Source organism: Athene cunicularia (assembly GCF_003259725.1).
Source record: "Athene cunicularia isolate RWA chromosome 6 unlocalized genomic scaffold, athCun1 chr6_part1, whole genome shotgun sequence".
Lineage (NCBI taxonomy): Eukaryota > Metazoa > Chordata > Aves > Strigiformes > Strigidae > Athene > Athene cunicularia.
The window spans coordinates 18,724,762-18,796,850 of NW_020799105.1; the positions used below are offsets into that span (position 1 = coordinate 18,724,762).

Consider the following 72,089-nt stretch of genomic DNA (forward strand, 5'->3'; position numbering starts at 1 on the left):
GACTTAATTTCAACGGCATTAAAAATTACACCCAGTAAATATCCATGTATCATACAGACTTACATACACAGAGTTCGATAAACATGTTAAAAGGCACGCATGTGCCTACAAAATAATAATTTAGATTACTAAATTTTAGGAGTTTGTAAAGTGTTACTGCAGGATATGAGAAGAGTTTCAGTGATTAAATCCTGCTGGGATAAAGGGTGCAGCAGAGAAAATTTATAAAGGCAAACCTGCGAACTCCTGAAGTGCCATTTCCATTCTAAGATATCAAGCCAGCGAATGCACTTCCAGTTATTATAACAAGTGTTATGCTAAAAGGCCTTTAACTTCCTTATTGCCTTCGTTTTGTGCTACAAATTTCAAAATGAAAAAAAGAAAAAGTTTTAGCTTACCCCACCTAGTAAATTTTATATTTTATAGCAGAGTTATTGTAAGAATTGGTAGCAGCTAGATGAAAGCCATGAAACACAATCCCTTTGAAGTATGTTTTCGAGGCTAGCAGGAAGTCTTTCAGAGAAACAACAGAGCTGGTTATCTCAGAACCCATGAAACTGCCAGCAATGAGGATGGCTTTTGATTTCTTGGCCAAAATCTCCATCTTCTTGGGTCAGGCTCTGATGTCAGTGAGATCACTGGGCTGAGGCCTCTAGCAGCTGGAGGTGACAGAGCAGTCTGTCTGGAGACCCCTTAGTTTTTATCATGTCTGATGCAGGCTGGCTGCTGTTCATATCACAAGTAGCCCCAGGGACTTTGAAAACTGCTGGCCGCTGGCTCCCAAACTTGACTTGCCTGGCTGACGGCGCGTTCTCATCCCGAACGAGTGCTTGAGGCTCCCCTTTGCCTGGACACAGAGTCAGTCCAGCATGCCTACATTGTCTGTGAGTAAGAATAATAGAATGTGCTGAGACTACATGCCTGGCACACTAACCCCAGCAGTGGAACACTGCAGCTGAGCAAGACAAAGCAGTTTGTCCCAGTGGTAGCAGTGGTCCTGATGAGCCTGGCAAAGGCTGCAGAAAAATCCTAAATTCCCAGGGCTGATCCTGCGTGAGGCCCAGGAGTCATTTGGCTCTCACCTCTTATAACTGTTGATAATTCTAGCTTTGATCATTAGATGTTTTACATTTATCTCAACCAAATTAAACTGTAGTCTGACTGGTAGTAACAGAGAGCAGATAATGGTTGCTTAAAACATTTACATACGCTGTGTATCACTAATGTTGCAAACGACAATAATCAGTGTCACCTCCTTTGCATATATCAGCATTGCTCAAATCAGTCCATGGTGAGCGTGTCCATAGCAGAGTCTCAGCATCCTCCCTCCTGGAGACAAGGACGTACACGTGCACAATGCAGAGCCCATCTAATGTGCTCCAACGCAGCTGGGAGGCAAGTACCTGCTCTGAACACACAAACTGACTGTACGCTCATCTGTAACGTGTCCAGTCATGAGACTGAGGAGGACTAATAGCCTAGAAGTCCTTATTTACCACTGGAAAATTTTATCCTTCCGTCATATAGTCGTTAAAATGCAGTTCAGAAGGATGCCTAAATAGCCATTTCTTTTCAAAAGATGTAACTGCTAAATAATCCCCAAACAGGCAGAACTCTGTGAAAATTCAAGCCTGCATTCTTCAATCATCTGTAAGTGTTCACAAACTACCCAACTGGTTTTCAGAAGCATGAAGCCCACACAGAAACCAGTCCTAAAGTTTTTCATTCTCCAGCTCTTCACACTTAGCATTTAGTGCCCATCCAGTAACAGGGCTGAAATATTACTGAAATCTTGACATCTTTTTCAGTCATTTATGTGCATGTCAAATATAAACCACAACTATCCTGAAATCAATACTGCAATGCTGGCTTCTACCCTTGCTTGTTGAAAACAATGGCAATAAAAAGAGGCTAGGTTTGACTCACATTATGAAATACACCGGTTAAACTTATTAGGTCTAATCGGTGTGGTAATGCCTTTATATGTTTCATGCTGTGCTGATTACAACATCCCACTCCCACATTCCTTGGGCTTAAAATGACTTTGTGCTTTGAAACCATGCCTCATAATTCTCATCTGGGGTAGCTGTTTAAAGGGTTTTCTCTGTTACTCATGACTGTTTTCCGCACAATTTAAAAAAAAAAAAAAAATATCTGTGGCTTTGTACCTTTGCAGCCAAAAGACTTAAAATTAAAATGACAATGTTCAATTTTCCTGAAGTCATATTGAAGGTGATACTGATTTAGCAGGCCTGCAAAATATATGGATGCCATCCTGTAGCTTTTTCATTGCTTCATTTACAGAAAGATGCTATAAATTAGTTACTTTTCTTCACAGTCTACCCCGTATTGGCTAGTTCCTCTCAAATGAGTGTTGAGAGACCTTCCAGAAACAGCAGAGGGCAGAGGTGGAGCTTCACTAAAACCTGATTTAATACCACTAGTAGCCTACAAATTATTAAAATTCTGACAACACTCTCAAAGTATACTAAAAAAACAAACTGACTGAAGAAACAGCAGTATTCAAAAGCAAAATAAAGACATTTTCCTTTTTACAGGCAGTCTTGTATCACAAGCAAATATGACAAAATTTTATTCCCTAAGTCATCCCGTTGTACAGGGTGTGGCAAAGGCGATGAGAGGCACCAAGTAGACCTCAGGAACCATCCATGTACTGCTGCTCTTTCTGTCAGCCCCTTCCAGGGGTCCTTCTGAGGAAGAAATCTATAGACCATCATATGCCTTAGGTGCACAGCTCCAGATTCAAACGTCCTCTCCAGACAAGACACAAATCAGGGATGAACACATACCCGTGGTCAAGCTGCAAGTGTAGAGGATCTCACAAAAACAATAGGCAGGTTTTAAACCATTACACATGCTTCCAGACCACAGGGAGTTTAAGAAGATAAAGATCATGACATAAACATAACAGCACCTTAACCTAAACCTCCTGTACTCAACTGAAGTTAAAGGAAATGTGATGGAACAGAACCAGTGCTTTCAATATAAGAACAAAACCCACATAAGCCAGGCCACATATCACATCAAAAGCCCAATATGAAAACAATTCTTTTATTAGGTGTTTTTATTTAAGAGCGGCTAACAGCTTGTAAAAATTAATATCATTCTATTGACTTTATTATCCATTTTTTAACACGGACTGTTCTGCTCCAACAATTACAATCATTTAACGGTTTGAGAAAAATTAGATATAAGGATATTAAAAATCTGATTAAGATTGAAATACAGAGGAAATCTGATGAGGCACTAGAATATATAGAATGTCTATGTCTCTATCTTAGTCTTATCTTTTAGAAATAAATAAATACATAACATTATTTTATTAACACACAAAATAATTCAGCCGTCCCACAAACTGATGTTACTTGCTTAGTATAAAATGTCTTCTTTAATTTCAGACAGAAGCAGCAACTTTAAAAAAAATGGTGCTTTTAAAGGCATAACATTTCAGTAATTATGCTACCAGACAGGGATTGGAAGCCAAAGGATGGTTTCCTATTTTACTAATCACAGCCAGCTTTAATTCAGAAGTATGAAATCAATGCCTTCAGCTAGAGCTTCTATCCCACCATTTCATGTAATCTTTCAACTGTATAGCAAAATTCATCATGATGAATTACAATACATTTATCACAGCCTTCTACAGGGCTATAGAAACCTGCTATGATAAGAATCTTTATTCCATGCTTTCCCATTAATCTGTGAAATCCATTTTATATGGTATTTAACTGTCTTTGCTTAAAATAATTTCCAACTTTTCAAAAGTACAAATCCAACAATTTCATGCTATATGACTGATGAGAGAAAGAAAGAAATGGCAATTGGCTATGAAAAAGTCCAAAGGTTTACTGATTTCTTTCATTTTTCTGCACTGTAGTTAACTAATTTATATCTTAAAATTTAGATCAACACACATAGTGTCCAGATGCCTTAAAATACCTTGCTGGAGGAGATTTAAGTTTTACTGTTTATATCACATTCTTCAGTTCCCTATGTTGTACTTTTAAATTCAATACTGTCCTCAGAATATGTGTTAAGCACAACAGTGTTTTATCACAGAAATTATGAAAAGCTAACTCACTTGGAATCCTATTTGACACAAACTAAGACATAACTGCAGGAATAAATTTATTTTATTTATTAAGACACAAATTTCAGATCTTACCTGATGTAAATCAGTATAACTGTTGAATTCCATCAGTGACTCTGACCTACTGTATCTGTTTCAAATACATAGCTTAGACTCACAATCTGCAAGTAGCTGCTGTAGAGACAAGCATAACCTAATACTAACCAGATGGTTATTAGCAATTGCACCATGATTATGTGAAAATAATAAAATATGTGTCTTCAGACTTGAAAGGTTGAACTCACTAACACTGCTTGAATTCTTTTCTTCTCTAAACTGCTCCAGGGAGAGGGATATTTTGTCAAACTCATGCACTATGCGAATACGATTTTTTCCCCATTTTTTCCAATCTAAAGTTGAATTTTGCTAAATGAATGTTAAACAATACTAGGGCTGAAAGAGAGTGCTTATTTCTGCTCTCCTACATCAGCAGGATATGGATGTCCAGCTTCCCAGGAGCTCTAAACTGACAATGAAGTTAAATAACTTTGCAGCATGGTAGTGGGATGTTTCAGATCTACCCAGATATTCCAGGACAGAACAGGCTAGACAGCACTTCCCGATTTAGACACTAGAAGGCCAGATAAAGCTCAGGGGAATGTTTCCTGCAGTATTCCCTGTGAGGTTTTATCATTCCTCACCCATCTTCTCGGCAGTGCCAGTAAGTGTCATAGTTAACCACAGAGTGGTAAGCAGCGAATAAAGGACAGTTAATTAATTACACACTCACATTCTTGAAAATACATAATGCTATGAGCAGAGCAGACAGGAGACAACGCTGTTAAATCTAGTCTAATTCCTGGGACAAAACGTAGTCAGGAGCATTACAGATCAAATCTCACCATATCTCCAGGCTCACCTCAAGAACAAGAAAAAAAAGTGGGCTTCCACAGGAAGTACAAATAAGTACAGCTGTTAGTTTAAACGGTATTAAAATACAAAGCAAGTGGAACTTAACATTTTGTGCTCTCTTTAACTAAGTATTTTATTCTATGAGTGAACCCATTGGGACTGGCATCAATAAAAGTATTAGAAGCTGGATCATAATGAAGGAACAACAGATAAAAAGAATAATAATCCCTTCATATCTATTTCAGCAGCCAAGCAGAGTGAAAAGAATAGAAAAATACTTGCTGGTATTTAAAATTTTTTGTATTCAGAAGTGTTACTTCCTTACAGAGGGCCTTGAACTGATGTGGTGGAAAAGGTGACCTTTATATTACTGTTACCATTTACAATAAAAATTATTCATACCCAAAACTGAATCACAATGTGCAGTGGTATGTAGAAAAGTAGGTCCCTGGCCAGAAAGTTTACTCTCCAGGTTAAGACATGACAAGTAGGTGCAATTACAAGTAAAGGAAAAAAAAAAAAAAAAAAGACCCAGCATAAACAGCCCTACACAATATTTTAAATTAATTATCCCCGTTAGTTCTATTTTTTTATCATAACATAGTATATGCACTGTACCTCATCACATAAGTTCCTCTCTTACAGACGTTGCTATAGAAGGACCTTTTAGGACAGACTGCACAAAGCTGTGTTCGATCCGCAGAAAGAACCTTCTTCCACTTTTGGCCACTTCATCCATCAAGAAAACACACATTCGTTGACAAAACTTCAGGACAGAAGGAATTTTCTTTACTGGTTTTGTTAATGGAGGGCAAAAGATGAATGCTTATCTACTTCAGCCGAATGCAAGAAGTAGTAATTTCTGACCTCCTCTGGCATATAGGGGAAAAACAGAAATCAGCCCAGAAAAGAGATGTGGGTGCGAATGTGGTCTATAAAACGAAGAGGATCATGGAGAATTCAAATACAAAATTACTTGTTCATTTTCTTCCACACTAGTAATAGGGCGCGTGAAATGAAGTTGGTAGTTGCACACCTAAAAACAAATTGAAAGGAGATGATTCTTCTCACAGTTGCATCATTACAGCGTGTTTGAAACAGAATGCTGGATGTGCTAGAAGCATGCATGGGTTCAGGGAAAGCTTGGACAAGTTCGTGGAAGAGAAATTCTGAAGAAATTCTAAAGGATGGAGACTCAGCACTTTGTGGCTTGCTACTTCCTACACAGGTCCCAAATAATAGTGAAGTACTTAACCCCATTAGAGTGAGAAGTTCTCTAGAAACTGACACAGAAGTGATGACATTTAACAATGTTGCTGAGATACTAGCTTTCCTGGTATTAGTAAACTGGCATAGAAAACCCATTTCATGCTTGTCTGCTGGTGTAAAAACTCTGATTAGTTTGTTACAAATATGAAGACAGCGTGTTCTCCCAGCAACCTTGTCTTGAACACTGGAGGAGAGCTGTGGGGTCTCACTGACTGCTGAAAGGCAGCATGAATATCACTAAATAAACACTTCATGTGTTCTGAGAAAAGCCTCAAGAAATTAAGCTCCAGTTGATTCTCAGTACTAGGTGGAATGATGATTTATAAGAATTGCATAGTTCACATTTGCATCTAGGACATGAGACAAGGATATTCTCACCACAGGTAAAATCAAAATCCCTTAAATTTGATGACATTCTAACTTTAACTTGGCAGCATCACAGAGTCTTGTAAGGGATCTGAAACCTTCACCACTAGACTGTTATTGAAGTTATGTTGCAGTAGAGGTTTGGTTTGAGACTATAATGAGGTATAGTTTGGAACCGATTTGAAGTACTGTTTGGGACTATAATACCAGGTTCCAAAAAGGCTTCTTCATGTAATGGGTAATTCTGATTTCTTGAGCTCCCCCGAGGGCACATGCACCAAAGTAGTCTAAATAAGTAAAACCTATGAATTCAAATTAACAATAATTTATTGAATCAACCAGATTAATTTAAAAGTTTGAGTGACCTGTTTCTGCAGTAAACTGTCCTTCTGAAATGGGAAGAAACTCTGAGAATAGAATAAAGTGAGGTTTTGGTCCAGTGTTACATATATAATAGAACTAAATCGAAAGCATGTTATGTAGATTAGATACTAATTTTCTGTGGGGCTTAAATTCTAATGAATCAGCCTGAGTTTGTCTATAAATTCTTAGAGATAACTGACCAATTTATACTTCAACAACAGTCTTTTATTATGCAAGCAGAAGAAAATTAATTAATTTTAATGTGAATAATTCAACACTTTACTGGACTTAGTCCTGAGGAAAATTTTTTTTTTAAATTTCCCTGAGCTACATACTCACCTTCCTTTTAAAATTTCTGCTAGGGTAATGGAGCACAGAGATGGAGGATCTATTTACTTCTATGATTAAAGAAATTAATCTTTCAAGGCTATCTAATTAAAAATAAAATAAATAAATAAAAGCCTGGAAATGTTTTTGTACTTAAGAATCACTTTACCCAGTTCATATTTGTATGTGCTAGATGTCAGATAAGTATCAGTCAGTGGAAAGGATTATACCAAAAGGGAGTCTCCCATTTCTGTACACCCTTGGCTTAGGAGGTGCCAAGAGTCACCCAACATACTTAAAGGCTTTAACATTAAAATGTTGAGATGCGAGTTTCTCATTTCTGTCTACACAGAATCATAGAATCATTTAGGTTGGAAAAGACCCACATACAGGAACAAAGATTTCTAGGGAAGCCTGATCAGAAATGTTAACATAATAGTATGGCAATAATATAGTGCTATGTGAAAAGATGTCGTTATCAAAACACTAAAAACTAAAATTACTGCAATTAATACAATTTCATTATGAAGATTCATGGTGATTGGATGTGGTGACAGTCTGCCCAAGGAACTATTCTCCCCTGTTTAAAAGCATTTCTGTCATCTTTTCAAAGTCAGGTAATTCATCCACTAGCAAAATTATAGACAAGAAATCTACAAGACGAACAAATAACAGATGACAGACTGAGCAATTTAAGTTTTTTATCATTTTTTCATCCTCTCTCTGCCTTTTCCCAGGTAACAACTTAATCCTTCTGAACATACATGCTAGCTCATCCCTTTTTTGGGTCTTGATGTAATGGTAGACTTAACAATCAAATACAAACTTGAAAATTTTGCTTAAGACTGTTAATTATTTAAGGCAGGGATCAGCTCCAGGAAGGAGCTATTAAAACTCTGGAGGAGGACACAAAAGACTGGGGCTCTAATACGGCCTTCTGGTGTGATGCTAAATCACGTGAATCTCAACTCAGCGTCACACAGAGACAAGCAGCCCAGCCAATGGCAAAAGCGTCGTTCCTGATTCTGAAAGGCTATGTGTTTGTTCAGTGTTTACATCACACTTCCCAGCACTTTTTAGCTTTAAAAATAATTACCTGTGAATGACAATAACACCCTATTTGAAACTTTGCATAAAACAGGTGGAGTCATGCAGCAACAAGTCTGACCTGGTTCACGTTATCTCAGATGAAGCGTGCCTGACACAAGGAGATCTCTTTCAGCACTAGCCAACAAAGTCACAGATGCAGCTGGGAACACAAGCGTTGTGGAGCAGAGGTGAGGTGAGTCCCTCTGTCGCATGCCCTGGGAGGGCAGGCACAGTGCTGTCCTGCTTCATTCCAGGCTCCTCAGAGGGCTTCTGCAAGGCTTGCCGTAATCAACTCAGAGGTGGGCGCAAGAACTTGCTCTGATCTTTGCCAAGGTAAAATGGGGTACATTGGAGCCAGAAATATCTGAGGAACTGAAATAAAGTGCTTTGTGATAAGGTGTGGGGTATTTGGTGAGTGGCTGGAGGGGAGGAGATGGAAGCAGGACATGCTTGAACCTGCAGTGGGTTTTTCAGGGATGAACTCTCTCCTCCTAACAGTGTATTATGGACATCAGGGGACTGGGGGTTCAAGGTCAGGAAGGGGATGCAGGGCTCTGCCTGTGAAGGACTCATTGGAGGACCAGGGCCTGATGTTAGAATTTTCTAAGAATGATCTTCTTTCCTTTGAAAATAAGTTACTAGTAGTAGTAGTGAGACTACACTTAAAACGCTTTCCCTACTTCACCTCAAAGTAAACGACTGGTTCCATTTACTCCAAGGCTTACCTATCAGCTGGTGATTAAATGATCAAGCAGGTCAGGGCTGATAAGCATACACGGCTAACAACAATGATCAAAATGAGTTTTCAAAACTATCTATATGATTTAGAAACACAAATTAAGTTTGTTCCTGTGTTCTTTTAAATACAGTCACTGAATAGCAGTTATATGTGTAAAACTTTACTATTAAATGCTAGAAGAAATGTCACTCTATAAAACATATGTTGTTGAAAATCCTTTAAGAATTTTATTTGCTTGCCCATAAATTGGAGCTCTAAAGAAAAAGAAAGCTTCTGTTTGTCAAGGTCAGGAAAACAAACTTTAAGAGATGCCTAGAGGATATCCTGCATATGCAACATCTCTATGGCAAAAAGAAAGAATCCCAAAGGTATTTTCCCAAAACCTTGCTATCTTTAATGAAGTGTTGATTCATTTGGATCCAGCCCATTAAATGCCTGAAGTACTCCTATGACCATTATGACTTTTTTTTTTTTAATGTGTTAAAGAAACCCTTAGGTGAATTCCAGACTCTATTTTGATTTATATTTGAATTATGTTCTTATTTGCTTTAGATGTTTGCAGTATGGATCACTACACTTTTTCTTCTTGGTGCAGCCAGAGGTAAGACACATAGCTGTTAAATTCTATGGACAGCAGAAATGGTTGTGTGCAGCTTATACCAGAATATCTGTATTTTAGAAAAGTGATGTGCTTTGGAACAGATCTAACATACTTCTTCATTAGAAGCACTGAGTTATGTCATGTCTGCCACACAACCTATTACTTTTTAATTCTGTAAAGCTTTTTGAAACTAGCAGACAGAATGGGAATTAGAAAGGTATTTTTACAGATGAATTAGTACTAAAATTCTTCTGGAATGGTTTTCTTTACCCACCCACAACCACACCATCATTTATGGTAGCTACAATACTTGCAAAGCCAGCCAAGGCACTTACTATTCACCATGCTATGCAGAGAACAAGAAAATAAGTCCTCATCCAAAACACCTCTTTACTGATAGGAAAGAATAGTTCAACAGGCACAGACACACAGAAAGAGCAGAGAGAAACAAAACAACACAATCCAAAAATGCACTGGCATCAGAGGAAAGACCCCTGTGAAAACAACTGGGTCACTTGTGGAGTCTCTAGCTGCAGCTCCACAATTCAATCTTCTCTTCCTCTAAATGTATTTCCAGTACATATCACTCTACCCCTGCATTTCATAAAGAGTAATTTATAGAATGAATCTGTCACCTATCCTAGGTAACAATAATTTCTCATTGTTTTCAGTATCTTTTTAAGAGCAATAAAAATTATGTGGGATTTCACAACTGTTGTACTATGATAGTGGGTAAGGATAAAATTTAATGGTAACACCCATGTGTCATATTTGCATCATTACTGTATTAAAGCCACAATAGAAATTGGGAAACTCTAGTTCTTCAGGTACAGACTACACATCCAGAGGCTGTGCTTTGCTCTAGGCTTGCACTTAAATGCCATTTTATTGCTTCCACTAAAATGGTGATAAAAAAATAAGAGAGATGTTTAAGATACATTGTGGAGCAACCACAGGTTGTCTATTTTAATGTTCTGGTTTCTTTTTACTCCTTCATGAATTGTTGCACAAGAAATAAAAATTTAGATAATCCCTGGAGCATTAGGATTAATTTGAAGGACTGCTCTGCGCTGTCAGCAAAAACTCGTTTGTTCTCAAATCCGGATGAAGATTTTATTGTCTTTTTCTGACAGCTGTGTTAACAATACATTTGAACAAACACATCCTGATTCTCCTGAGTTCATCAATCTGGGCCTCTACACTATGTTTGCAGCAGGAATCGGGCTTGAAGTTCAAAGTCCCTACTACACGCACAAGGCACAAGAGCACAACTGAGCAGCTTAACGAAAAATGAACAGAAGTGCCATCCTAACCCGAATCAGCCATTTTCTCTTTCCCTGGTATAAACACCATCCTGTCAGCTCCTTGTAGGTGCAGCCTAACCGGCTATGTTCCCAGAACACTAACATTTTTCTCTGTGTACCCCAGGAAGAGAAGTTTGCTACAAAAGGCTTGGATGCTTTACAGATAACCCCCCTTGGTCTGGGATCCCAGGGAGACAACTGGCAGGCTTGCCCAGCTCTCCAGAAGACGTGAACACCAATTTCCTTCTTTACACTAGAGACAACATCATAAAATATCAAGTAAGAAACTGCTATGTTTTTAGACTGATACTAGGAAGCATTACTTTACAGAACAGGTTGTTAGGTGTTGGAATGGGCTGCCCAGGGCAGTGGTGGAGTCTCCATCCCTGGAAGGGTTTAAGACTCAGGCTGACACAGCACTGAGGGATCTGGTGTAGTTGGGAACTGTCAGTGTTAGGCCAATGGTTGGACTGGATGATCTTCAAGGTCTTTTCCAACCTAGATGATTCTGCGATTCTGAACACTAATAGTATACAACACATTCAACAAATTATATGGACAGTTTCTTTTCTCCCATATTTTTCTCCCAGGAGAATCCCCAATTCTATATTACACACAAACAGTCAATCATAATTTTCTTCCATGTTTTTTTCTTTTTCCTTATTTTAGCTCTCCAATGAACCAGGTATATTTATGTTAATCGCAGCTTTCTAACACAAGTCATCTGAGATATTTTGGATATATTTTATATACTTCTCTACAGTAAGCTAATGGCCCAAATTCAGTTTCAGGTTTAGCGTTATAAAACCAAAGGTAGGGAAGGCAGTACAAAAAGAAAGCTCAATTTTGACTCCTATGTGTCTCCAGATTGAAAACAAATTTCAGGCCCGTACACATGACTTGAGGATGTAGTTCACACACATGATTACTAGGACCTCTGAACTACATATAACTGATCTCAGAGGCTCTGCTTATGTGGTGGCCAACACTGAGCAATAAGAGCAGGTAGATAGTTAAGAGTGAAGATCAGAAGATAAAGTATCCATGTTCACCAGAGAGAGGAAGGAAAACATGATGGAAAATTGAAAGAAAGCTTAGCAATGGGAATAGAAGACTAAAGAAAAAATGGGGAGAATGAAACCATATGTAGAAAAAGAAGGAAACGGTCAAGAAAATAATTAAATGGGGATGGATAAAGAAAATAAACAAGTATTAAACATTCTGTGGAAGACTGGGACTGAGGGAAAAAGGAGACTAAAGGCAAAGAAAAAGGCTTGGTAGAGCTTGGAGGTTTCTGTTGCAGAGAGCTGAACAAGGTTATCCCTCCTGAAGACACATCAGGTAGAGAAGCATAGAGACAGCATACACCGGAGCTGTATGGAACAAAAAAAAAGTTAAAAGGTGAGGTTATCTACATCTGCAAACTAGCATCAGTGAGAGGAAGCTCTGGACTGTGACAGAGTGACAAGAGGAAGTAGATAAAAGGAGCCTGCAGGACTGTTTAGGATGGATCAAATGGGAACATACTGAAAGATGCTAGTGGTGTGTCAGCCCTTTCCTCTGAAGATCAGCAATTACTGGGAAAAGCTCACAACAGGATGGTCAAGGTGTTGGAGGTGCCTGGCCTGGTCTTGTCCCTACCATGAAACAGTTTTGTGGAGCTATGGACTAGTCTGGTGAAAGAAGAGAAATGACCATCAGGGAGTGTGAATTTTACTTGGACAAAGAGCAAGAAAAATGAAACAAATTGGGGGAGGTGGGGGGTGTGGTGTGGTGGTGGAATATAATATTTGTTGCTGTTGTTGGCTTACATTACATGAAAAAGGCTTCATAGTTGTTTTTTTTAAATATAAATGATAGTCACAAACAGTAGAGGTGTTTAATGATTTCTCCTGTTTGAGTCACCTCAGAATAAGTCCAACCTCTCTACCTGAGGGGGGCCTGAGGGGGCCTATTAGGTTTTAACTTTTGGTAAATCAGTCTTTCACTGGAGGTGAGATGTGTGCTCATTAGCACACAACGTCCCCTTTTAAGCTTAGGAAACCATAACAAAAAAATGAGAGCCAAGTTCTAAACCAACCCAGTATTCTTTAAAAGAAAAGAATGCCTTCCTTATCAAGAAACCCAAAAATACCTACAGCCTCCAACATTGTAAGCCTGGTGGGCTTTCTCATAAAATACAAAGCAGCTTACTGAAAGCAAACAGAAAGAAAAATAGACATCGATTCTAAGTCAACCACATAATACCTTGCAGAAGATGCTATCTTTGTACTTCTATGGCCAAGTCTGATAAAATCTTGTATTCACATGACATGTTGTACCAGTTTATCTCAAAGCACTGTGCAAAGGATGCCAGTATCATTAGTTCATTTAACTAGAGGAAGTGAAACATTTGTTGAAGCAATTAATTGATATCCCCCAGCAAGGCAGTTTACAAGTGAGGAACAAGACCCATCTCTTGAGAGTCCAGAACTATGCCTTAACCGTTGGGGTACTCTGCCCCGTATCAAAATGTACACTGTATAGGATGGAGCAGTCACATCCTTGTTGTGTTGTTTGTTGGTTGTTTTTTTCTGACACAGAAAATTTCTGCCATAAATCCTTCAACTATCAAAGCTTCAAATTTCCGAACACACAGGAAAACTCGCTTCATTATACACGGCCATCTTGCTGGAGCAGACCTCCTCTGGATAACAAATATATGTAGGGTAAGGTATTAATTTTTTTTTTTTTCTGACAGTCATTTTACTTGTATTTGAATGTACAAATATCTACATCACCCTATTAACTGACTTAAAATTCACACATAAAATTTACACCTCCATTTTCTTGTTAATTCAGGGGATATATGAGGGGAAAAAAACCTTAGAATGAAGCTCAGTACCACATGACCACACTCTCGTTCCTAGCCATGAGTATAGTGCACTTCAGCCCCCTGCTAAATTCCCTTTTGCTGCATTCACCTCCACAGGGAAACCTAGAATTAATTGATTTTTCAATTCCTTGCCAATAATAAAGGGGGAAAAAAGTCACTTTTATCACCTCAGCAAAAGGTCAAAATAATAATTTTGGTTTGAGGGAGGCATTTGATCTAATAAAAACAAAATACTTTGTTCAATGGATCTTTTTCATGTTATTTAGGTACATTTCAGAAATTAAATTGTTTCAGAATTAAACATAAGAATGTTTCATTGCAGAAGTGTATGAATATTTTGGTTTATATAGATGAGCTTTGGGGCTGAAAAATTCCAGCACATGAACACAGATTTGGGAATCCTTTTAGATGATCCAAGCATATACATTTTGAAGACTAAAGCTTGGACAATAAAAAAGAAGTCATTTTATTCTCTTTTTCTAACTGAGGTACTGTCATTAAGAGAAGTTGATACCTTAAAGCCAACCGAGGCATCTGGAATGGAAAACAGAACTGAAGCAAGCTTCCCTGTGTCTTTATACAGTGTTCAAATCACTGCCTCCACTCTGCCTCCTTGTGTTGATGCCTCAGTATTGTAGGAATTAATAATACTGAAGATGTGTCTTTACCAGTCACATAAACAGAGTCCCTGCTTATAGCAAAACTAAATATTGTTTGCATATACCCTGCTACAATCGTAGTTCGTGCCTGTTAGCTTCTGATCTTCTGTTTTCATGCTTTCCACCAGTTTATGTTTCACACTGAAGACGTGAACTGCATTTTGACCGACTGGAGAGGTGGCTCTAGTGGTCTCTACACCGACGCAGTTAACAACGTCCGCATTGTGGGGGCTGAGCTGGTATATCTGCTGAACCTTCTCGAGGTAAAAGTATCCATGGAACATGAAATCTGGTGCATAGTCTGTGTGGTAAATGCCACGTTCACGGTGGCAACTTTAGCTTTGTTGCAATAGAGTCAGGAAGTACAGAGGTACTCAATAATGCAGCTGGAAATGTCATTAAAATTCTCCAATCCTGCACAAAGGGAAATTCCCTCTTTAGTGTCAGACCATAGAAAAGCATGTGCCTAAAGGCTTACAAGCCATAGTTTCTGAAAGTTTTGCTCAAGATGGGGTTTTTACTGTATAAGACATTAGACTGGAGGCTGTCTAGCAAAACTGGCAGGGTGAAGAGGGGTGATAGAGGACAAATATGGTTAAATCATCTCTCTGTGGGTCACACACTCTGCCTCCTGCAAGAACTGAATCACAGCACAGAGAAGGAACTCTGCTGCAGCCACCAGTGTCAGGCTTCCCATGCAGAAGCTCAGCTGAGCCTGAGACACCAGCAGCGTTCCTGGCATGGCCCTCCCCGTCCTGCAGGACCCACACGGTGGAGCATCTCCGTAGCAGGATAGCGCTTGATTCACACAGAGGATATGCCACAGCCAAAGGCACTGAAAACTCTCCCACTACAGAATCACAGAATCCTCTAGGTTGGAAAAGACCTTGAAGATCATCTAGTCCAGACTAGACTACAGACCACTATCCTCACTGGACAGACTGGTTCAGGGGTGAGGCAGTGGGGTCATTTGCCTTTTGGACAAGCAACCAGTGCAAATGTAGGGGAGCTATGTGCAGGAATTCCCTTTTCATTCTTTTCTATCACAAGGACCAATTCCTGACAGAGTTTACTCCCTTCCAGAGGCGTGATATAAGAGAGGATGAGATGATCTGGGAACTGATCTTTAGGTACAGATCCCCGCACCCACAACAGTAACTTCCCACCCAAGACACTCCCCTGCATCGCCTGCTGGCCTGGCCGTGTCCCAGCACAGTGGAGGGGCCATGATGAAGTGCCACATGCCTGTATCCCCTGCTTAACATGCTTGTTTTTTCCTTTCCATATATCTTCACAGAAAGACTATGGCTACTCTCCTGCCAATGTTCATTTCATCGGCCATAGTCTTGGAGCACATGCCGCAGGGGAGGCAGGGAGAAGGAAACCTGGCATTGGAAGAATAACAGGTACTAAAGCTATTTCAACTGATGAAGCTTTATATTTTCATTCATCTTAAGAGAACTGAAGAACCACTGCTGCCATATAAACACACAATATAGACTGCAATGTGCTGGTTTCTCATAATTAACAGTATACAGCTAGCATGAGAGCGTATGAACAAAGCCATGTCCTATCCCATGCCATGCATTCCACATGGCCACGTTCACAGCTCTGAGAAAGGCCCAACTGCAACAGATCAGAAGGGCTTAACTGTCCCAACTGTGGCTAAATAGAGATTGCTTTTCACAGGTCATGAGTCCCAGGGAGCACTTGGTTATGGTTTTTAATTATATAAAAGATCAGGATCAAAATACTGTATTACGTGTGGAATAATAGACTTGTAAAACACTAGCAACTCATTATCATATCTGGTTTTAAAAGCCCACTCTAACATGACTTTTCAGCAGTTCAAAAGATTAAAAATCTGAAATGAAAAATTAAAACCCCTAGATCTAGCATGTCATGATGAGACAGTAAATAGCCATGGACACCCAGAAAAGGAAGAAAGCTGTTAGTCGCATAGCTATGAAGAGATGGAGCGTCATGCCACACTCACACATTGCTTTTTTTAAAGGCTCTCTGTTTTCTGCTTTCCTTTTTCCTCCAGCCAGTTCTCTTCTCCGCATAGACATTGCTTTGTCTAAGCTGTGTACGCAGTGAGCTGTCACATTAACAAGTCAGGGAAACTGGGATCAGCTTTAACCTCAAAGAGAGCTCACTGACACTGAAGTGAAGGGGTAACATTTTCAACCAAGATCTTTTGGAAATAAAACCAGATTTCTGATCAAATAAAAATTCTCAAACAAATCTACATTTTTAGGGTAACACATCAAGATTTCATATTTTTTACTAAAATGAAAAAAAAACCAAACAACAAACCTCTTCCTATAACATTGTTCCCCAAAAGTAAGCCAAGCACCCATCAGCATTTTACTGTACTGCAATGCCTCCAGTCACCTTTCTACTAAAACCTGCTTGTTTTGCTGGCTGTGGACCACAAATGGATTTTTACATATGGAGTGAAGGCAGAACTGTAATGACATGCAGTGTACACACATTGTATGTGCTGACATACATTAGTATTAATTACTCAATCAGACATATCTCCATTTATTTAGGTTTGGATCCAGCTGGGCCCCTTTTCCAATATACTCCCACAACGGTTAGGCTGGATCCTTCAGATGCAAAATTTGTTGATATAATACATACCCACGCTGGTCATCTTTTCTTTGACTTTGGTAAGTTTTCACACAAAGGATGACACCAACACAAAGGTTGGCCACAGTGTACCTGAGAGTGATCAGCCTTGATTCGTTGTGCATTTCAGCTCCAGGGATTCTTCAGACTTGTGGCCACCTGGATTTTTACCCAAATGGTGGGAAGAAGATGCCAGGATGCAAGCAGCTTCGTCTACCTCCTGCAACTCGGAATATCAATGACCTTATGAGAGGTACGTGTATTTTCAAAAAGTAGTATCTCATTATAAGCTACAGTTAAAAATAAAGACTAGGCTAAGGTAAAGCCTTTTGCATGCATATATTATTTATATAGCTCAGATTTGGAAAAGGGAGAAAATGCTCAAAACCAGAAGATTTAAAGCTGCCTGTGAAATACCTTCCAATTTTCTTTTATACTAATGAAATTCCAGGTGGAAACTTCAGTTAAAGCACACAGACTTGTTCATCACAACCTTTATAAGATCCTGCCACTGTGCTGACAGACTGACAACAGTGGGAATTCCACACATGAAGGACTGGTAAAATTTCATTGAAGGATAATCCAAAAATGAATATTTAAGAATCTGAGCTTCCCTTCTCCCTAGAAAGACATCAGTCCCAATATTACTGGGGTTAGACATACTCAGCCACGCCATTAACAGCTTTAGTCCCTTCAAGGGGAACAGCACAAGGTTAAAAATATAGAAGATGATAAAATGACTGCTCCATTGATAATTCATGTTCTTCAAAGAAAGCTGGGCAGTTAATCAGAATCACCCTGGGATCCAGTACAATAGGTCCCCAAAATCCTGTCTTCTGATCCTAACCTACAGAAATTAGAACATGTGTTATTCACAGCTAAATGTTTTGAAATCCCTACCACTAGTTAAGTAATTGGCTTTCAAAAATGCTCTGTCTTAGAACTGGTTTGGAGAACTTAGTAACAGAAAGGACTGAAAGATGGCTGTGCACAAAGTCACTTGGAACCAAAACACTTTCTAATCGAACTGCATAAGAATGTCTGCATTTTCAGGGGGAAAAAAAAAATAAAAAAATCCACAGATATTTCACAAGGCTGTTTGCAATGTTTTGTGGTGAAGGATAAGCTCAGCTCTATTGAACATGAGCAGATGTTTTCTAAAAATAGAGACAGCCTTAACTCCTGCCTTGTGGTTAAACCTTACTTTGTGCATATCTCTTCTGTTTGATAATATTTACATTTATGTAGTGCTTTTATGTATGAAGTGCTTTACAAATGTTATTTAGTAACTCTTTCTACAGCTTTTGATGCAGTAGGGAGAGGAGTATTATTTTCCCATTGTATAGATGTTAAGTGAATTTGGCACTAGCACAAAGTAAGCCAAACGTAAGAGCTGAGGGTTTTAAAGTTAAAAGCACAGACCCTTCTGAATTAAATTTAAGAAAAGAACTATAAAGAAAACATACTCAGGAAGAGTTGATGATGCAGATTGTTTTCAGGAAAAACAGACAAAAATACTTTTCAGAGATGTTTTGGTCTTTTTTTTCTTTCCTTATGTAAAGAACAATGTGTGTCAACTGGCCAATACCAACAGGTCTGTATTTAAGATGCATAAATATTGACAGTGGGTGAAATTCTGATTTCTCTGTAAACTGTGCCAGCTTGCAATTATTTCAGTGTCTCCAAGACTTCACCCTGTGATTGGGTGACACCCCCCCCACACACACACTGCATCAGTGTAGAGCCTATTTTTATACAACCTAATGTTAGTATATTGTGCTTTGATAAAGGGAAGAGCCAATGAAGAGAATAGCTATTACAAGGGACCTGTAAATATAACTCAAATAGCACTTTCTTCTTTCCTGCACTGACTTCTAAATTTCTCTCTGGTGGGAAAATGTATTACACAGAATCACAGAATCATCTAGGTTGGAAAGGACCTTGAAGATCATCCAGTCCAACCATTGACCTAACACTGACAGTTCCCAACTACACCAGATCCCTCAGCGCTAAGTCAACCCGACTCTTAAACCCCTGCAGGGATGGGGACTCCACCACTTCCCTAGGCAGCCCATTCCAACATCTAACAACCTGTTCTGTAAAGAAATACTTCCTCATATCTAGACTAAACTTTCCCTGGCACAACTTGAGGCCATTCCCTCTTGTTCTGTCGCTTGTTACTTCGTTAAAGAGACTACTTGTTTCAAATAGTTCTGGCAAAATCAAGGACACACTGCTGAATATCTTCCTTTTAAGAGCATTTCATAGAATCACCATTGTCAAGTTACCACAGATTTTCTAGGGCTTAAAAACATGGAAAGCCACTGAAGTTAAAATAATTATTACAATTACCTTTAAAATCTAGAAATGAGTGGAAACTGTGGTTTTACTAAATACCATGTTATGATAATGGTAAGCAAATGAAAATTAATTCATAATAACTACTATATACTCTATAAACACTGTAGCTATGAATTATTCCAGTCTTTGAAATATCAAGGGGAAATTTTCCTGTCTTCCTGGATTCTCAGGCTAAAGTAAAATCAGTTAAATGCACATAGCAGGATGGGAGGCTGCACGAGGTCTGCCTTGGTGCATCTCCACCTCTGTTAACTCCAGCACAAGCACAGGGACACGCAGATTGGAACCTAGTTCTTCCCCATTTAAAAAAAAAAAAAAAAAAAAAAAAAAAAAACTTTTTACTATAAAACCAAATAATTCACACTTTAAATGTCTTTCAATTGTTACTATTCTTTTAATCTGAGACATCACTATATGTACAAATGCTTTGAGGAAAAAAGACCCACAAGTGTTGCTTTGGCATAGACTTTATGTTAACGTATAGCTTTTATCTTTTTTTACCTGGGCATTTTCCCAGAATACAGATCTATTGGATGTGGACATAAAAGAAGTCTCCGGTATTACGCTGAGAGTATTATCACTCCAAACGGATTTGTTGGGTATCAGTGTGAAACATACCGAGCTTTCATATTGGTAAGCATCAGGTACATATTTATGTGAGCAGTTATAGCCCTGCCCTTCCCCTTTTCTGGGACAACTTCTACACTCTGGATCATGGGATACAGGGGAGGCTGCACAGACCCACTGACAACCCTCATTCAGACCACACCCAAAACCCAAGCAAAATGTAAAAGCAGCAAACTCAAAAAAAAAAAAAAATCTAGAAGAAAATAAGGCATAAATATCAACAACAAAAACAGAGAGGAAGAGATGAAGAGCTGAGTAAGAGGGCAGTGAGAGGCTGTGGCTAGGTTCACCTTTCGCGTAGGTCAGCTGTAAGGGACACTCTGGCTGAAGGAAGTCCATCTAAACCTGGTGAAACCCGTCATCAAGAGGACAGTCTCTGAATTTCAGAAATGTTTAACCATCTGTCTTAAACAATAAACATCCACAGTATATAGGGCAGGGGAGATATTTACACAGCACAGGATTGCTCACACAACACTCAGGTGGCACAAGAAAGCAAGCAGCATAATGTCCTGGTGTCTCATGCCTAATATAACTGGGCTTTTAGTGGAGAATTTCTGGCAGCATAACTGAGGACTGGTCAAGGAGTAAGACAAGTCTGAATTTGTTTCCATCTACTCCCAAAAGGAATGATTACAATAGTGTGGAAAAAGTTGTTAAAGTTTTTAGCAACATTGCCACGTAACTTGAAAGTCTGATGTAATTCAAGACTTGAAAACCTCAAGCCTGTGCAATTTAGTGATGTGAGGGAAATATTTATTTCAATCTTGTAATAAGCAAGTGATGCTGATCATTTAGCCTTTTATTCATCTAATGCCCAAATAGTCAAAGATCCACAAATAACAGTTCCTAGAGAAACCCCCAAATACCAAAATTCAACTATCTGAATAACAATGCTATATTTTCCAGCTGCAATTAAATCACTTTCACTGAAAATATACACACTTATGTTGTGGGGTTTGTTTTAGATGGATGTCAAGGTCTTGATCTGAAAGTTTGATTTATGTAGGTAGATTAATTTCATTAAGGTTCTGCATGGGAAGAAAGGCTGAAGAGCTGACTGAATACATTCCAAAGTGAGACCCTCAAGTTTCAGTACTCCTAAACTTAAACATCTTTACCATATGAGTGAGATATCCAGCCAGACCTCCCTGCAAATATGGTTACCCATCCTATAGTAATGATCAGACAACCTTTCAAATGGACCCCATAAAAGATGAATACATTTCCTGTATTTTACAGATTAGGCAGTAAGGCACAACATGCATTTAAGGTATTTACTTATGGTCTCTGCAAGAATGTAAGGAATTAGGCCAGATTTTCAACCTGTTTCTCTCTGATTTTCAACCAGATGAAATAAACTGACTGACCATCTCAGCTCCTCTTTTCACCACATCAATAAATACTGAAGATGTGATTTGAACTCAGAAGCAAGAGCATTTTCAAAAAGTTTGGAAAAAGCTGAAAATCTTTAATTTCTTTAACTTTTAAGAAGTGGGATTAAAACAGATAATGTCTTGTAATATACATTGTTATTTTCCCCTAGGGAGACTGCTTCCCATGTCCAAAGGAAGGATGCCCACTGATGGGTCATTATGCTGATATGTTTTTACATAAAACTGAAAACGAACAACAAAAAGTTTATTTAAACACAGGCCCCTCCCCTCCATATGCTCGTAAGTACTCATTTTGGGTAGTGAATTCCAAAGTGACAATGAATTATGTGTGAATGCCTTACACTTCTACAGAGAGCTGCTGGAGTTAACAAGTGGCAGTCAGTACAAAATGTAGAGTTTCAGGTGTGTTAGGAACACGCCGTACCAGCATTATCTGGGAAAGGCCGAAGTAATTATAGAAACAGATCAACTGATGCTGACCTCTGAGTTATAAAACCTGCTAAAATTTTGTTAATTAAATGATGGCTTCAAAAATTCTCTAAAGCTGAAGGTGGGTGGGATGTTATGCTGTAAGTGCAAAATTTCAAATCAAAAAAAATTTACATTGTTTTTATTGACAAAAATTTTTAAAACTGGATCATTTCAGAATACTTTTGCAAAGCTTGTCAAGTTAAAATGTCAGGGAGTAATAAGAAGTATAGTTTTAATTGTAATTATTGTAGAAGCTGCCACAGAACCGGGAACTAAAGCTGGTACAAAAACTTCCCAAACTTGGTTGCTTGAAATCAGTATGTGCTATTGCCTCTGAGACCCTGCTTCTACCTTAGAAATAGATGCGGGATGACAGGCTCTCCTGCCAGCTGTTGGGTTGTGAACAGGTATAAGAAAACCCCTAAACACTCCGTGTATCAGGATGATCCTGGGAAAGCAGCCAGTTTTGTTTAATATATCTTTAACAACACTGCAGTCCAGTGGACCTCAATTCATAGTTGAGAGCTAACATGCCATCCATGAGAACCCCCAAATTGCTCATAGGTGTAAGGAATTACAAAATTAAAAGTGAGGCCAAGTGGAAGAGCAAGGTACAGTATTGGCCATGGCAGATTAAGTACTCAGCATAGCCAGTAGGTCAGCATGGATCTGCGATTTAGACTCCTGTCAAGGAAATTAATACTACCAGAATCATGCAGAACTAACATTTACCTTAATAAAGAGTGACAATTTGTCCACTTACAAGCACATTTGTGCAATCCTTTCCTCTCCCTGAAAGACATTGAAACATATGAGAAGTTTTACCATTAGGAAAGAAATCTTACAACCATAATCTATTTAATTTTGCTTTCAAAGGCTGGCGAAAAGAGATAAATATCAGAGTATCTGCAACAGAAACCATAATGGGAAATATAGATGTAGCCTTGACTGGAACTAATGGGATCAGGAAAAAATATACAATTGACAAGTAAGTTTAACATGACTATTGAAAAAATGTCTTTACCATTGTTAGGATATTGAATTTATACATAGCTATTTTTACACGTCTCATCTTGTTCTATGCGTTTCGTGATTTACATTGATAATAAAAGTAGCTGATAAGTGGTTGAAGTTCCCCATGTTACAGGTTGTGGTCAAAATCTGCTTGCTGGTCGGCCTCTCTTGCTTTGCATTTTTTTTTTTTTGCTTCACTGATTTGACCAGCTGGTATCTGCAGCACAGACTTCAGCCAGAGGAAAAAAAAAAGTGACATTTAGTCTTCAGAACTTCCTCCAGATTTATTCAGGATCAATCACATTGGGAGAGATGAGGTAGCCTCAGCACAACCACAATAGCTTCAGCTAAGGCAAAAAATTGCAATACTCATTTGGAGGAAAAAATCAACCCAACTGTCAATGAGATATTCCTTCCTAATCCCCTTACAAAAAAGGTTAAATGAAAAGTGCATTATATGCATTTGTGTGTGTGTGGTTTCTTTTTAATCTTCCCTAAATTTAACTCTGTTACAGTGTTTGTCCAAAGAAGTATTTGACATATTTTATGTACAAAACCTCTAAGGTCCAAGGACTTCACAAAAGACTTTGCTACATAGCTCGAATGACTAGTCAGCAGAGAGGACAGAATCTGGTGTTTCTGCACCTGAGACACGATCCCCTGCTGCCTGAGCTGAAAGCCTCAGATCTGCATGATCTGCGCCAAGACCCCCAAGGAACATATTCTCCAAGAACATGTTCTAAGCTAAAATTTTGCCTAACATCCCTAATTGGTAATTATTGAAAATAATAATGTAATAATAACACCATAATAAATGTAATAATGTAATAAATGTAATAAGATTATAATGATAGTATTGAAAGCTTCAACTCATCCCACAACTCATCTCCCTTTCTGATTAAACTGTAGCTTTTCTCTTTTTTTCTCATTTGTAAAGAACACAGAGCATCACTTATGTGCTTTTCTTTTGGCAGAGGATCTTTCAAACCAGGCCACACATACTTGAACTATATTGATACAGAAATTTCTGGGAACATTTCAAAAGTTGAGTTTCTCTGGAAAAAGCATCCTGGTCATGTACACAGAGGTTGCATGGGAGCTGAAGAAGTTACAATAACATCTGGGGAAAACGGCAATGTGTGAGTATACAGTCTAGTCATGTTCCATTCTGTGGGTCTGGGGTGCGGGGAAACAACAAACAGAAAAAGGGAAAAATATCCAAAACACCTTTAGCGTAGTGTCATGCCACATAAAGCAAGAGGACTTAAGTACTGAAAATAAGACCCTAATCCAAATTTCACTGCAGTACCTGGGTGTCTGACTGACTACAGTTACTCCCACCAGCTGAGCACTGCAGCCAGACTACACAAAAAAATAGAGATATCAGATCTGAAATTCTGCATCTTTTTCTCCTACATTACAGATTCATGTGCCTACATCTCCCTTACACATAGCACGGCACATCAGAAACAGGCCTGCAGAGTGCAGCAGCATACTTGCCTTGGCAGGGCACCTCAGCTGACTCCAAACCGATCCCACAGGTCGGGCACCCACTGACATGTGCAGTGCACTAGGTACAATTCTGGAGCACACCTCTCGGGTTAGTTTTAACCTAAATGAATCCAGCTGATGTGCGCCAACACCACACTCTCATGTAAACCAAAGTGTAGTTAAGTGTGGAACATGGAGTGAGAGATTCCCTTCAAAAGCGCCCACCTGGTCCAAATTAAAATGCCAGTAGAGTCAGAACATAACAGCAAACACATCTTAAAATTTAATAATTAGTCACTAACTAGTAATTCTTTAAAAAATAATTTGATGACACACATTTTATGTTCTCAGTCTACTAGAACTCATACTTTGACCTAATGTAATAAAAATATGATTTATATCGACTATCTTGGGCTGTTGCTAAAAAACAGTCTTGTGATGAAATATATTTCCTTAAGCTCTTCCTCTCTCCCCAGGTCTGTGTTCTGCGGCTGTGGAACCGTGCGGCCAAGTACGTGGCAAGCCCTGGCACTTTGCTGAGGCTCAGAAAGGAATGCTGTAGTTGTCCACTGTGGCAAACCTCACCTTCTGGAAAAAGACACTTCAGCCAACAGCAAAGCATTAACAAGGCTCCTCCAACAGATTTTCCCAGCCCACTACAAAAGCCCTATTTCCAAATTATTTTTTTTTAGCTTTTATCCATATAGGGGAGTTACACTTTGTGAATTCCAGTTACAGTGACAATTAAAATAACACCCACATGCAATGTGATTATATTTCACAGTCAATGGGGAAAATAATAAAATAGGGAAAAAAAGTCCCAGCCAATTGCCATTTGAAATATTCCCCGGCCAATACCCTTTGAAAATTATCTTAGAAGGAGAATCCAAGAAGAAGCAACAGGGAAGGAAAAAAAAAAAAAAAAAAAAGGAAAAAATAAAAAAGAAAAAAAGATGGGGGGAGCATAGACAGCCAAATTCTTTGATAGTGCCTACTTATTTGTTGAGGAAAAGGACACTTGTATGCTTTCAGAAGCATCTGATTGCTTCTATGTCAGGAGTCTGAGGAATAATTTTAAATATAAAAATAATGAGAGTTTCAATGGCATTGTCTAACGTGTCCTTCCTTCCTGAAGAACGCATTTCAACAACATTTGAGCAGCACATCCAAAGGACTGCTTAGAAGCTGGGACTGCGTACAGAGTCATACAGTAGACCTTGAGAAACTCTACTATCAAAGTTCAACATGTGTCAGCCAGGACAGCTTAATGTACAGCAAAATACTTGATTGTGCCTTTTTTCCTGTGGAAGAAGTCACTGATGTGCTCTGTTCGCTGAACGCTGCGTGAGCTTGGAGACTTTCTCCACACCTGAAACAGACATCTTCTTTATCAAAACTTTGTTGCACTATTGAGGATCTTCAATTTTTCTGGCAGCCTTCAAAGTAATTATTTTCTCTTTACCTGGTGAAGCTGAAGTTTCCACCTCTACCTTGCTCTTCTGAAGTCACTGAAGTTGGGCCTGAGCTGCATTATTTGCATTACTACGTAGCATTGCCCCCTCTCCCCCCCCACCTCCCCCAATTTGGAAGCATTTTGATTATACCGGTTAACAAAACAGACTACTAAGTTACCAGTATCAGCCAAAATCAGCTCAGATTCTTTCTCTTTCAAAACCAGCTACTCACAAAAATCCTTTTCGTTTTTAATTGTCCACTGTGGTCTAAGACACAGAGCTAATTTTTAAATCTAATGTGAGGTTTATCATTTGGGTGTAGAAATCCTGTGCGTGAATCACATTGGGCAACTCAGTTCTGTCCCTTCCTAACAACTGGCTATTCCAGAATATTGCCAGTGAGGTTTACCAGGAGGTGTTAATGAGATGTGTTACACAAGGCCAAAGGTGAGTGATGAACAGGTGTATCAAATTATGCAGCAATACTTTTGAGATGTCAGAATCCAGTCACCTCCTATGAAATTTGCCAGAGAAGCTTGATTAGGAGGTTTGCAGCAAACTTGACAAATCGGCTGTCTACTTTCTCAGCCTGGCTGCTTCAGTGCCCTTATCTCTGCCCATGGGGAGCAGGATACAGAAACCATACTGAACGGGAAACTCACCCTCTTCTACCCCTTAGGAAAACTCCTTAGGCAAGACCCTCCTCTTGCATAAGCAGGGATTCCCCTCTTCCACGCTCCCCTGGAGAAGTACAAAACAACCCCCAGGGACCTCTAAGCAGTTGAGAAATACCTGTAGCTAGTAATTACACCATCTTTAACATCCTTCGTAAGTCAGGCATGGCTCTCTCCCCCAGAGTTGCACAAATAAGGAGACTCAGGGAAGAAAAATAGGAAGACTACTTTTCCCTTTCTTACAGTCAGGAACTGAAGCCAAAAAACTGTAAATATTTTCCTAAGGGTCATGAAAAAGTGTGCAGCAGGGCCAGGCACTGGATTGGGTCACTGGATTGAATGCATCAAGGCAGCAGTGTGAGCAGTGCAACACAGGCCCTTGCTTCTCACAAGAAGGAAGCAATGTCCCGTGGAACTCAAGACTTCTATAAAGTCCATCCCCTCCTGCCTCCATATTTGGCTGTGCCACTGCTGCAATTCTAAAAATTAATTTGACGGTTTTATGAAGAATAAATCATTTACTTGCTTTCATAAATACGAACTTCCACTTTGTTTAATTTTAGGCTATTGCTTTCAACAGCATTCTTACAAAACATGACAGCCCACATGGGCTGATGACTTTGCTATAAACATGGTCCAGCATCAGCTAGGCCACTTAAAAATATACATTTTATCACCCAATCAGTTCAGCTAAAAATAAAATATTGCATTAATTTCTCTTCCTTGTGTTATCCTGTTTTGCATTTTTGTCATATACTGTTTGAGTTAATTTTCATTCTTTGGTAAACACGAACACTGCATTATTTGCTAATACATCTACATACAGAGCAAGAGAGATTTATTATGATTAGCTAAAGGTGAAAAAAAAAAAAAAACAGCATTGACAGCAGCTGTGCGTTGCTGGTAGCAAATATTCTTCCCTCCTGTTTCCTTCTGTATTTAAAAATTAAAATTGTTACTTGTATGAAACGTTGGGATACTATCACTTTGTATTAATGGACCTAGTCCAAAAATCACAAGGGGTTGAATTTCACAAAACAATCTGCCTTTGACAAAGCCTGGAACAGGTAATTCTTACATATCTTCACAACAAGGTAAGCCAGTTTTCCTGAACAATTTAAGCTGCATCTTTAAAATGTCAAGTGAGATGCACCATTTGATATGTTTGGCTGTCATGTTGAAAGGTAGCGCTTTTTTTTTAATCAAATGTGCTTCATTTGTCTAGGGTTTTTAAGGACATACTGTGATTTGCATTCAGTCTTTTGCATTATTCAATATTCTGCAACACCACGAGTGCTTCAGAATTACAATACAAATTTAATTTAATACTCCTTAAGCATTTGTTCACTACAAAAATTATGCCAAAGGTAAATTACTGACAAAACCATTATAAAGCATTCAGCCTCGGTCCCTTTTCTCTCTCATGACACTCTTTTGGCAACGGGGTAAGGCAAAACAAACACACATACAAACAAACCTCTTAAATCTTTTGTAGAAGGGAACAGCAATAATAAGTAATCCAAAATACTAACTCTCCACTCCACTTACATGATCTGTGTTTACTTTATATGTAATGTCAGAAAAATAATTTTAAGCGAAAATGTATGCTTGTCATAAAGTGATATGTGCAGGTATGTTAATGAGAAATCAAGGACCATTTTTGTCAGAGTTCTCCATTAACAAGAATAAAATACTCTATTCCATAGCACAGCAGACTCTTCATTCCAAGAAGTACAGCCTATCACCATGTCCCTCATAAATATTTGTGAGCTCAGAACCAAAAGCGTAAGAATAATTAAAATTAATTAAATAGAACTAATAGGCAGAGACCTCAACGTTCAGTTTATGCAGCTGTCTCTCCTCCCACTTCATATTTTTTCATGATACTCTAACATCTTAGAATACATTGATAAAATCCTTTCGACTGAACCACAAAGTTTCAGGAATAAGCCTACCAAGTCTTTTTGGTCTTTAATCTTTGTTAGAGAGGAAGCTTGACAAGGCTTTTGTACAGAGAACCTCCCCAGTGCCTCCATTCTGCCTTTAAGACTATCTCCTTTCTGATGATATCATCTTATAGCCCCATCACTTGCCAACATCTTTGCTCCATGGGAAACTCCCTAATTTTCTCCAGGTTAAAATACATCAGGCTTTTTTTTTCTTCTCTAGATAACCTGTATTTCACATGTTCCCATATGATATATCAGGTTTTGTTACTCTCTTCAGTCTCCTGTTTTCCCAAGAAAAGCTTATTCTTTTCTACACAGTTGTATTTTGATAAGTTTTTCTGACTTCTCCCTTTACATTTAATTTAGAGTCTTTGTCTTTGTCATATCAGAAGTAAATTAATGATTACAGTGGCTCAATGTCTGAGTACACACATTCTGAAGGTACTTTTGGTAGATCTGAGATCTGGTTCTAATTTTTTTCATCTAACAGTTGGTGTCATACCAATTACCCACCTGCCTGTAAGGTCACATCACCTGGGAGCAAATCTATTTTCCCAGCTATCATTCTTGCAGGGGCATCACTTCGCTCCCTTCTCCTGCATTTCCTCCTGGATATTTTTATAGCAAAATCATTTACCTACAGTTCTCCCACTCTTTTCCTTCAGTGCAAATTACTGATTTTTCCTACAGCAGGCTCCAATTCTCAAGTGTGTGTCTGTTACATCGAAGGTAAAATAAAACCTTTGGAAAGTGATTTTGCTGAGATGTTAATGCAGTCCGGGTATTCTACGCAACCCCTGGCTCTAACAGTTATGGTTGGCAGGCTCCTGGGACAGAAGCAAAAATTAAAATCTTTCTGCATTCCCAACATTTATTTGAGTTATTCTTCCAAAACCAAAAATGATTGGGGTTGCAGTTGCCGCTGGGAGGGTAAATAATTGCTCACTGACCTATCAGCAAATCTATCTACATGAGCTCTCTAAAACTTATGGCTCTTAGTCATCTTTTGTAGTAACACGGTATCAGGGACTTTGTAATATCAAATAGTCTCCAAGCTGCTTTAAGTTATTCTGTTTCCCATAATTGGGAAGCAGAAGTTGATAGCATGCCCAAATCTATTTTCATGGCATATGTCCAAGATAAAACTGAGCCAAGAATCTGTTCTTTAACTATCAAGGATCTAAAAACTTCCGGAAAGAACATGCATCATCACCAACCCTCGCACAAACAGAGCACGCCTACATGGCTGTACTGCAGAAAAACACACCTCTCCTCCCAGCTACCAGGAGGCTGGATGGGGCAAGTGTCTTGCAACACCGGAAGCGTAAGCAATATGTGAAAATACAGGTTGGCAGTGGTGTCAGTCCCCTTTCCATCCTGTCTTTTTTCCCTTTTTTTGACACTAGGAAAGCTTGAGACCGAATGTAGGAGACATCCAGAGTCCTAGATGGCTAACTTTCTTCTGAACCACTGGTCAGAGCCATACTTTTTATCGGTCTAAACAATCAAGATTTGAATTTGCCTTTCAATCTCCAAGGCAAATCTACAGTTATTCCTTTTTATTTCACCTGCTTCTTTCAAATAAGTTTAATATTCTAGCATTAATAGGAGATTCAGAACAATGGTCTTCTCTGTCTTCCATTTAATTCTGCCTGTTACTTGTAAAAAAAAAGCCTGACGGTGTCTTCTGACTCCTCTCTGTCTTAGGTTATTTCCATCATCTACTTTAAAATTCTCTCCTAGTGTTATTTCCTCTAAATGATACTATGCTCCATAAGTCTCCAGCTCACAAAACCAGAAGTTAACATTATCTTTGCTTGCTTTGACTGATTTAATTAACAGCACGTATTATAGAAGGTCATAAATATTTATCATTTCCAAAACATTCCTTTTATTGCTGTTGTGCAGTACTGGAAAGGATACGCTAAGGTAAAATGGCTTTGCCTCTACTGAATACAAGAATTTTTCACTTCACCAGAATGAACACATTGGAATTAGACAACAGAAATATCAAGAAAGTCTTTTATTCATGGCTCTGCTACTCAGAGGCTAAAAGTAAGATTCTCCGGGAAGGGGAGTGATCTTTGTCTATACATATCAGCAAATCTCTAAAGGATGGAATACACAAAGCTACTTCCAGATGACCTCCATCCAAGCTAAGAAATTCATTAACCATCTTCAATTTAAAATAAAATGATTGAGAAAAATGTTGCTTTTACAATATTATTCACTTATCTTTCTTTGAAAGCCTCAGTAATTTATATATCACTGCACTTGAAACACAGGTGCTGAGATTCTATTTGGAGAACATGATCCTCAGTGAACGTTTTGATCCTCTTTTCCCTACCTATGTGAAGGCCGCTGCTATCAGAATGCATTTATGCTCTTGATAATTCTCAGGTCTATAAAACCACGTGGATTTGTTCACTTGCATATTGTCAGAAGCAACTGCAAAAGCCAGCCCTTTCTTACTGTCCATAAAAAGCTACTGTTCCTCTTAAGATGTAAAACCAGACACAGAAAAACTCACCGTTTGTAAAAGAAGCCAGACCTCAAAACCCTACAACATGGGCTAGAAATTCTTTTTGCTATTAATCTCAACTTGTTGTACTGGCCTACATTAACTTAATCTGCACCACTGTGTATTCCCTCTGAAATAAACAGTGACACTCTGGGCTGAAAATGCATATGGTCCCCCCGTGTTGGCCAGGTTGCTGCTTATCAACTTACAGAGCAGATCAAAAAGCGAACTAAATAAGGTAATAAACTTATATTCTTGCCAAATGCAGTTTTCAGCTATTTGTGTACATTTGTCCCCAGAGGAATTCTTGAAAGAGTGCACCTGTGTTTGAATTTGTAACTACCGCTGGGGGAGGCTCAGTGGCACTGTTTCACCACTCACACACAATGAACTGACTCTGTGGAAAGTACACCAAAAAATTCGAGTGTATCCAGCAATCCTGGTCCACTAAAAAATACATTTCAAAAGGGTCTGATTTTCACAAAAAGATGTTCAGCAATTTCTGAAGATGTTTTGTCATTAACAGAAGCACCAGTTTCACTGGCTGCTTTCCATTTAACTTACATGTCAGTATTTTGACAAATGGGGCACATGACATACCTTACCTCTTTTCTGTGGCTCCCCAAACTCAACCTCCACAGACTTATCTACTGAGCTACATCATTCTGAGGAGATACAGGTCCCATAACTGCTGACAAGTTTCTATCTTCCAGTCAATGAACATAGACTAGACTGTAGATAATTTCTTATTAGCTAGATCTGTTCTGCCTTATCGAAGTTACATGTGTCTTCAGTGTAAGCAGTAATTAAATATGAGATCCCATCACTGACTAGCCACTGCTTCCTCCAGATTCCTCTGAGACTTCTTTCTAATGATTATTATCATGTACGGCACTGGACTGTACCACTTTACCAGAAAGAACCAGCCCCAGATCCAAACATTCATGTAGGCATCACATACTACAAGGAATGACAGACACTCTTGACTTAGTTTTTACAGCGGCTAGGAGACTGAATGCATTATGTACAGCTCAGCATGCGGAAACAGATTTTTGGTGTTATTTCTCAAATTATATCTTCTCTCAGGAAATGCATGCATCTCAAGACCACAAACTGGCTTCTTGTATGAACCGCAGATTCAACCCAAGTTACTTCATGCCCTTAGGCACTTGAATCACTCCTTCATAGGGATGACAGTCGCTCTTACACAGTTGCCTGAACAAATGATTATGGCAGCACCCATCCCGTAGATAGCAGTGTAGTGACTTGAGGTCTTGCCCAGAAGCTGAAAGACCTGGGTTGTGACATAGTTGTGACCCACAACCTCCAGAGCACAGAAGAGAACCTGAGACTTACAGGATGGACAAGTCATGAAAGCATTACAGAGAAAATGATGAATTACCTGATTATCATCATCCTATCCTCCTCCTCCTGACACAATTTTGAATGAAAGTGGCTGTGGCTTCTCTGCTCTAGATGGATCACAGTATTGTCAGTACATGCCAGTTATATTCAGAGCATGTTAACAGATAAGAGAGAGCTTGGTACAGAGACACCTAATCTGTGAATCTCACATGGCCTGAAAGGACATAGATTAGTCAAAATGGTAGTGGGTAGACTAAGCTTGAGTAACTTCACTAGAAAAAGCTCATAAATACTTGGGCACTCATAGCCTCCCTAAGTTGTAACACAATTTTTTCTTACTCTCCCCTCTTTAAAATAAGTTAGCCTGCTCTATGTAAAAAGTATAAAGAGGCTTGATTATATGAAAATGTACAAGGGCTTGCTTCACAGGGGACGTACGTCAGACCGACAACAAGTAGATAGCTGGTGACTTCCAGCAGGTGACACAGAATGGCAAAATTTAGTTCCTATTCTGAAATTCCCTGCAGAGGCAGCTCAGCCCGTTGCCTGTAACAGGAGTTTACTATAACTGACTAACTCAGCTGAGCATGTGGACTGTTATGAATGTTACATACCATAAACCCTCTGAGGGCTAAAATGGCCTCATCGTGCTTTTCTTCAAACCCATAAAAACCTTTAAGAGGTAAAAATTTTGATGAGCTATAATAGATATGATGAGAGACAAGAAAAGGCAACATCTGTTATATCCAGCAATAAGGGTATCATTCTTACAAAGGTTCTCACTCACCCACACGAAGCCTATAATTAGACGCTGTGTGGGCAGGTCCGCACCCACCGCTGTGGGACTGATTCCAAGTGAAAAGAGCCGGTAGCAACCAGGATTTGACAGGGAGCTGGCTGAACGGAGCTTGCAAAGCAGCAACCCTTTCTGCGATCAGAGTGGTAAGTGGCTGAAAACTTGGTAGGGTTTTGGGGCAAGCGTCCTTGCTAACTGCTGGTTGGGGCTGGAGGACTGTAAGGACTCCTGCTTACAAAGAGACAGACTGAATGGTATGGCCTGAGTCAACAGGTGAAAAGCAAACAGCAGCACTCAGACGTCCTGAGGAGACCCTGGCAGCAGCTACAAGGCTTAAAACTTTTCAATTCCAGGAAATCCCCGTAGGAGATGAGAATTTCTGGGCTGTGATAATGTAATGCAGCCAGGAAGACAGGGTGGATTCAGCAGGGCTAAGGTAATTTAAGACTGAATACATCCCTATGTTTTTAAAGGAAGAACAAAATGACGGTATTTGCACATGGAATCTGGACTCTTCTTTTTTTTTTTTTTTTTTTTTTTTTTTTTTTTTTTTTTAGGGAAATGAGAAAGCAAATAACAGCTGAAATGAAAAAGGAGTATAAAATATGCCATAAAATCAAGCATTATCAGGAACTACAAATTTAAAGGGAGAATGGAAGTGGGGAAGAATTACAGAGCTGTTTTATGAAAGAATGTGGCAAAGGAGATGCATTTTGGTAGACTCCTATTTAGAGAGAAAATTGAACTAGTCATCAGCAAGGGTTATTCCGCACTTCAGAAATGGCAAAAGGAAAATAGTGTTAGAGTTGACTAAATTTAACAGTAACCTAATCGTGAAGAGAAACAGTGAAGGTCCTCCTGGAAAGAGAGACAAGTGGCCAGATGGTGGCTGCAAGTCAGATGAAGGCTCCCTAGTTAGCACAGAATTGGCACAACCACCTCCCAAAACTGAATCATGTTTGTTGGTTTCTTTATAATGCTTGTAGTCAGATTAAATGATCATAATTGTCTCTGTAAATTTAAATGTATGAATACCAGTGTAGGGTCAAGGTGAGAACCCTATTATTTAGGAAATCAGAGCAGATACTACACAAAGTCCTGAAGTGGGAAGCCAAGGACTTGATATTTAATAGGTTGCCTTTTGCCATTATCTCACAGTTTCTTTACAATCTTCACCATTTCTAAGCAACTGACCTAAACACCTTAAAAGCTCGAATCTGATTGAATCCTCCAATGATGAGTATACGTACAACTTTGCATACTTACTAACCTTTTACTGGAGTGCTTCCCACATTAAACACCTCAAGAAAAGAATTTGCATCACTAATCTGAGTATTATTATTTCGAGTTCAGTTTAAGAGGTCACAAGATACTCAGAAAACTCTATGACCCCAGACCTGACATTTGTGAGTCCTGCTTTGCCTTGGTTACGACTTTGGATTGGGTGGTTTGGAGAAGGACATCTACAAAATGTTCTGGACATCTTTTTTCCACTATAAAATTGATTTATCTAATTTTAAATTTCTGGTTTTCAGAGCTGTTCAATTAAGATCAGTTTCCTCCAGAATTTAACTGTATGCAAAACTTGGTGATCCAGCAAGAAAGGAGACTGGCTAAAGCCACAATGTTCTTGTACTTACTTGTTTGTATTGAAGCAGTGCCAAAGAGCCTTCATCCAGAATCATGACCCTACGATGGGCTAGTTATGGGGAGGAGCTGGAGGTGAACTTAAGTCTTTTAGCAATTATGCTAGTTACTCTGCTACCTGAATTACATCTTATGACCAGCACTGTGTCCAGTACTGCGCACACCAGTTTTCAGTATTTGATAGTCTGAACAAATAACGTGGCTGAGCTACCAAACAGGGATTGTGCCTACAAAAGATTATATTCTTTTTTTTACACTTGTGAAGAATGGGCTGAACAACAAAATTATATTCAAACAAACAAAAATATTATAGTGTACTTTCAGGTATTTGTATAGGCAGAAACCATACATGATCCCTTTTTATGAGGCCTAAAGATACTATTGTAATTTTTTCATAAGTTTCTTTTAGCATTTTGGGCAATGTTACAATGCCTGGGGGTGCAGTTAGTAAACGTTCTCTAAATGCCTCAGGCTCAAAGCCATGCAAGGATTTGCACAGTAGCAAGAACTGAGTTTGTAAATCCAGGAGTCGCCTTCTAGTTCTTTACCCGTTGTAGTCTGAGATGCAAGAATTACTCAATTTTTAATCTACTTAATCCATGCGTTTAATTTTTAATCTACTTAATTGTTGTAATAGTGCATGTATATAATTTTAATTTCTTAAGCAAAATATCAAGTAGCAGAACAGATCTTATTAATATCTGAGTATCATGAGACTTACAATGTTGATCTTATAAGAGTGTCATCTTAGTCTGGCATGTCATGTAAATGAATTCAATTACACAATTTAATCTTTTAACAGTTTTTCACAATTTTTCTCTCATGACTGAGTATCCTTTGGAGACTTTCATTATTCTGCCTCAGGCTGATATTGGACTGAAACTCCACAGGTCTGAAATTCCTCAGGTCATTCATCCAATTTTTTTTACCTGTCAGTATATCACGTTTTCTTCAGACCACGTCTCTGGAATTTTCTTACTAATCAATAAATTAACAAAAAATTGTCAATAGGGTGGGGGGTGGTTTATAGCTTTTTTATTTTTTTAAGGATTTCAGCTATGAGTTACCAAAGTCCAATGATTTTTAAATATCTAGTTCCAGCAGCTCTTCTACAGCAAATCTAGAATTATTGTCTGAACAGAGTATCGCCATGAATACTTTTTTTCTGGTCTGAACAGCAGCTTATTTTGGTAAAGACAGAAAAAGAAAAGTGTAAACATTTCACTTCAGCTGCATGATTGCATTTTGCTCCATTTTATCTAGAAATGGACCAGAAACACTGCACCTTTTTACTCCTTCCATGCATTAAATATTATTCCTTCTTAATTCATGTCTTAATTCCACTGGCCATAAATGCACATGTTGGCATTGCCATTTTCCTTATGAAATATCTGCGACATTCCCAGTTACCAATATTTCTGGGTTTTGTCCTCTTGTATTCTTTCAGTTTCTTTCACTTTACCAAGCTGCCTGTAGGTTGTTAATCCATTTTCTATTACTTTTTTTTTTTTTTTTTATTGAATCTTCATTAAAGAAAACAGTGGCCATTTTGTATCCTGTTACTGCTCACCAGGAAGAGAAAGAAGGGTGATAAGAGAATAGTGAGTAAAATTCTTAGCAAATAGATTAATAACATAATTTGGTTTAAATTTTTAAAAAAAATCTATTTACTGCAGTGAGATTATTAGGTTACAAATGCTGATAATTAAAAAACCTTAAGATTTGGGCTTGCTTCTCAAGAATACACTGTGTGTGTTTGTGTGCATGTCCTGAGAAGGGTGTGTGGGTACATGTGTGGGACTTAAAAAATAAACTGTTGACAGTCATTATACAGACTTTCTCATATCTCACAAACCATCTACTAGTGGCCCACAAATCGCAGGTTGAGCAACAAGGGCTTGCTGGCCTATTGTGAAGGAAAAATACTGCTCCAGTGTAGGTTTTACACATTAGGAAGTCACTCTATGAGCATTTGCTTCTTTTTTTTTTTTTTTCCTCTGAGCTGAACAGCAATTTAGAAATATTTGGTGCAGGTTTTGCTTCCAAAGTGCACGTCCTCCGTCCACTGAGTACAACTGAGCTCAGCAGTCAGCAGTCTTCTTGCCAGCAATACTGGCTAGGCATTCACAAACAAGTCCTTCCAGTTCCTCTTGTTCAGCACTAAGCCTCTTTAAATGCCCAGTGAAAGAATTTTCCCCTGTCAAATGGTATGCTGCTTCAACTCTTTTTTACAAAGATACCATTTCTTAACACCTTTATAATATTTTTGTCGTTAACATAGACTAATATAGAAAACCTACCCACTAAAAAGTTATCTTCTACCCAAACTATCTCTCTCTTAATAATAGAATGAATCAACATTCCCCCCAAAATAAAAAAAAAAATAAAATTTTTGCATCTTCCATTATTCACCTAGTTACATGTTCATTTCTATTTTCTGCCTTCAAAGAAAGGACCTCTGAAAGAAAACGACTCATCACTTTTATTTGGCAATAAGATCCCACATTTTCTAAAATCATTACTCATTATCTACCTTTCAGATTTTGTATCTGAAAAGAAGTTCTACTATCTTTCTTGCTCTTGTGTTCTCAACATGGACTATACACCTGCTGTGTATGAGAGCTCTGCATTAAATATAAATAAATCCTACTGAGCTCCCCGATTCATTTGATGAGCCACAGCTTCTCTGGTTCTTTCTTGTACCATTATCAGGTTCCCATCATGATGATGGGTACTCTGTGACAGCTATTGGCAGGTACTCTTACTGCTAGACTTCCTCTTCACTTTCCACTCTTCTCCAGTCTTCTCTGTTAACTACATCAATGGATATATTAGGCTGAGGAACAGAATTGTAGTTCCAAGGAAATTTCACCATTCCTCTCAGCTCTTCACTTTGCAACTCCAGCTCACTGCTTATTCAGCCTTGTTCCTCTACTCTACCACATAAACAACAAGCTATTGCCACACAGGGACTTCAGGAGTTGATTAGAGTGCTCAGAGACACACTCTCTGTACTCTGACCTACCCCATCTGGCTTGGTTAGAAAACCACGTCATTACAGCCAAGTAATCCAACTTCTACCAAAAAAAAAGTGCATAGGTGGATCACATATGCCTCCTGCCTGACATTTGATACAAAAGCTTCAAGGACAAATTCTGTGAAATACCCAATTGTCTCTTGTTTTGGAGAGCATTTGGTAGTGTCAGTAAAGCATTGGTTTTCTAGCTTTCTCATGTTGCCAAATCTCTAAAAATATCCCTTGGAGACAGCTTCCTATATAGCAAGATTATACTTACTAAATTTACCATTTTTCCTTAATTTCTTCTAATGAGCTATCTCAGTGGCCAGGGGTGACATCTCAAAATTTTTGCTTTACCAATATGTTGAAAATGAGAGGCAGGTGCCATAGGAAACATCTAGAAGAAGAGGAAATTGAGACCAGTGAACAAAGCAAACAGGAAGGGAGAACAGTGAAACACATGGAACCCCTGCCATGGGAAAACCAAGTAAATAAAGCATAGAAGAAAGGAATCCAAATAAAGCCAGAGATATGAAGGTGCATAAATGCAAAGAGCCCTAGGTAAAAGCAGTAAAAACAGCCTGAAGATAGAATCATAGAAACATTTAGCTTGGTTGGACCTGATGATCTCAAAAGATCTTTTCCATTATCCTAACATTGCCAAGTCCAGCACTAAACCATGACCACACGTGCCACATCTACAGTTTGTAAATACCTCCAGGAATGGTGACTCAACCACTTCTCTGGGCAACATGTTCCAATGCTTGACAACCCTTTTGGTTGAGAAATTTTTCCTGATATCCAATCTAAACCTCCCCTGGCACAAGTTGAGGTCGTTCCCTTATGTCCTATCCCTTGTTACTTGGGAGAAGAGACAAACACCCACCTCTCTGCACCCTCCTTTCAGGTAGTTGTAGAGCAATGAGGTCTCGCCTCAGCCTCCTCTTCTTCAGACTAAACAACCCCAGTTCTCTCAGCTGCTCCTCACAAGACTTGTGCTCTAGACCCTTCACCAGCTTTGTTGCTCTTCTTTGGACACGCTCGAATAATTCAATGTCCTTTTTGTAGTGAGGGGTCCAAGCTGTCAAGCATGCAGATTTATCAAGTTACAGATATCACCACCTTTGTTCTACCACACCTCCCACCTATCTCCTCACAGCTGGAAAAAAATGGCACTTCGTGATCCGATTCATTCCCTCAGCAACCTGCATGCAGTATTGGCTGCTCAAGAAATGCAATGAACAGCAAAACTGAGTGGAGGGGAAGGGTCACCTCCTCATCCTGCTGACAGCACTCCTCCTAATGCAGTCCAGGGTGGTACAGGCTGGCTGCCTTTGCTGCAAGGGCACGTTACTGACTTATGGTCGATTGGTGCCCACCAGGACCCTCAGGTTTCTTCCCTGCAAAACTTCTTTCCAGATGATGGGTCCCCAGCGTGTACTGACTGGTGTATGAGGTTATTCCTCTTCAGGTGCAGGTCTTTGCATTTCTCTTTGTATCACTCTTTTTAAAAGGACAAATCACTCCAAATAAAATGCTTAACCTGTATATTCAATTTACTTTAGGTGGTTGGAATGTGGATTCTCGCATTTTATGTCCTTGGCACAGTAGCAGGTGAGACACTGCATCTATAAAAACTACCACTAGAGGGTGAATTCAGATGAAATAATATATAGGAGATGATGACTGGCATTTTCCTTTACACTGAAGTTGTAGTATGATTTGCAGGTCATTGTATGACAACGTCTGTTATTGTGCATAGAACTAATGTTAAAAGGTTCTGCTCTGTTTAAATTTTATTACTAAGAATACAAGAGACATAACACTGTGCTGAAAATTCATGCAGAGGTTCAGACACGTGTCCTACTTCTATCAAGACAGTGCATGAGCTGTCTTTACAGGACTACTGTATTCAAAGAACTGCTCAGCAATAGGGTGCTTTGCACAACAGACAGTGATAAAACATAAGTTGAGCATGAGCAAGAGACCCATTTGATCTAGAAAAAGCTACTATACTGAAAGAAATTGTTTCGTTCACAGTACAAGGTTACTGCGTAGATCTCCTTCATTCCTACAAACAGACACACAATGCTTTGGAGTAGGAAGCATGTAGGAGCAATTCTAACAAGCACTTCTTAAAAAACTTTTTTAAAAGAAATTGAATTAATGCTTTACAAGACTAGAAAACGTTGTCAGTGGTCTTTATTTGGTTTATCCTCAAATTATTTAGCTCCCACTGGGTTACCTGCTTCAAGTAATATCCATAAAGGAAACAGGAATGAATCTCAGTTTCAAGATTAATCATAAAATGAAATCCTTAGTTTTCTTGCTCTTCAGACTGTTGTAGTCTCAAATACATCATCAAGCATAAGAGAGTCCAACATATAAACAAGTCGTTTCTTCTACTCTAGGTAAAGAAGTCTGCTACCCAAGGCTTGGCTGCTTTACAGATGACCCACCCTGGTCTGGGGTACCAGGGAGACTTCTGACAGGTTTGCCTGAATCTCCAGAACATATGAACATCACCTTCTCTCTCTACACCAGAGAAACAGGAAATAACTCACAGGTGACATTTATTTTTAACATCAAGAACTGGCTAAATATACAAGTGTTCGTTAAGTTGTTAAAAAGTCTATGTTAGTCATCATAGGCAAACAAGTCAGAATAAGATAATTTGAAGGTACAGTGATGAATATACTTTTGGGGTAAAGCACCAAAAAAGCCTTGTGAATGAACTGTAGGAAACAACAGCTTTCCTGGCATTTTCCTGCACAAGACCACCCTTTGTACGCCTTTAGGTCTCTGAGGAAAGTTGAAGACTCGTTCAAATAAACAGCCTTCTGGGAATTCAGATAGGAGAGCAAATGCTGCTGTCTCACAGGGAAGCTGAGCTAGGAAGATACGTGACTTTAAAAAATAAAAGTCTGAATAAGGTTGATTTTATGCAATTTCCAAGCCCACATTCCACCTTGAAATCTCAGTGACTTTACATTTTTATCTGTGTCTCTGCACTCTGAAAATAAGACAGAACTACTCAAGTTGTTTATGCCCTGAAATACTGAGCAGAGCAATGTGGAGGAACCTGTAAAATCAGGAGCTGGGACCACATCACTTCAGCAAATACTTATGAAGCTGCTAAAGCCCTTCCAGGCTCCCAAACCCACTGTCCCTGACCTGTGCAGGGATATTTAGGATTCCTCTGGCATGAGCTGTGATGTCATCACCGCTGTTGCAGACATCATTGCTTACAGCAATCCTGAGAATCCAACTCAGGCTCTCTAAAGATAAGAGGTTATACCTGTAATAAACTTTTACGATCTGCAGAGCAGGGACATGTGAGCACACAAGATACATTCAGCAGCAGTTTACTCAGCATTTCTTTTGTTGATAACGTAAGTCAAAAACACCTTGCACTACTTTTTGGCCACTAAACTTAAATGTATCTGTGATCTAGGGCACAGCCCTTCTACACCCGAACTCCCCGAGCTCATATCACAGTCCCTGTATTTGTCTGAAAACAATACAGATGGTCAGAAATCATTCTCAGAGAAAAAGGAAAATAAATAATTAATCAGCTTACAGCAATGCTTGAAGAGCAGCTTCACCCCTATTCCACACAGTTCTGGCATGAAATTCTTTCAGCCTTTCTGGAGTAGCTAATGACAAAAACAGGCATGGAAACATCACCGATCCAAAAAGAAAAAAAAAAAAAAAAAAAAAAAGTGTTGCTTAGATGCAGAGCAACATGTTGAAGCCAAAGGTGATGCCAGTAAAACAGCAATCAGAACCAGGAGATGTGGGGCCGGTGGGCTGCTCTCTGTAGGAACTCACCCAACTCAGGCCAACAGGCATCGGTGAAACACTGTGGCCCTTTGAGGTTGTTTCATATCCTGCATAAGGGGGTTCTTCCTATGTTAAGACAAATAGACAGGAGCAGCAGAAACCACACAAGCAAAACTTCTTTGAAAACCATAGTGCAACTAAGAGAGGTGAGATACAGGGGTTCCTGAGTTCCAAAAATCACAGACTTTATCCATTCAAGGTAGTCTCTTGAGTTCTACACAGGGGATGACCTGCATGATTTTTTTTAAATGTTTGAAAGTATGAATAGATAAAACTTTTTTTCCCTTTTTTTTTTTTTTTTTTTTTTTTTACACACAGGTGATCTCAGCAATAAACTCCTCAACCATCCAAAAGTCACATTTTTCCTCACGTAGAAATACCTCCTTCATCATTCATGGATTTGGCAGCACTGGAAAAAAAGGCTGGGTGGTAGAAATGTGCTTGGTATGAGCGAGTATCCTCTGATTTTTATCAGCAATTGTTAACTACAATCTGTCAGTGTCCTTCAGGCACCAATGTTCACCTGCCATTTTGCAATTAGGTAGTAGCAGATACCAACCAAGAAGTAAATGTCACAAAATCCAAAATATTCCCACTCTGGAAGATGCGGTGTAGTCAAGGCTTCTTAGTCATCTCTAACATTATGTTTCTTCAGGGTTTGCATCCCCAAACCCTACAGATCAGATGGAAGCAATAAACTGAACACAGATGTCCCCAGCCTCTACACCAGTGTCAGGATATCAGAATAGACACAACCAATTCAGTGCTTCTCCCATGAGGACCACAGAACTGTCCTTCAGTCAAAAGGCCTTCCTGAGTTGCAAAGCTCAAGCTTTAGTGTACACCTCTATTCTGGTTCATCACTATTCAGTTCTAAAAAATTATTAAAAAAAAAAAAAATGAAAACCATTAAAAAAAAAAAAAAAAGCTTTTTGTTTGATTAGAGAGTGTAATGAAAGAAGGATTTCAGATATGAAATGTGGAAGGTACCACAAAACCAGTACTAAGTGTACTGTGTCAGTGACAGCCTTGGCTCTGATAGATAAGCAAAATCTACTCTAGTTTCTGCTTCTTCCACCCTGGCAGAGAAAAGGACCACTGAATAATAAGTTGCAGATCTGCAGCGTTATTTTGGTTCATAAATCTATGAAAACTTTTAATCTAAAATATTAAATTTCAATTTTTTTTCATTTGAGATGAAACAGCAATTCTATCTGCTTCTCCACACTACATGTTCCAGGATTCCAATGCTCTACCTCTTCAAGCTTCTGTTTTCCTTGTCATTCACCTTCAGCTGTTTATCATGGATTAATTTTTGTTTCCACTCCTTGTTCTTTCTCAAAAATTAAGTGAGCCTTAGTCACAGAAAGCTACAACTGTAGGCTTTAATACACGATTCTTCCTGTGGAAATACCACTGTTCTCCACAAGACTCTGACCAGTACTGAAGCAACAAACACGTTAGCTTTCTTTGCTGAAAGAGAAACTTTCTACTCTACTCCAAACCTTTACAGTCTGACATGACTTTCTCAGTTTTAAAGGCACTTGGTAAATAAGTCTACTTCCTATGCTATTCAGTTAAACTACCAACATCCCTCAAAGAAGTCACATACTGCACATAGAAACTACTATGCAGGTGTGTGGCTTTTCCAAATTATTTGAAATACCTATACAAATGGTTTATAAAGCAAAATATTTTATTACAGTCTTCCGTAACTGATACTTTTTGGCATAGGTTGTTACATTCTGGTTTGTAAGAAGACACGTATTTCAGTGTGGTACGAGCTACAGAGAAGAGTCCTGTTTAGTAAAGAATGAAAAATTCCATTATCATATTACCTTTCAATATTTATTCTGATTTAAGTTGAGTCTGTTTGTTGTTTTTGTCTCCTTAAATACTTTGCTTTATGTGTTCCCACATCAGCTGTTACTGGAAGTGGAAAATATCAACTGCATTGCTGTCGATTGGCAACAAGGTGCGAACGGCACCTACGTCAGTGCGGTGAACAACATACGCGTGATTGGGGCTGAGGTTGCTTATTTCATAAAAACTCTCCAGGTAAACGACACAGATTTACCACCAGCAGTTCTTAAGTGAATGTAGTGGGGTTGTGACGTTGCTGCTTTGATTTCAAACCTTGCCTGGTATGGTCAGACAGTGCTTTGGGAAGAGCTGTGCGATGCATGCAGTTGAGATCCAGCTAATTGTACTAATTATCAACTCTGTAAGGACTTCTCAGTCACAAAAGATGCAAATTAGGCTCATGTTGTTGAAAAGAGGTGCCAGTTAATGAAAGACCAGTAGGTGGCAACATTTCCATATGATGATACAGTCCAGGCGCCATTGAATGAAATTGAGACAAGGCCTGCGAGTTCAGCGTTTACAAGCTTTGCCAGCATTATACACGAGTGCTACAAGTAAATTAGTGTCTCGGAACCACTGAAACAAGCAGGAGCTGGCTTCCTTGATATCGCCTTATTTGCTGGCTACAGGCACGATAGGTGTCCAGTTGACCTCTAGTTGTGGACTTCATGATCCTGAAGGCAAGTGTTTACATTTACACATAGAGTGCAGAACTGCTCAGTTCCAAGGTTTAAGAGTATCAGCATTGCTTGCTGACTTCAGAAGGACTCATGAGTACTTAAAACTGCTGAAAACCAGAACCCTGCCTGGCTCTGGACTTGATACTGGTCAGGAGGTGTTCATCTTAAAGTCCTGCAAGAGACAGTTCAGAGCCTACAAGTCAAAGTGTCAACTTTGCAAGTGCCTGAGCATCAAAAAACACTTCCCCAGAATCTGTTGGAGTAAAACCTACTGCTGCTACCTAGGAAACTCATATCCAGCCTCGCATGTTTGCTTCTCTAACATTCTTCTTTGTATACAAATCTCAGGTCACCTGAAAATGGGTTAATTGTCTCATTTAATATCTCTATCACTCCACCTTTTGCAGTCTAGGTTTCTCTTTCTTCCATTACAAACATGCATGGACGATCCTTAGACTTTCTTGTCTTTTCCCCAATTTACAAACTTCTAGAGATTGACTTTAGGAAAAGTTAAGTGGCATTGTAAATGGAACTACTGCAGTAAAATGTATTCAGAGGAATCTGATGTCTAATAATAAAGGTAGACAGGCCAATACTACACATCTTTTATTTTGGTACATGTGTGACAAAAGAAAAACACACTTATTGAAAAAAACTCAAGCAATTAAAAACCAATCCTTGTTGTATTTGGTCACTACAAAACCCAGGAAATCTCTGGATGAAACATGACCCCTGCATGCAGCCTACACGAGGGCGGAAATGGGGATTAATCAGCAACACGTGTAATATCTCAGCAGTGCAGGTCTTGTACAGGTGACACTTGGAAAAGAGGAGAATTCACCCCACCTAAGCCTGTCAGTGCAAATATTATTGAGTGATATGATCATCTATTCTAAGCAGACACATGAAGAATAGATGTCATAAAAAAGGGCTCCATAATAGTGTAAATAAACAAAAAATAAGATCATTTTGATGGAAGATTAAAATAAGGGTTAATCCAAATGAGAAAGAAGGTTTGTATTTTGTCACCAAGGGTAAATGAATACAGAAACCTTATGCCAACACTACAACAGCAAATCCATCATCACTAGGCATTAAAATTCTAGATTGGATAATTTTATATCAACTCTTAGTGTAATTTAAACAATAACTAACTCAAGGAACTCTCACCCTGTTCACTATGCCTCACCTGGAGTACTGCATTCAGGGCTGGGGCCCCCAACATAGGAAGGACATGGACCGGCTCAAGTGGGGCCAGAGGAGGCCACGAAGATGATCAGGGGCTGGAGCACCCCCTGTGAGGACAGGCTGGGAGAGTTAAGGGGGTTCAGCTGAAGAGAAGGCTCTGGGGAGACCTTGAGTGACCTTCCAGTGCTTAAAGGGGCTGCAGGAAAGATGGGCAGGGACTGTTGATCAGGGGTGTAGGGATAGGAAAAGGGGTAATGACTTCAAACTAAAAGAGGGCAGATTTAGATTAGATCTAAGGAGGAAATTCTTCCCTGTGAGGGGGGTGAGGCCCTGGCACAGGTTGCCCAGAGCAGCTGTGGCTGCCCCCTCCCTGGAAGGGTTCAAGGCCAGGCTGGACGGGGCTTTGGGCAACCTGGGCTGGGGGAAGGTGTCCCTGCCCGTGGCAGAGGGGGTGGAACTGGATGATCTTTAGGGTCCCTTCCAACCCAAACCGTTCTGTGATTATACCAAGTCAGTCTAGATGCTCCCAAAGGCCCACAATGTAAGACACCCTCTTTGCTTGTTATTTAAAGCTTGTGTTCTTGTCTCCCACCACCACCACCTTAACGATCAGAAAATCTTCAGATACTCCCTTCACAAAATCCATTTAATTGGCCACAGTCTGGGAGCACATACTGCCGGAGAGGCAGGAAGAAGGATCCAAGGCATCAGACGGATAACAGGTAGGCTGTTCACCAAGGTGCAGAGCACATTTCTAATGGGAAGCAACTTGCAACTTACTGGTCTGTAGACTGGAATTATATTATTGGCAGCGCTGGTAACACCTTGCATGAGAGCAGGCAAACTTTATGCTTCTCAGAAACAAGGGTAATTACTACATCTTCTTTCTCTAGCTTGGTTATAAACTCTTTAGTAGAAGGACAAACATTAATATGTTTGTCACACTGCTGTCATTCACTGAGTTACATAGCACCTTACACAAAGACAAAGCAACATACCAAGAATCTTTAGTTTTTCCTATTTGTAAAGCTTTACAGTCCAGTAATAAGCTCACAGGTAATAAAATGTCTCCTTCATAGTAATTCAATGCCATTATATAGTCTATTGGAAAATATTTGACTTCTGTTGCAATAAGTTTGCAGGAAAGTTCACAAAACCACATTATTGCACGTTTTTTTCAGTTTAGCTTTGAATTCGCATCATTATTATGCAACATGCCTCATACAATATTGAATATCTAATGTTGTAAGCTGACAAAAGACACATTAATATGTGCAACACTTCTCTCCCTCCCCAACCAATAAATGTGGGGTCTTTTTAGGCTTAGACCCTGCTGGACCTTATTTTGAAGGTACTCCTCCTGAGGTGAGACTGGATCCTTCAGATGCAGACTTCGTTGATGTGATTCACAGTAATGCTGCTCACTTTCCTGCCATAGGTAAGTGTTCATGTGCAAGTAAATATTCACAAGGATGGGTCTGTCACCAAGACACTGACAGCACCACATGTGTATCTCAGGGCTTGGAATGTATAACACCACCGGTCACCTGGACTTTTACCCAAATGGAGGAACTGTGATGCCTGGATGCGCTGATTTAATACCGGAGATGAAACTAAGCGATTTTGAAGTTATCATTGCAGGTAAACATACATTCCCATCATGCATAGTACTTTTATTTTCGTTCAATCCTGCAACGCGAACTGTGAAAACTGTCTGTTTGGGAGAAAACTGCAAAACAAAATTGATTTTTGCCTATTTACTCATAAATTAGAAAAGAAAATAAGAAACAATAAAGGCCGCATCAGAACAGTGCTCCCCGGGAAACACTGTAGGGAAAGGAGGTATAATACAGGCCTAAGCTTTGCTTCTGTAATTTGGAATTGGACGTGCAGTACATAAGAAGGCAGGGAACAGAGAGTCTGCAAGTCCAACAGCCCAACAGCCTCAGCTGGAGATCTTCCAGGCTGAGATAGGCCAGGGTCATTACCAAACCTGTGGTCATGACCAAACCTGTGGCACGACACCACCACCTTTGTTTTCTTGCAGATGCTGCAAAGAGCATCTGACACCCATAAGGCATGAGTTAGGCAAAAACACTCGGCATTTCCAGGGACTGTACACACCTCACATCTCCACAGACTTCAGAGAGGTTGGCAGAAGCCTCATGGGTTCTCCTTGCTCTATTCAGCCTTTTAGAATTGTAATTAATATAATCTTGCTGTGACATCTCATACTTATGTGTATATATATACACACACACATACAGCCATCTTAAAAGGGACTAGTATGCCATAGCAGACCAATGCATCTTACTTAAAATCTTGGGGTAACCGGCACAGAGTTCTCCAGATAAAGCACAGACAAAACAGTAAATTCTACTGCAACTAGAAATGTGCAAATTCAGATGAAAAGCGATTAGAGGACCCCACTGCTGTTCTGTTCCATGCCTTGGCTGTTTCCATGGTAAGGCAAGGACTACTCTTGTACACAACAAGAGATTATTTCACAGATGCTCATAAACTTTGTTCCAACAGATGCTACAATCATTGGGGGATGTCATCACTCACGTAGCCATGAGTTTTATTTTGAAAGTATCCTCTACCCCACCGGATACCTTGGATATCCCTGTGAAACCTACAAATCCTTTGAGTCAGTAAGTATAATGGGTCAGGAACGGGTGAGCTGTAAAGAAAATAATCCGGGTTTCTACATTCACAACAGGTCCTGCTACATGCACAGATCATTTGGATGCTGGTTGCTGTGCTCTCATAGCATGGTTTGGCAGGAGGAACCGCAGTGAGGCTCTGCACACAGTGGCTCCATCAACTATTCCACTCTGGAAACTGAATCCTGAAGCACAGATGATAACAAATAATAGGGGAAAAAAAAAGGTTAAACCCCATACAACTCTCATCCTAAACCTTTTTGCAAAGAGCACATAGGTTAGATGTATCCACCCTACCAATTCCTGGCTAGAAGAGGAGATGTTTGCAGCTTCCAAAACCATTGACTTCTCTACACTGGGCACTGATTAGACCACCTAAATAAATGCTCTTATGAATTTTGTTCCTTTTTTTCCCCCTTCTATATTGTGTTGCAAAATGGATGCAGGCAAGTTCCCTCCCACTGAGAGGGTAAAATTACCTTATATTTTGTCCTAGACTCTAGCTGAAAAATATTTGAACTAGGAAGTTTCAGACCATCATCTACACAGGTATTAAACCTGCTCATTCCACACCCGTTTGGTATGTATGGGTGCAGAAGCCGTTATCTGAAAAAAAGTTTATCAGGTTTTGATGGTAAGATATGACAATATACAGCACTGCCACAGATTTTCAAGATCAGAACAGCATCCTGAGACTTAATTTAGTCAGAACTAGGATGGAAAAAAAATACTCCTAATTAACTGCTTCTCTTATTTTCCCGAGGGAGACTGCTTCCCATGTCCCCAGGAGGGATGTCCAATGATGGGCCACCATGCTGACAGATTCTCAGCTAAATTGAAGAGGGTAAACCAAAAGTATTTTTTAAATACAGCAGCAGACCCACCTTTTGCTAGTAAGTGGAGGAGGTTTGTTACAGTTGATAATGTGTTTGAAAAATTATTGCCTTGCTGTGATTTACAGTCACACGTTTTTGTCGCTTCTGTAAGTGCCAACATCTCTGTCAAAAAATGCTACATTATTTATCAAAATTCAAGCTCAACAAGTCTTTCATTGAGAACATGAATGAATTCCATTTAGGGAAAAAATAACTTTCCAGTATACTAGCATGTCTAGATCTCTCATATCACTGACAATCTAGCTGTATTTTGCTTTTCTTCATGCAGCTTGGAGACAAAAAGTATTCGTCAAACTGTCTGGTGTGAAGAAAATGAAGGGGGATATAAACCTAGTGTTCCATGATACAGAGGGGAAAACAAAAGAATATGAAATTGCCAGGTAAGATAAATTAATATTTCCTGATAGCATTTAGTACTGCTAAGCTTATCTATCCATTATCCAGATATTTAAGTAGTGCAAACACTTATTGTGTGTTGCAGATATTCTACTGAACATCAGATATGAGAAAAAAAAGTTATTCCATAGATAAGACCTGTAAGGGCAGACTGGTGGTTGCATAAAGGAAATGCAAGTCACTTCCTTTCCATGAATTATGTGACTTTACAATAAATTAGGAATACATTTTGATGGGAGAAGTGCTGTGTTTCTCCAAGTTGCTCTTAAAAAAAACAAATTTACACCTTTGGAATGCACATAATTCATAAAGTGCTCACCCATCACACATGTGCTGTAGCACTACTGCTCCCATGCTAGCGTGGCATCACACGTGTCAGCATACTCACTCCACGTGCTGACAAGACTTTCTGCTCTGCCAGCATCTTGCTGTATGATCTCATGCAAGGCAATCCTGTGCCTGAACTTCTCAAATTTGCTAAGTGGGTACCTCCTTCCTCCCCAGGATATGTTAAAAGCCAATACCAGTATATAAATGGCACATTTGTATAGTCTGGCCAGTGAGCTTCATTCACAGCTCATATCATCTCCCACTGACTACCAAAACAGCAGCTCCCACTATCTTCTGCACCTGCTCTGAAACAGGCACTGCCACACGCTACCAGGCGTTCCCACCACCCTGTGTGCACGTGCAGACCTAAGCCTCACAGATGTTCCCAGCTCATCTATAGAATCCTCCCTGAAAATATCACCTGGAGGTTTTCTCAGCATACTTGGGCCCTGGGTGCCATCCCAGCCTCACCTTATCATCTCTTGGTTGTCTCCTGCCACATTCACATTTAAATTTTTCAGTATTATTTTTCATTCTCTCCATGTTCAGAACAGAACACCCCAGAGTCCTGGCCCAGTGTCCTGTGCTGTTACAAAGAACAGCAAAGGTGCAAATTTCAAGACCCAAATCTTGTGGAGAATGTGAGTTAGTTCAGTAATCTCTAAATCTTTAAATTTAGTATTGCTATCTTCTTTCTATTTGCAGTGGAGTCCTCTCTCAAGACCAAGTTTATACAAAATACCTTGATGTTGAAATTAACCCCAAAAATACTAAAAAAATTGAATTTCTCTGGAATAAGACCATATTTACTCTGCTCTGGGCAAGACTGGGAGCAGAAAATGTGCATATAATTCACGGAGAAGATGGACATGTGTAAGTATATCCCATTTACGGTCAAAAGGAATGGGAAAGGAGTGCAAAAGCTCTGGGAGACAGGATTGAAAATGGTCTTGAATTGGACACACGGTTTGCAATCAGCAGCGTGAATTTCAGTAATGATAAGGACAAGATCTTATACTTTGGACAGAAAAATCAAATGTTCAAGTACATACCAGGGAATAACTGTCTGGAAAGGAATACAGCAGTGAATAATTTGAATGTATACTGGTTTACCACAGCTAAACAATTACAAACCAAGATAAATCAATCCTCATTCCCAGGTGCATTACCAGGAGTATTGTATAGAAGATCCAGGGAGTAATTATTCTAAATTGAATAACTGGGGATAGACTATAACCAGAAGCAGGGTCATTTTCAAGTTTGGAGAGTATCCTTCAGGAACAAGGCACACAGATTGAAGCCTGGAAAAATAGAAGAGATTTAGAAAACTTGATCTGTATAGAGCAGCTGAAGGAAATGTGTTTCTCAATAAAGAAAAGCCCAGAGAGGTATATAAAACCATACGTATAAGCTGTTTGTGAAGAGTCACAGTCAACTACTCCATACATCCCCTGGGTTTAGGTCTAGGTTTACTTGATGTATTTTAAAACAGAAGAAATATTGTTTAAATATTAGGAAAAAACACTTCCTTATAGTTTGGCACTGGCATTGGATCATTTAGAGAAACTGATTAAATCCCTTTCAGCTTGAGCTTCTAAAAAAAAAAAAAAAAAAAAAAAAAAGCTGCAAAGCTTTGACTGGGACAATCTAGTTTAAATAATCTAAATAATGGGATATTAACAAGACTTCTTTCTGATTTTTTTTTTATCTAGAGCTCTATATTTGTGATTTTAGAGATTAATTTTAGCCATGTATTAAAACTCAGATTTTACAGCTGGTCCCTAAAAGAAGGAAATCCACCTTGTTATTGTTAGTATGCAAATGCTAATATTCTGTACAGCAGGTTTTAGGAAGGTTTAAACGGGATTATGGATTGAGCTAACAATCCTCAAGGTGACAGCTGACAACATTTCATTTTTCTTCGTGGGAAAATAGATAAATAAATCTTGATTCAAGTATTTTTTTTTCTTCTCAGGTCAACTTTCTGTGGCCATGGAACTGTGGCATATGGAGATCCCCAGTTACTTACACCTTGCTAGAGGTCACTGAGTACAACTGTTCCGTACACAGCAGCTGAGCAAACCATCAGTCTGGTGCATGGGAATGTTGGTACACAAGGTTATTAAAGAAAAAAAAAAAAAAAAAAAAAAAAAAAAAAAAATCAAACTGCCTATTGCCTCCTTTATTTTTCTTTTTTTTCAGTTCTTTGCAAACACGCTTGTCAATGTTTTTCTTGTTTTAACCAAGTTTATTGTGCTTCTTACTATGGAAGCAACTGGAAATCATATATGCAAAAAACACATTTATAACACTACACAGTCTTACTCTACTAGTGCCTCAAAGTACGGACTGTTTCCCACCATATTGATAATTTGCCAGATTTTCTGTCTACCCAGCCCTCTTGAGGCAGCACATTACCTCAGCATGCCCCTGTGGCTGGGAATGGTCCCAAATGCCTCCTTTCCAGGGCCCACACTATTGCTCAAAACTTTCCAGCCCCACACAAGAGCCCTCATACGATGCTGTGGATGAGACAGGAACAGAACCAGCCTATTTCCTCGGCAGGTCGGAGTGGCCCTTTGTACACTGCACCTTCATGGAAGCAACAGATGGAGGCAAATCTCAGCGTTCCCTGTTTTGGAAGAAACTAAATGGCTGAATCACAGCACATGGCTTCTGTGTAATCTCAAACATGTGCCTTTGCTGTGGCCAGTGACAATCCTGGAGAGAAATTCTGACTCTGAATAACTCCAGGCTTTGCAAAACCTGGGACTGACTATCTCGCGTTGAAATGAACACTGCTGTTCTGCAAAGCACAGTGTGAGTGAGCCACCTGGCGCTTTATTTTTCTACGTGTAAAAAGCAAACTAAATTAATGAATAGGAAGAGTTAATAATTTATCTATTCCCATTTCACCATGTTTGATAAATGATGTACAAGCACTTGGGCAGATAAACTTCTAAGAAATAGGAGTATAAAGACAATATTAAGAACAAATTTATAATGAGAATAAATACCTGAACGATTTTTTTTTTTTTTTTTAAAAAAGAACAGTCAACGTTGTAGCCTTGACTAAATACTAACCAAGCCTGTATGAAATTAGAAGCATTATTAAAAACAAGTCTGAGGTTGAGCCAAGACAGGTCTGAAGTCCTGAGTACTGCAAATCCATGGGGACTTGACAGGTGGCAAAGGAAGAGTGAACAATGGCAGGAAGCACCGCGCAGTGTCCCAGGAGAGCAGCACAGCATCCTACGGCACCAGAAATCCAGTCCTCTCCCCTCGGCTTGCTTCCTATTCCAGACTACAGCTTCTTCAGGACTAAAAAAAACGTAGCTAGGCCTTTATTTATCACTTTCTTTTTCAAAAGCTTTCTTGCTTCCAACAGCCCCTGACTGGGAGGCTGCAAGGACCAGGCGGCTCCTCCAGGCACAGGGAGCTGGCTGCATCGTACTGAGGGACATGCATCCCAGCCCTACCTCTTCGTCCCACAGGAGAGCCAGCAGCTGAAACCCATCTGACCATGGCCTAGGAAATTGTCTAGTTATTCAGTTTGCCCTGTGTTATTACTGTGTTGCATAAGAGCAGCAGACTAACTATGATAAAAATCCTAACACGAATCTTTTCCACCAGCTCTTAAATTAAATGAGAAAGAATTTTCTTCCCTTGTTTTGCTAAAGCTTACAAATGTACTAGTGCATGTATTGATTCTCCTGTATCACCGATATGAACAGACTTACAAACTAAAATGCTACTGCAATTAAGGACCGGAGCACTGAACTCTAAAATTGTATCAAAGGTGATATTTTAGAAAAATTAAAAACTTTACTACTATTTAAAGAAACAAACCTCACTAGCATGGATGATAGCAGTGCAAAACCTGTACACACACCTGGTATCCATTTGGTTGTTCCCAGAGGCAGAGATTAGGGAATGTCAGCTTTGCCAGGATATGTGGCCACAGCCAAAAAGCATAACCAAGCTTACAAATCTTCCCAGGTGAAGAGTTACCTGAGGTCCAACTTCCTGAGTTCACTCACAACCTTCTAGAGATGAACATGACCAAGGGTTCCCAGACCTAGTCCTGTTCACTTGCACAGGCTATTTTTCACTTTTTACTTGATATCTCTAGTAGAACAACCTACTGAGCTCTGTAACATCACTACACAAAGCAGTCATGTCGCAATGTCTGGGGGAATTTTGTCTGTTGTGTGTATATCTTTCCAGTATGTTTTCTCTCAGTCCATCAGTCGGAGAAGGGCTTTCTCAAAACTTGGGTTACATAGGTAATATAGAAACGATCCAAAGGTGTAGATAATCGTCCTTCTACATCTTCTTCTTTCATCAAGGAAACGAAAGGGACAGCAGGAGAAGATCAGACACTTTCACTACAAAAAGAAATACCAGGCCCACCAAGAAGTTTTCCTAAAGGAATAAAGCGTTGCCAAGACCCAGAAGCACAGGAACATTCCACATCCAAAGGTACGCGATGCAGTGCAAGGAAGGGGACTTAAAAATCATGTCATTCCCTACTAACTCCCCCCCAGTAGATCCCCCACATGCCAGCTACACAACACTAAAACCAGAAGCCTTCCCAGCCAAGACAAGCCCCTAAATGCACTGCCACACAGATCTCTCTAATGTCCCACTCTCGATGCGTTGCTGCCATGGAATGGGAATTGCCCTACCTCTGGAACTCCAATCCTGTTCTGAGCCTCAGCACACCAATTCAAGAAATCCATGTCCATGGATTTTAGAGTTTTCAGAGAAAAACACCATTAAAGTTGTTTTCCAATTTAGCTATAAACTATAATCTGAAATAAATGTTCCTATCTTTCTGGGAACATTTCCAAGGATAAAGCAGACTATAAAAAGTACATGCAAAGTTTGCACATTAGTGCATGGAGCTTCAAGGCTGCATTGTAAGTAGTTCAGGTTTTGGGGTTTTTCTTTTACCTCGTCAGGTACACGGCTTCCCAAGACACAGCAGTGCAAAGAGGAATGGCAGCTCACATAAGGTGTCGTTATGCTAGATAGTTCTAAAGTAGCTACCACACATCTGATTAGAAGCATTAGCCTTAACAGCACAAAAATCAGTCTGGATTTAAGCTGTGCTTCAGTAGATTTAGGAGCCACAATCTCTAGGGGAGCAAGCAAACACAGAACTGACTCATACATGTCTCACATATGTGGCAGTCATAGATGCATGTTGCAGAGAAGACAAGACACAACATCATCTGCACCTTGAGAAAAATCAGCACCAGAAAGCTAAATGTGCTTGCTAATAATTGAGTGGGTTAGCAAATCCTTGCTGCTTCTTTTTCTACTGTTCTAGATGCTTGGAATTTGGATACTTGCACTATTTCTGCTCAGCACAGCAGAAGGTAAGCATATGGGGTTAGCATTTATATAGCCTTTCTGTGCTGCTATATTTTGTGTGATATTATTTTACACTATGGTGCCTTAAAACTTACTGATTGAGGTTACATAGTTCACTTGCCTATACAGGAATGATGAGATGAGTGTGGGTAGATGTGTTGTCTTTCCTCTTCTCCACTCTGGAAATCCCACCCTAAGAGCGTGCAAGAAATGCTGGGGTATTCCACCTTCGAGCAAATCTATTGCCCTACCAAACCTAGGAATTATTTGTTGTACTCTTCTTTAGCAATGGAAGTGGATAAAAAGCTGGGGTCAGAGGCAGTCTAATGAGAATATAGCTTTATATTCAGCAGAAGCCACTGGCTTGTATAAGATTTCTTGTGTACAGTGTAGTCAGCTGTTCAGCACAGTCTCAGGTTATTGTTGATTATTTGCCATGTCTTGGATTGGTATTAGGAGAAACTCATTAGCTGTCTTTGCCTTAAGCAAAACACAGCTGGAAAAAGATACTCAAGATATGGTACAGGATACCCACAGAGGAACACCACCAAAGACTTCATTGATGAGCAATAGGATGGCTTCTTTCCTTGGGGTAAACTGGAGCCTTTGAAGACCCAAGAGAGGGTAACTGCTGGTCTTTGCCTTCTCTAAAATGTAGGATTTTCAAGAAACCAAGACACCTCCAGAAAAGAGACGTTATGAGTTATGACTAGCCTGTTCCACTTCTGTGCTCATTCACATATTATCGATCTGATCTGTGTGCTACAGGCAAAGAAGTTTGCTATGAAAGGCTTGGATGTTTCTCAGATGATATACCATGGTCTGGGACTGCGGAAAGACCAGTCCATAAATTACCCTGGGATCCAGAAAAGATCGACATTCGCTTCCTCCTGTACACGAGAAAAAATCCCACTGTCTTTCAAGTAAGAAGTATTGCAGTTTAAACGTTAGTAAATCACACGCAAAAAGAGTAAATAAACACAGACTCCAGCTGTGTTCCTGGAAAGTGTTAGAAATGGAAAAACCTCCACTTTGAGACAACCTCTTCCAGCTTTTTGGCAGGGTCTCTGGGGCAGAACTCTTCTTCTTCTCCAGCCTTCACAAATCAGCACTCCCCCATGTTTTCTGTGTGGCCACAGAGATGTACTGGGAAGCTGCATTTTTAAACTCACTGGGTTTTTTTTTTTCCCCGCAGATAAAATGGAAGCACATTAAAAGTAAAGTCTTGGCTGCTCTAAGATATGTGTCAAAGCTTGCTTTGAATGGAGATACAGACCTTAAGCCGCAGTCCTGTGAACACTTGCGGATATGTTTAACATTGCATAACTTTTAAATGCCTGTAAAGATGAGCATAGTTGCAATTTTGATAAGCTATTCACAGAAAGCAGATTTAAATGTTTATTCATTTAATATCTACAACAGAGGATCTCTGCAGTTGATGCTTCAACAATTGAATACTCAAATTTTAACGCAAGCAGGATAACCAGATTTATCGTACACGGGTTTATAGATAATGGAGAAGAAAACTGGCTGTCAGACATGTGCAAGGTAGGTAGCACACGGAAAACCTGTCCCTGTGATGATCCTTAATTTGCATTTATAAACACATTCTTATAAACTGTCTGTTTTATCTTTCTAACCAACTTATCTCATGGTACTTGTAGTGATAAGAAGGGGAAAAGAGGCCACATTTTCAAATTGTTAGCAACTTAAATATGTAGTTCTGCAGCTTGAGGAAAAACGTGAGATAAAATGTATTCAGTTCTCTTTTGAGAGTGAGTGACAATAGAATCAGGTTCAATAAGTGTCCTTGGTAAAGACAACACAAACCCTGGAGCAAGATACTGCTTAGTAACTAGGGATATTCCAGAAATAACTGCAGAATCATAACTATTGCATCATATTCCTTTAGGCAGCAGACAGGTTTCTAGAAAATCCTTCACAAAGGTATCAGCTGCCACATGGACGGTCAAGGCTGAGGACGTGGGCTGACCATTAACAAAAGCAATAAAGCTGTAGAAATGTACATCCAGAAGGGACCTCAGGGGAATCATTTCTAACAAAGCTTTCAATCTAGGATTTGTTATGAACAGTGAATGAAGTAAAGCACTCTGCTTTACTGATTTCTGTGCTAATTCCCCAAAGTATTTCTTAATCCTGTCCCCATACAAAGTTGCAATTCCGGTTTATGGTCTTCTCAAATCCTATAAACATGCTTTCTATTGCAGCTGCAGCTGATGAAAGCTACTAATCATATAGCACAGAGCAAAATGCCGGCTGATTGCATATGACACTTTTAGGATACTGTTTTTCAACTAACTATTCACACAACTGCAATTTTGTTTAAATTCTATAGTCCTATTTTACTTATGAGAACACAATGAGAAATAATGTGAAAGTCCACTAAAATAAAGGTATTTTCACATTTATTGCATCCCCATTACCTGCTTCTCTTTGATACTAGGTCAGAAGAAAATAAGTTAAATCTATTTGACAGTATCTTGTTAAAAAAAAAAAAAAAAATAAAATCTATGTTGATTATCGCTTTATGAACATTGAGGAATGGTTGAACAATTTATTAACTCAAAAATTCAGCAAAGTATCAGAAGCAGAATGATGTTTTTATAATTGTCTCCCATTTTCCACTCTTAAAATAGAGATCATTTTTTTCTAGAACCTCACAACCAACAAGATAGCTCACATTTTGCTTCAGCTAGTCCCTTAAATCCTTTTAATCAATTTCACAAGGATGTAGAGGCACATGGTAAACCTTTAAATTCTCTCTCTACTACAGTGGCTTATGTTTCATCACAATAATCCAATCTGTTTAAAAAAAAAAAAAATCTCAATGAATCTTTTCAGTAAAGTGTGAAGAAAATTGGACTGTGAATGCATCAGTCCTCCTATGTGTATTTCTTATTTACATTACTTCCCATTAAGTAGTAATCCTACCTGCACATTTACTTTTACCACTTTTAACATAGCTACAGACACTTCTACTGCCTTTTTTGTCCTTTGCCAGTTGTAACTTGTTTTGAATGCTTTCTAATGTCTGAACATAAAGCAAAGAAGAATAAATATACCAAAGCTGCTAAAGCAAAATACACTCAGCCAAATAATTCAGCTCAGAAATGAATACTCAGTGACACCAGCAACTTATATACCCTCTTATAAAAACATATTTTCTTTCTTACAAATCTGTGTGAGAAAAACACTCTTGATTTTTATCATCAAAAATATAAATTCTAATTGAATTTGAATGAAAGCAGTACTTTCAAATCACTTAAGCGAATCAGTACACGAGTTGAGTTTTTATTTAGTGTTACAAAGTCAGACTGAATGTAAAAATTAAAAGTATGAGCATTTATATTGTTTTTTCTTCTGCAAAAACTACTGCTATGGATATTTGAAATGATGGTGTGGTCATTACTACAGCATACCACCCTGTTTCAGCATTGTGTGAGCACACATACGCCTGTGAGCAGGCATGACCACATACATATGCTAAGGTTCTGGTTTTTAAAGTGTTCACATCACATACAAATTCATGCAGCAGTTATGAGTTGACCTGTAATAAGCAACATGAATCAAATCCAGACTGTATTTACTGTGGGACTATCTGGTTTTTAACTTTTGTTTTACAAAACAGAGGATGCTTACTGTGGAAGATGTGAACTGCATCTGCATAAACTGGACCAGAGGCGCAAAATGTCAGTACACCCAGGCATCAAACAACGTCCGTGTTGTGGGCGCTGAAATAGCTTATTTTATAAATGTTCTCGTGGTAAGAATCTTCCTGTTATAAAGCTATAGTTATAATGCTGATCTGAAAGAAAGGCGATTCAGGAACTTTGATGAGTGTGAACATAACCAACAGAAAACATTTTCTCCTGCTCGGTGATCATTTCACAACCTGTGCTGAAAACAGACACTTTTTTTTTGAAGTTAGAGAACTATGTCGTAACAGCAGGGTTAGCCAATTTAGGGATATGAAGTTCTACAAGACATCCGTAGTACAGCCGAAGAGTTATTCCATAGATGTTAACAGATGTAAAATGTTGTGTAGTTTTAAATATGCAGAGATAACAGACACAGCAAACTGCCTTTTCACGGAGGCAAAACCTACAAAACAGCTCTTAAAAATGCCAGGAAAGCAGCTGGCAGCCAGCAGCGGCTGGAGGACAACTGCTCTCAGGGGAAAGCCCTTGTGCACAGTGCCTAAATCTACAGAAGCTGCCACATGCCCCCTTTCTTCACCAGCTTCACATAGGAAGCGATGCTGTGTTTGAAGCTTTCTTTTAATCTAAGTGCTTTCAACAAACATTTCCCATAAAAGGCCTATAAATTACTTCTCTAGATATCACACTGGGTCTAGGAGCGCTCTGACCCATGTCCCACTCTCTACATCTGCATTGCAGCCACTAAATTGCTGTCAGAAAAGGCTGAAGGCATCTCACCTCTCCTGTCCTCCTCCAGCTCATGTGGTGCCTGACCTGCCAGGTGGAACTAAGGGTTCCTGCCTGGCTGAATCTTGCAAGCCAGATAAGCATCCTGTGAATCTTAACGGGTCTACGATGTAGACTAGATACAGAGCCTCTCAAGGCTCTGTTGACAGAGCTGTCAAGAGTTGCAACAGCCTCCAAATGAAGACAGCACCTGAATAAGGAGGTTTGGAAAAAAAAAAAAAAAATAAATAAATCAATGTATTGGACATAAGTACCTAACCAGACAAGCAGATGCTGAATCCTATAGGAGCTCCCAAGTCTGTAGTAAAATTAAAAGTCACTTTTCAGCCCCTTTTTACTCTTCCCAATTGCTGATAAAAACAGATGTAGTAATTTTTTTATATTGCTATTTTCTCAGGAAAAATACAGCTACTCCCCAGCTGATGTTCACATAATTGGCCACAGCCTCGGAGCACATGTGGCAGGTGAGGCTGGCAGGAGGCGACCGGGGATTGGAAGAATAACTGGTAAGTCGGTGACTAAAGACACCACTGCGTAACAAATTGTTGCTGTTCATTTTCTCTTACGATTGTATCCAACTGTGTGCTGTAGTTTAGTCAAGGGTAATTTGGATGTTACAGAACTTAGCCTCTTCTCACAGTGCACTGAGAAGCCTTGCCCCGGGAAGTGTGGAAAAACAGTCAGGGTGATGATAATTTTGCTTGTGTATGTTTACACAGCAGAGGGAAGGCTCCATACAGCTAACAGAGCCCGAAGGCCCCTGCAGTACATCAGCTGACTTGCCGATACATGTTTTGACACATGGCTGTGGCAATCTCTACAGAGCTTGCTTTTTTGGTGCTCAGCCTGGCAGTCACTGCCCAGACCAGTGCTAGTTTGGAGCAGGACAGGAGTAATGCTGTAACATAAAAATATTCCACTGCCACTGCTAAAAACCAAACTCACAATAACTAACATACAACCAGAACAACCTTTAGCTGTCATGGTTGTTTTTCATAACGATTTGTCCAACACTGATGTAATAAGTAATAAAATACCAATTTTATTACTTATTTATATACAAAACAAGTAATAAAAGACCAATCGAGTAATCTCTACCTTCCTTCTCCTAGCAGCTTTGCTCCTGCCATTTTATTCTTTAAATAGCCTGACCTGTTATATAGCAACACATCACCCCCTGCTTGCAGGTCCCTCCAAAGCACACTAGAAGCAGCACAACTGCGAGCAGTTAGTTATTTTGTATTGTAGTTTTACTAATAAATATCACTTTCCAGAAAAAGATGGATTAAACTTGATGTTTCAGAAGCAGTAGGCTAACCTTCCTGATATATCACCCATTACCACCTTGCTTTGTTATGCCTACATAAGCTTTTTGCCTAGTAGAGTACATTAACAGTAAATAATTTTATATTTCTTTTTATTTCCAGCAAACTTTCTAAAGTTTTATTTCTTCACTTAACTATTGATACACTAAATCTCTGTATTTCCTTGGCAGCAAAAATTGAGTCATACAGGATTATATTGTCTGTACAGATTCAAGTAGACTTGCTAAGAAACTGCACTCATACTTAAAGAAACAGTCAGATTTCAACTGAATCCCTCTTTTTTTTTCCTGAGGGAGAGCACAGGCATTATGTTTATAAGATCTGTATTAGTTTGAGCTACGTGAGCTAACCCTTTTGTTAAGTAATAGCCTGTCCCTTTTAAGCGCTCCCACAATTCTGTGTTCAGACATTTTTAAGGAGTATGATGTTGTTCTTTTAATTTTCAGTCAGAGGAAGGCTCTCACTACTGCTGAATCAGGTTTTCCTGTTCAGTTATTTCAGAAAAGCCATTTTCTGCCTTCGGTTCTGATTTGTTTTATAGCTGTCCACATGTCACTCTGAATATGCAGACTCTGGACATCCTCCACTGGTCCCATCAATAGTCTGTGTCTTGCAAGGTATAATGGATCAAGCCTCTGTGACTATTGGCCAGAAGCATTTTCATCTTCCCTTTGATCCAACAGCAAGTTTTCATTTTTCAGCATCCTTTGACTTGTAATCTGCTCTCTACCCACACTAGCTGAGAGGAAATGACTCTTGAAGGAACCCATTTGCAACACTGCAAGACTGTGCAAGACGATGCACATGAGTGTGGCCGAGAGGCAAAGTGAGCTCTGTGGAAGCACAGACCATCTCAGCCCTCTGCCCACAGCAGGAGCACCAGTGGCCATAGCCACCGTATAACCATTCGCCATATCCCTGCACTGTTCTTCAAGGGATAGACAGTCTCTTTCTTAAATTATTTAACTGACTCTTTAAAAAAGCAAATGGCAATCGAATAGGCATACCTATTGCAATATGAATTCAATTCTAAAACAGATATTCCAGAGACTTCACAAAGCACAGATGCCATTTCAAGTATTTTAAAACTGTCAATACTCTCCCAGAAAAAAAAACTGAAGAGGTGTTATCAGTTAAACTTCTGATCAAACCACTCCTTTCTCAAAAAAAAAAAAACCAAACCCAACCAAAAAAAACAACCACAAAAAAACCCAGGTAACTCACCCTGAAGTCTGCATTCTAGCAGTTTAACATGTTCATCACTTCCAGAGTTTAAAGCTATGGACTCGATCTCCTTATTCATCACTCAGGCAGTGCCAAGGGCAGTGTGTATTAAGTAGAATGACCTTTCATACACAAAAGCCAATTTTGGGTATTATTAATGCAGCCCTTTTCAATTGTTACATTTCCTCAGGGATTTCAGTCTTGGTTAACCTTGGACTAACAGCCTACAAAATTCAGTCTAAAAGCAAAACCAAATCTGCTGCCCAGGAACAACAAGAGATGCAAGTATAAGGTAGCAAAAATTGTGCCATTTGCAAAGACTTTACAAGCTCCTGCAATTGCTGCAGCAATTTGGGAAAAAAATTAATTCTGGTTTTTGCTAGAATCAAAAGCAAAGTTCATCACTTCAGAACCGGGTGTTTTTCCAAAATCTGACTGGAGCAAGAAGTAGGCAGTCTGGCTTCGACACCTCCAAGCACATGGGGTGCTATCAGCACCAGTTCTTGTTTGCACACTCTCAAACAAGGTACTCTAGAAGCCAGGCAGATAAATCCATTATATGGAATGCAGACACAGCAACCTCAATTTGAACAACATTATTAAAGGGAAGTTCAATTTTAAAAAAGAGTTATATAGGATTCAATATTGATGTAAATCAGTATAAAATTAATAAGCTTCACATAGGCAACCCTTTCTATTTCCTAAGAGGAAAGCTACTCAGTGAGAGAGAGCACATATCATTAATGCCTATACAACTTAAATACAAGGAACTATAGGCAACTATATATATGATAGTCTTTATATACAACCATAGCGTTATGTAAAATGATACATCTATCTCTATCTGTACGTAACACTAGTCTTTTTCTTTCAGGACTGGACCCTGCTCAACCTTATTTTCAAGGCACTTCAACTGAAGTCAGACTGGATAAATCTGACGCAGAGTTTGTTGACATTATCCACACAGATTCAGCCCCCACAATCCCCCACTTAGGTGAGTATTCAGCTCTACTGTATTAATACCAAACTATTTATGCCCTGTAGTAGTTAAGTACCCTAATCATTCATCGAGATGTGCTGGGTCTTGTGTAGACACAGAACAACGACACCATGCTGATCATTAACAGCTCATATACTAAAATACCAAGCACAGACAAACATCAAGCCAGTCATGAGACAATATTAATTAAAAACGTGCTTACCCCTTCTTCAAATGCTTCAGGTTTTGGCATAAGCCCAGCTATAGGACATCTTGACTTTTATCCAAACGGAGGAAAGCAAATGCCAGGGTGTGGGAAGAACCCCGTTTCACAGATCGTAGATCTTGATGGCATCTGGGAAGGTAAGTATGTTGATTACATTACAAATTCAGGTGAAGGTCACCCCTCGCAACTTAACTTGTCTTAATTCAGGTGTTTTGCGTTACCTTTTGGTGTGTCCACCAGCAATGGCAGCAGCAGAGTGTAGTGAAACCGTTAATATGCTCAAAACACACCATTTTCCAGAGCTGATTCAAAAATAAATAAGACAAAGGGTTTGCCTCTGGAAAATATGCCTCCTCTAAAGTATTTAATAGCAGTAACAAAAGTGACTGAAACCGTGCCAAAGATTTTGTAGGGTCTGTAACAACACATTTCACTTTGTTTCTATTTAGTTGCCCAGCAGCAGTACTGGGTGGAGTAGGACAATGATGTGCACAGCTACTTCTGTTAGGGTAGCTTCAGCTGCAATTCTTCTCTGATAGAGCAATTAATTTTTTTTTTTTAATTACCTATTACAATCTGGGTTGCATTAAAGCAACGTCACTGAGTCTATTTTTAGTCAGCTAAAAAAGGATTGGCATGTAGCTGCTCAAATACACTGTTCTTTGTTGGTTTACATGGTTCTAATAAAAGCTCTAAGTATTAGAAAATACTATGTGTCTTTATAAAATTAAATTGCACATAACACTAAAAAAAAAAAAAAAAAACAAACAACAACCCAAACCAAGACTTCTGCTGTGAAGATTTTTCTGTATATTATCTGAGCTCTTTCTTACATTACTGCAAACACCTTAAACTCTGGGAATCCATGAATTTATTTGTGATAACTAGACTTTTTCTCCAGGTTTTATTCAATGCAGCTGGAGGCATTACTTTTTTTTTCTTTTTGGTGGAGTAAACTTATTATCAATAATAGGCAATTACTGCACAAAGAACTAACTGTGTTGTGTATGATCTTCTTTTTAACCTAAAGTCAGGAAAATAAAGGCAATACAAAGGAAAATAATATATTCATTATTCTAATTTTAAGAGTCTCCCTTCCTTAAGCACCCCCCAAATAATAATAATTCTGTTTTGAAGTACTCAGCTGGAGCGAATCAGCATTGCCCTAGGAAGTTCACTGTTAAATACTTTTCATTTGGTTTTCTTTTGTTATGGTAATGCATCTGTTGCCTACAAAAGACCTGCTTCATGCGGTTCTCACTTCTATTGTGAAACTCAGATTGCTTGAATAAGTGTTTGGGAGAGGAGGGCAGGGGCTGGGCTGGGCTGCGTAGTGGGTCTCCACAGAGCATTTCAGGTTTATATTTTATACCTGTTGAGTCAGTGACATTCCTTAGAGCATCAATTCATTGCAGAAACAAGCTTCAAACCTTGCGTTTGATGTTAAACAAATTGTGACGTGGTCTTTGAGGAGGGATGAGGCATCCCAATGACATGGCAAGGGCTGTGCCAGTAGCTTTCCTCAAATGGTAGTAGAAAGGAAGAACTAACCTGGGAGCATCTTTCCACAGGAACTCGGGACTTTGTGGCTTGCAATCATTTGCGGAGTTACAAGTATTACTCTGACAGTATTATCTACCCCGATGGATTTCTAGGCTATCCTTGTGCTTCATATGATATTTTTGAAACAGTAAGTATTTCTCAGAGCTTCAGGATGGACCGTATCAAAAATAGTGGCCCTTACCTATACATCTGAAATTGTTTATTTATGCTAGCTTTGCACCAGACCAGTGCACCTGTAAGAGAATATCAGACATCCCAAAGTATTATAGCTCGTGCGGCTGACATGGGCCAAAGTAGGACAAGGCAACAGCAAAGCAGGGACATCCCTAGTTCTGTGGTGATGTGACAGCCCTGAGGTACTACTGGAGCTAGTGTGGCTTCCCCAGGCCTGCTCTGCTGCATTAAGCTGGGGAAGAGGTAAGGAGGAGAGCCTGTCCCTGTAATCACCAAATATACTTATCACAGTGAGTGGGATCCCATATTGTAGCAGGCGAGCTTTAAAACACAGCTTAAATGTTGTCTTTTCAAAACAACAAGTAAAATAATATGTGGTGACCTGATGGGGTCAGTCCATGATCGAAGTACTTCGGTGACTTAAGATGGCCTCAGGGACAAAGAACAATGGTTTACAGACCAAGGTCAGGAAGCCCTTCCCTGTCCTGGACTGGGAGATAGTGAACCACAGCAGGGAGGCAATGGGCTCATCCTATCCTACAGGCAGCACAGACAGAAGTATAACCTTACATAGTGCTTAGATTGACCTTTACGTGTTCTGAGCAGCTGATAGAGATCATATCTCTATCACTTTGGGAGAACGTGACTACCTATTTCTGCCACCATAGCAGAAAGCTGCTTTCATGACAAAAAATGAGCTTTGTTTGCAAGACAAAGCTTTTCTTGATCCAAGCTGACGGTATAAGAAGACATCATTCTTTCTCATCAGTTGCTGGGAAGGACACTGACACCTCCCTGCTCCAGTTCAAGGCTACTCAAGAATGTGATTGATGTGGCTGGACTGAGCTAAATTGCACAAGAAAAAGCAGATAGTCCTGAGAAATTAAAGCCTTTGAGAAATCTGGCTAGCTTATATCAACTTTCTCAAGTCACAGAAAAGGTTACTTGAAATTTGTTGTTGCTGTGATATAGGGCCAGTTAGGCAGATATGTTAAAAATAAGTCCTATGACTAATTTTTTTTTCTTGGCTGGCTGGACAATTTTATTAATAGATATATTTGTTTTCACTAGGAAAACTGTTTCCCATGCCCAAAAGAAGGATGCCCAAATATGGGTCACTTTGCAGATAAATTCAAGGGTAAAATTAAAAACGATTTCCTAAAACTTTACCTGAATACTGGAGAGGCCAAAGATTTTGCTCGTGAGTTTCAATTGCTTCCATTGCTATCTACTCCTTGTAAACAAACCTTTTCATTTTCTTGCTTTACAATTAATTTTAACAGATGCACAGGTCTCATAGCAGTGAAATGGGTCTTCAGTCCTACATGCCTTTTCCTCTTTTGCTCTAACACTAGTGCCCAGTTGTGGGCCCTCCAGCAGAAGAAAGATGTTGACAAACTACAGATTCTAGTGGAGGTCACCGCGATGTTTAGTGCTCTGCGTTACAATGTGCGGGGAGAAAAGAGCATAGGCAATGCACAGAAGTTGAAGCAAGGAAATTTCTTTTTAAATAGTGTGAAAATTACTGTCACAATGATGGGTTAAATCCAGGAAGAGGTGTTCAGAGAAACTGGGAAATCTCAATCTTTGGAGGTGTTCAAAACTCCATTCAACAAAGGCAAGTGGATCATGGCTGACTTTGCTTTGAGAAGGGGATGGACCAGATCATCTCCTTTACAACCTAAGTTATCCTAAATGACAGCTCTTCCTTCACATTTATAAACAAGAATCAGAGGGAGAAGAGCTGCTTTTGCTAATTGTGGGCTAGAAGAAACTTCCCACCCACAAAAATCAGTTTCCCTGAGCTTCAGAATTTTTTTACACTCCTTCTACACTGATATTCTGGTATGTATCAATATCTATTCGTAACACCTCATCCTTTCCAATTTTATTGGATGTGAAAACCTTCATGGTCAAAATACTGAGGTCTACATTGGGTTTACCATGTTATTGACTAGCTTTTTTTTTTTTTTTCTTCTCCCAGAAAGTACTGGGAAATGTATACCCATTTCTCTTGTTGATCTCATTAGGACACAATGATAGATCCGACTCCCTGGGGTTTTTTATTTGTTTTGCATGGTTATAACCCAGGGAAGAACAAGGAGCACAAAGATTCATGTGTGAGAGCACTGTGTTAACCCCTTTGAGTCCAGACAGCTTGTGATGTAGACTTGAACTGAAAGTGAAGGGCAGTGATAGTTTTCTTTTGCTTTCAACTACAGTGTATAGACTGAAAAAAAAAACCCAAAACCTAAGACTTGATATTTTGGAGACTGTTTCTTCGTGGGTACAATCTAACTTACCATATTTCTTCTGTGTAGTTTGGAGGTACAAAGTAACCGTGACCCTCTCTGGAAAGCGTAAAGTAAAAGGATATGTAAATATTGCCCTGTATGGAAGTGGTGGGAACACAAGGCAGCATCAGATCATTGAGTAAGTTAAAAATTCAACAGAAAAGAAACTTCTCTTCTAGAACATTTAATTCATGTTTTTACTTAATATTTCTGTTTAAACTGATCTTATATTAGAGATCACATTCTACGCCCTATGTAAATGCAGCAGCAGTTCACTCACTCTGGGTTTACATTTGAAGGGAGAAGGTCAGAATGCAGGATTCTAAAATGTTAGAATTTGGTGTTGCTTGTTTACTGTCCCACTAAGATCTTGCTGGCCCTACACTAGCAGAGTTCTGATCTTTTTATCTTTCACAGGCTTTCAGAATGTTGTTGCCACAGCTGCTTACAGATGAACTTGCCTCATGATTTACTTAAAAATCTACTTTTTGTTGCTCGTAACTTTGCCCGCTTAACTGAAGCTGCTTGTTTGCCTCATGTGTTTTTTCTTATTTGCATTTTTCTTGTTGCTTTCAATTAAAAGATCTGAAATGATGTAAAATAGGGAGAAGGCTTTTTGAGGTAGGTTTTGGGTTTTATTTTTTGGTTTTGTTTTTTGTTTATTGACAACTATGTCACTTCCACTTTTCCAAGAAGGATTCCACATCCTCACATGTAGCAGCAGGTGTTTGCTATGAGCTGATCCCAGTTTGCAGGCACCCATGCTTTCACCTGAGATGAGCCTGCCAGTACTGAATGCACTCCAGCACTCTCTAGCTACCTTTTGCAGGGCCTGTGTCAATTCAATTGCTGGAATTGAATTTTTTTTTTTTTTTTCCCAGCAAATCCTGCTCTAATCTACCAGGCACCACTGTGAATCCAGCAAAGAAACAAAAAGGCAAAGGGATTTTGTCCTATCTCTCATTACTTCCACTACCATAAGCCTTTTAATATGGAGGAGGATAAACATCCTCCTCTGAAGGTAGATGAATGAGAAAGTGCAAAGCTAGGGGAAGCAATAAAAATCCTGTCTTTCTTATGAAGTTGGTTAAACCACAAGAAGAGGTTTCCTCCGGGTGGTTCTGCTGGGTCCTCTGCTTTATTTTCCCCCTCCTGTATGTCTCAGGTCATGTTTACAATCACAGTTCTGCAGTGATAAAGGCATTTCACATTCAAATGTCTCTTGATTTCATAGAGCAGGGGTAAATTTAAGAAAGTAACCTTTCACCTTCAGAGCATAGGGATGGGAAAGGGGAAAGGGGAGGGCCAGAGAAGCACTGGCTCATATTCAATAAGAAGTAGTAGCTGAAGCCATTACCAGTCTCAGACTGCTGCCATTTAGAACTTGCTATATTGATGCAATGTGAAATAAATAGCCAGATTATAAACTACAGTTACCCAAGAGCAGATGCACATTTGACTCAGCCACGGTGCTGCACGTGTGGGAATCTCTGCTAGAGAGCCAGGCCAAACAGTTGGTGGATAATACTTTCGGCCATCCAAAACAAATCCAACAGCTGTATCATATAAATTAATTAACAGTAAATGAAAATTTTATTTATGTGCAAAAACCCTGCCTATATAAGCAACAGGGAACAAGCTCTACCTCCTCCACAGGGATCATCCTGTAACTGGGTCTTCATGGTGAAGTGTGACTGCAGTATGTCAGACTTACCTTCCTTTGCTTCTTCTGACAAACACTCATTTGGGATGCATTATGTTGGAAAATTTGCAATAATATTGTTGCCATATCATATGTTAAATATTATCTCTCCACTAACTTGCTAGTGCAGCCAATCAGTTGACAGGACTGGTAATGAATATTAAACACTAGCATGCCTCACATCCATACAATGTTCTTTTTCACAGGGGAACCCTCCAGCCAGACAACACTTACGTAAGCTTCATTGATGCAGAAGTTAACATTGGAACAGCTACAAAGGTTAAATTTCTTTGGAACAACAAACAGTTAAATCCAACTTTTCCTAAACTAGGAGCTGCAACTATCACAGTACAATCTGGAGCAAATGGAACAGAGTAAGTATATCCACTGCAAAAATCTTGAAAGATACTTGGGAAGATAGGTGACAAAATTATATGTTGGGTGAAAGCATTTTCATAAGAAAAGATATTTAAAGCTTTAACAAAAAAAAAAAAAACCTCTCAAGAAAACCTTTCACTTCCTTTCAAGACACTCTTCATCCACAGTTCAATTCACTACTTCTTCAACCATTTACCTTCAATAACTTCAAAGAAAAACTTAAAATATTTCCAGGCTTCAGAAGAGCAAACTTCCTGTACAACCCTTGGGGTGAGAAAAATTAGCATTGGCTTGGATTATCAGCATCATTCTTGCCAAGTTCCTACCATCCCCAAGAACTGGTTATCTGTGTCTGTGCTTGCATTAGCATGTCTGGTTCGCTGTCAGCTGGAACCAGTAGAAACTGTCCATTGATAATGATGGTCCCTGAGATCATAACTGACATAAGAGGATAGTAAGTCTACCCTTGCAATGAGCACTTAAAAGGCTACATACAAAGTTGGGGGAAAGAGACCAAAATCGATTTCTCTGGATATTGTGAAATATGGCTTGGATGTTCAGATTACAGAATTATGATTCACTGATCCCATTTTACTCATTTTCCTGGACTTTTTAAAACAAATTCCCTCATTTGTTTGATCAGTTAATTTATCCACCTCATGACTGGGTATCTAGACAAGGAGGTACAGTATATGTTTTAGACCCATATACAAATTCATAATTAAAATGCCATCGTTTAAAAGACAACATGGGAGATGAAAACAGCTCCAGTCAAAGCAAAATGATTATGCCCCAGCAGCATTATCTTTAAGCAGAGGTCCTTAAGTCCAGATGTAGTTCCTATTCACAAAAGCACGTTGCTGATGAAGCATATTCCTGTAGATAGGCACTCACTCTTCTGTTGACTCATGGCCTTTGCACAAGTAGTTGTGACCATCTACTAGTGATGGTAGCACAAAATCTGGAAAAAACAAAACAAAACAAAACAAAAAAACACAAAAAAAACCTGTAAAACTAAAGGAAGGCTGGCAGTGAATCTGAGTGAATACAGTCCATCAGTGTTTTCCCCAGCAGTAATATTTCGAACTTAGGAGCTCAAACGCTGTGTTCAGTTCTGTCAAATGATAAAAAAGGTTGACATATTAAAACAAATCCACTTGTATAATCCCAACGAATGCTGACAACTCAAGGTGCTTGTATTTCTTTTTTCTTCAGATTCCGTTTCTGTGGTTCTGAGACGGTGAGGGAGGATGTTCTGCAAACTCTTACAGCTTGCTAACAGCACATACGGATGCCCAAAACCTTGCTAACAATAAAAGCTAGTCATGCATGAAACACCGGAGTCAGCAGCAGTCACTGCAGTTACAATACTAGTGATGTGCATTGGGGGTTTTTTGCTGATTTGGGAGGCAGGAGTTAAGTCTGTGAACACCTCTCTATAGACAGAATTTTTAGAGCATCTTTAGGAGTGAATGAGGCAAAGCCTATTGAAAAATTCCCCAGATCTCTGCCTGTTTCAAAATAATTTCAGACAAGAGAAGGAAAGGGGACAGTTAACAGAATCTGAATAGTGTCTCCTGGGCAGTACCAAGTGAAAGCAGACCTGCTTGTGAGTAGAACAGGATCAAGAAAGCTGATATTCTTAACCAAACTGATGGATATGCCCAGAATTATAATGAGATAAAGATGAAACAGAGATAGGAGGGTGAGTGTTTACAAAATTAGAAGTTTAATTTTAATTACCTGTGAGAGATTGTTTTTCCAATTATCAGGCCTAGCATGAAGGACACAGCCAGCATAAAGATGAACCAATAACCAAATTGTATTTGATACACAAGGGTCAGTCCATGGGTGAGCGCTGGGGGTACAAACCAGTCAGATTATACAGAATCGACATCAATCCCACTGACCCCAACAACCACACCACATGACCAACAATGGGTGGGATAAATGGTGACATGCATCTCCCATAGAAGGGACGGGAGACAACCGAGTCAACAAGCCAAACACATCAGCCCAAGGAAGCCACACACTGAATCTCTGCACAGCCCGCGTTTACAAAAGCCAGAGCTGAGTGGAGCCCAGTCCCAGGGAGGCGGGAGGTCCTTCCCCAACAGGGAACTCTGCCCAGGGCACCCACCTCACAGACAGACACTGCCCCTCCTGCAATGGTCCCAGCTGTTATCCCGCAGTGGGACCCCTGACCTTGGGTTACTCACTGCGGGACCCCTGGGGCTCCTTTACCCAACGGCTCTGTCTGCAAGGCCCCACCCTGGAGGGAAGCCTAAAGGGGAACTCACCCCCCTTTGGGAAGGGCTGTGGGAATCACCCAGATGTCAACCTTAACTTGGGGCTTGGGGTTGAAACCCCAGCATTTCATAGGTGTAACAGTGAACGTGATGGAGAACTGATTTTGTTGTGTTAATGCTGAACCAAGCTTGTACCATATGATCTGAACTAATTTGAGAAAGCTCCATGGCTATTTTCAAACATTAGTGAA

The 72,089-nt window shown here is 39.4% G+C and overlaps 3 protein-coding genes and 1 long non-coding RNA gene across 4 annotated transcripts; 3 read left to right on the plus strand and 1 right to left on the minus strand.

Moving 5' to 3' along the window:
* The first annotated feature begins 9,707 nt into the window (after positions 1-9,707).
* Positions 9,708-25,251, plus strand: LOC113481546 (pancreatic lipase-related protein 2-like). The gene is made up of 12 exons (XM_026851293.1): positions 9,708-9,756; positions 11,185-11,339; positions 13,643-13,768; positions 14,723-14,857; positions 15,892-16,000; positions 17,153-17,272; positions 17,362-17,484; positions 20,110-20,225; positions 21,766-21,895; positions 22,964-23,075; positions 24,076-24,240; positions 25,069-25,251. The coding sequence occupies exons 1-12, from the start codon at positions 9,708-9,710 to the stop codon at positions 25,130-25,132; spliced, it is 1,404 nt and encodes a 467-aa protein (XP_026707094.1). The 3' UTR covers positions 25,133-25,251.
* LOC113481547 lies at positions 19,307-38,927 on the minus strand. The gene is made up of 3 exons (XR_003398694.1): positions 38,900-38,927; positions 33,807-33,810; positions 19,307-19,428 (listed from the first exon to the last, which is right to left on the minus strand). It is a non-coding gene; the product is annotated as an uncharacterized LOC113481547 (long non-coding RNA).
* A 259-nt stretch (positions 38,928-39,186) lies between these two features.
* On the plus strand, positions 39,187-51,918 carry LOC113481698 (pancreatic lipase-related protein 2-like). Its single transcript, XM_026851527.1, has 13 exons — positions 39,187-39,231; positions 39,583-39,631; positions 40,429-40,583; positions 42,179-42,304; positions 43,784-43,918; positions 46,205-46,313; positions 46,913-47,029; positions 47,110-47,232; positions 48,127-48,245; positions 49,021-49,150; positions 49,422-49,533; positions 50,585-50,752; positions 51,855-51,918. Exons 1-13 carry the CDS (start codon positions 39,187-39,189, stop codon positions 51,916-51,918), a joined length of 1,452 nt encoding a protein of 483 aa, XP_026707328.1.
* Positions 51,919-55,214: 3,296 nt separating this feature from the next.
* On the plus strand, positions 55,215-70,868 carry LOC113481548 (inactive pancreatic lipase-related protein 1-like). The gene is made up of 12 exons (XM_026851294.1): positions 55,215-55,263; positions 56,027-56,181; positions 56,681-56,806; positions 58,908-59,042; positions 60,122-60,230; positions 63,148-63,267; positions 63,496-63,615; positions 65,050-65,168; positions 66,287-66,416; positions 67,537-67,648; positions 69,418-69,585; positions 70,805-70,868. Exons 1-12 carry the CDS (start codon positions 55,215-55,217, stop codon positions 70,866-70,868), a joined length of 1,407 nt encoding a protein of 468 aa, XP_026707095.1.
* The last annotated feature ends 1,221 nt before the right edge of the window (positions 70,869-72,089 follow it).

Excerpts from the sequence above, each read along its gene's own strand:
- LOC113481546 (XM_026851293.1), top strand. The coding sequence starts at position 9,708 with ATGTTTGCAGTATGGATCACTACACTTTTTCTTCTTGGTGCAGCCAGA. Across the intron at positions 20,226-21,765 it reads CATACCGAGCTTTCATATTG|GGAGACTGCTTCCCATGTCC; the intron begins GTAAGCATCAGG and ends ATTTTCCCCTAG. Across the intron at positions 23,076-24,075 it reads AAAAAATATACAATTGACAA|AGGATCTTTCAAACCAGGCC; the intron begins GTAAGTTTAACA and ends TTCTTTTGGCAG.
- LOC113481698 (XM_026851527.1), top strand. The coding sequence starts at position 39,187 with ATGGCACTTCGTGATCCGATTCATTCCCTCAGCAACCTGCATGCA. Across the intron at positions 47,233-48,126 it reads TTTTGAAGTTATCATTGCAG|ATGCTACAATCATTGGGGGA; the intron begins GTAAACATACAT and ends TTGTTCCAACAG. Across the intron at positions 48,246-49,020 it reads CCTACAAATCCTTTGAGTCA|GGAGACTGCTTCCCATGTCC; the intron begins GTAAGTATAATG and ends TATTTTCCCGAG.
- LOC113481548 (XM_026851294.1), top strand. The coding sequence starts at position 55,215 with ATGCTTGGAATTTGGATACTTGCACTATTTCTGCTCAGCACAGCAGAA. Across the intron at positions 56,807-58,907 it reads GGCTGTCAGACATGTGCAAG|AGGATGCTTACTGTGGAAGA; the intron begins GTAGGTAGCACA and ends TTTACAAAACAG. Across the intron at positions 59,043-60,121 it reads ATTTTATAAATGTTCTCGTG|GAAAAATACAGCTACTCCCC; the intron begins GTAAGAATCTTC and ends CTATTTTCTCAG.